Here is a 72,089-nt window from a genome sequence, read left to right on the forward strand (position 1 = left end):
TTTGAAAGAGTTCTGCCCCACATAAATTTATAAAATGATACCTATCATCTATTCCTACAATATCTTTAGGGTCTGGGTCCTAATACGATTCATTTTTGTTTTATCGAATTAATGATTTAAAAAACTTATCAAACGATAGCATATTGAAAGAGTTCTGCCCCACATAAATTTATAAAATGATACCTATCATCTATTCCTACAATATCTTTAGGGTCTGGGTCCTAATACGATTCATTTTTGTTTTATCGAATTAATGATTTAAAAAACTTATAAAAAGATAGCAAATGGGAAGAATTCTGCCCCACATAATTTTCTTAAATGATACCTATCATCTATTCCTGCAGAAGATATAGGGTTCTGGTTCCTAAAACGTTTCATTTTTGTTTTAATCGAATTAATGATTTCAAAATCTATCAAAAGTTAGCATATGGGAATAGTTCTGCCCTACATTATTTTCTTAAATGATACCTATCATATATTCCTGCAAAATCTACAGGGTTTTGGATCCTAAAACGTTTCATTTTTGTTTTAATCGAATTAATGATTTAAAAACTTATCAAAAGATAGCATATGGGAAGAGTTCTGCCCCACATAAATTTATGAAATGATACCTTATATATATTCCTGTAATATCGACAGGGTTCTGGTTCCTAAAACGTTTCATTTTTGTTTTAATCGAATTAATGATTGAAAAAACTTATAAAAATATAGCATATTGGAAGAGTTCTGCCCCACATAATTTTATTAAATGATACCTATCATCCATTCCTACAATATTTACAGGGTTTTGGTTCCTAAAACTTTTCATTTTTGTTTTAATCGAATTAATGATTACAAAAACTTATCAAAAGATAGCATATGGGATGAGTTCTGCCCCACATAATTTTCTTAAATTATACCTATCATCTATTCCTACAATATCTTTAGGGTCTGGGTCCTAATACAATTCATTTTTGTTTTATCGAATTAATGATTTAAAAAACTTATAAAAAGATAGCATATGGGAAGAGTTCTGCCCCACATAATTTTCTTAGATGATACCTATCATCTATTCCTGCAGAATATATAGGGTTCTGGATCCTAAAACGTTTCATTTTTGTTTTAATCGAATTAATGATTTAAAAAACTTATCAAAAGATAGCATTTTGGAAGAGATCTGCCCCACATAAATTTCTTATATGATACCTCATATATATTCCTACAATATCTACAGGGTCTGGGTCCTAATACGATTCATTTTTGTTTTATCGAATTAATTATTACAAAAACTTATCAAAAGATAGCATATGGGAAGAGTTCTGCCCCACATAATTTTCTCAAACTATACCTATCATCTATTCCTGCAGAATGTATAGGGTTCTGGATCCTAAAACGTTTCATTTTTGTTTTTATCGAATTTATGATTTAAAAAACTTATCAAAAGATAGCATATGGGAAGAGTTCTGCCCCACATAAATTTATTAAATGATACCTATCATCTATTCCTACAATATCTCTAGGGTCTGGGTCCTAATACGATTCATTTTTGTTTTATCAAATTATTGATTTAAAAAACTTATCAAAAGATAGCATTTTGTAAGAGTTCTGCCCCACATAAATTTATTAAATGATACCTTATATATATTCCTGCAATATCTACAGGGTTCTGGTTCCTCAAACGTTTCATTTTTGTTTTAATCGTATTAATGATTTAAAAACTTATCAAAAGATAGCATATGGGAAGAGTTCTGTCCCACATAAATTTATGAAATGATACCTTATATATATTCCTGTAATATCGACAGGGTTCTGGTTCCTAAAACGTTTCATTTTTGTTTTAATCGAATTAATGATTTCAAAAACTTATCAAAAGATAGCATTTTGAAAGAGTTCTGCCCCACATAAATTTATAAAATGATACCTATCATCTATTCCTACAATATCTTTAGGGTCTGGGTCCTAATACGATTCATTTTTGTTTTATCGAATTAATGATTTAAAAAACTTATAAAAAGATAGCAAATGGGAAGAGTTCTGCCCCACATAATTTTCTTAAATGATACCTATCATATATTCCTGCAAAATCTACAGGGTTTTGGATCCTAAAACGTTTCATTTTTGTTTTAATCGAATTAATGATTGGAAAAACTTATAAAAATATAGCATATTGGAAGAGTTCTGCCCCACATAATTTTATTAAATGATACCTATCATCCATTCCTACAATATTTACAGGGTTTTGGTTCCTAAAACTTTTCATTTTTGTTTTAATCGAATTAATGATTGGAAAAACTTATAAAAATATAGCATATTGGAAGAGTTCTGCCCCACATAATTTTATTAAATGATACCTATCATCCATTCCTACAATATTTACAGGGTTTTGGTTCCTAAAACTTTTCATTTTTGTTTTAATCGAATTAATGATTACAAAAACTTATCAAAAGATAGCATATGGGATGAGTTCTGCCCCACATAATTTTCTTAAATTATACCTATCATCTATTCCTACAATATCTTTAGGGTCTGGGTCCTAATACGATTCATTTTTGTTTTATCGAATTAATGATTTAAAAAACTTATAAAAAGATAGCATATGGGAAGAGTTCTGCCCCACATAATTTTCTTAAATGATACCTATCATCTATTCCTGCAGAATATATAGGGTTCTGGATCCTAAAACGTTTCATTTTTGTTTTAATCGAATTAATGATTACAAAAACTTATCAAAAGATAGCATATGGGAAGAGTTCTGCCCCACATAATTTTCTTAAATTATACCTATCATCTATTCCTACAATATCTTTAGGGTCTGGGTCCTAATACGATTCATTTTTGTTTTATCGAATTAATGATTTAAAAAACTTATCAAAAGATAGCATATGGGAAGAGTTCTGCCCCACATAATTTTCTTAAATGATACCTATCATCTATTCCTGCAGAATATATAGGGTTCTGGATCCTAAAACGTTTCATTTTTGTTTTAATCGAATTAATGATTTAAAAAACTTATCAAAAGATAGCATTTTGGAAGAGATCTGCCCCACATAAATTTCTTATATGATACCTTATATATATTCCTACAATATCTACAGGGTCTGGGTCCTAATACGATTCATTTTTGTTTTATCGAATTAATGATTTAAAAAACTTATCAAAAGATAGCATATTGGAGGAGTTCTGCCCCACATAATTTTCTTAAATGATACCTATCATATATTCCTGCAAAATCTACAGGGTTTTGGATCCTAAAACGTTTCATTTTTGTTTTAATCGAATTAATGATTTAAAAACTTATCAAAAGATAGCATATGGGAAGAGTTCTGCCCCACATAAATTTATGAAATGATACCTTATATATATTCCTGTAATATCGACAGGGTTCTGGTTCCTAAAACGTTTCATTTTTGTTTTAATCGAATTAATGATTGGAAAAACTTATAAAAATATAGTATATTGGAAGAGTTCTGCCCCACATAATTTTATTAAATGATACCTATCATCCATTCCTACAATATTTACAGGGTTTTGGTTCCTAAAACTTTTCATTTTTGTTTTAATCGAATTAATGATTACAAAAACTTATCAAAAGATAGCATATGGGATGAGTTCTGCCCCACATAATTTTCTTAAATTATACCTATCATCTATTCCTACAATATCTTTAGGGTCTGGGTCCTAATACGATTCATTTTTGTTTTATCGAATTAATGATTTAAAAAACTTATAAAAAGATAGCATATGGGAAGAGTTCTGCCCCACATAATTTTCTTAAATGATACCTATCATCTATTCCTGCAGAATATATAGGGTTCTGGATCCTAAAACGTTTCATTTTTGTTTTAATCGAATTAATGATTTAAAAAACTTATCAAAAGATAGCATTTTGGAAGAGATCTGCCCCACATAAATTTCTTATATGATACCTCATATATATTCCTACAATATCTACAGGGTCTGGGTCCTAATACGATTCAATTTTGTCTGATCGAATTAATGATTTAAAAAACTTATCAAAAGATAGCATTTTGAAAGAGTTCTGCCCCACATAAATTTATTAAATGATACCTTATATATATTGCTACAATATCTACAGGGTTCTGGTTCCACAAACGTTTCATTTTTGTTTTAATCGTATTAATGATTTAAAAACTTATCAAAAGATAGCATATGGGAAGAGTTCTGTCCCACATAAATTTATGAAATGATACCTTATATATATTCCTGTAATATCGACAGGGTTCTGGTTCCTAAAACTTTTCATTTATGTTTTAATCGAATTAATGATTTAAAATACTTATCAAAAGATGGCATATTGAAAGAGTTATGCCCCACATAAATTTATTAAATGATACCTTATATATATTCCTACAATATCTACAGGGTCTGGGTCCTAATACGATTCATTTTTGTTTCATCGAATTAATGATTTAAAAAACTTATCAAAATATAGCATATTGGAAGATTTCTGCCCCACAAAATTTATAAAATGATACCTTTCATTTATTCCTACAATATCTTTAGGGTCTGGGTCCTAATACAATTCATTTTTGTTTTATCGAATTAATGATTTTAAAAACTTATCAAAAGATAGCATATTGGAAGATTTCTGCCCCACATAAATTTATAAAATGATACCTATCATCGATTCCTACAATATCTTTAGGGTCTGGGTCCTAATACGATTCATTTTTGTTTTATCGAATTAATTATTACAAAAACTTATCAAAAGATAGCATATGGGAAGAGTTCTGCCCCACATAATTTTCTCAAACTATACCTATCATCTATTCCTGCAGAATGTATAGGGTTCTGGATCCTAAAACGTTTCATTTTTGTTTTTATCGAATTAATGATTTAAAAAACTTATCAAAAGATAGCATATGGGAAGAGTTCTGCCCCACATAAATTTATTAAATGATACCTATCATCTATTCCTACAATATCTCTAGGGTCTGGGTCCTAATACGATTCATTTTTGTTTTATCAAATTATTGATTTAAAAAACTTATCAAAAGATAGCATTTTGTAAGAGTTCTGCCCCACATAAATTTATTAAATGATACCTTATATATATTCCTGCAATATCTACAGGGTTCTGGTTCCTCAAACGTTTCATTTTTGTTTTAATCGTATTAATGATTTAAAAACTTATCAAAAGATAGCATATGGGAAGAGTTCTGTCCCACATAAATTTATGAAATGATACCTTATATATATTCCTGTAATATCGACAGGGTTCTGGTTCCTAAAACGTTTCATTTTTGTTTTAATCGAATTAATGATTTCAAAAACTTATCAAAAGATAGCATTTTGAAAGAGTTCTGCCCCACATAAATTTATAAAATGATACCTATCATCTATTCCTACAATATCTTTAGGGTCTGGGTCCTAATACGATTCATTTTTGTTTTATCGAATTAATGATTTAAAAAACTTATAAAAAGATAGCAAATGGGAAGAGTTCTGCCCCACATAATTTTCTTAAATGATACCTATCATATATTCCTGCAAAATCTACAGGGTTTTGGATCCTAAAACGTTTCATTTTTGTTTTAATCGAATTAATGATTGGAAAAACTTATAAAAATATAGCATATTGGAAGAGTTCTGCCCCACATAATTTTATTAAATGATACCTATCATCCATTCCTACAATATTTACAGGGTTTTGGTTCCTAAAACTTTTCATTTTTGTTTTAATCGAATTAATGATTACAAAAACTTATCAAAAGATAGCATATGGGATGAGTTCTGCCCCACATAATTTTCTTAAATGATACCTATCATCTATTCCTGCAATATCTTTAGGGTCTGGGTCCTAATACGATTCATTTTTGTTTTATCGAATTAATGATTTAAAAAACTTATAAAAAGATAGCATATGGGAAGAGTTCTGCCCCACATAATTTTCTTAAATGATACCTATCATCTATTCCTGCAGAATATATAGGGTTCTGGATCCTAAAACGTTTCATTTTTGTTTTAATCGAATTAATGATTTAAAAAACTTATCAAAAGATAGCATTTTGGAAGAGATCTGCCCCACATAAATTTCTTATATGATACCTTATATATATTCCTACAATATCTACAGGGTCTGGGTCCTAATACGATTCATTTTTGTTTTATCGAATTAATGATTTAAAAAACTTATAAAAAGATAGCATATGGGAAGAGTTCTGCCCCACATAATTTTCTTAAATGATACCTATCATATATTCCTGCAAAATCTACAGGGTTTTGGATCCTAAAACGTTTCATTTTTGTTTTAATCGAATTAATGATTTAAAAACTTATCAAAAGATAGCATATGGGAAGAGTTCTGCCCCACATAAATTTATGAAATGATACCTTATATATATTCCTGTAATATCGACAGGGTTCTGGTTCCTAAAACGTTTCATTTTTGTTTTAATCGAATTAATGATATGAAAAACTTATAAAAATATAGCATATTGGAAGAGTTCTGCCCCACATAATTTTATTAAATGATACCTATCATCCATTCCTACAATATTTACAGGGTTTTGGTTCCTAAAACTTTTCATTTTTGTTTTAATCGAATTAATGATTACAAAAACTTATCAAAAGATAGCATATGGGATGAGTTCTGCCCCACATAATTTTCTTAAATTATACCTATCATCTATTCCTACAATATCTTTAGGGTCTGGGTCCTAATACGATTCATTTTTGTTTTATCGAATTAATGATTTAAAAAACTTATAAAAAGATAGCATATGGGAAGAGTTCTGCCCCACATAATTTTCTTAAATGATACCTATCATCTATTCCTGCAGAATATATAGGGTTCTGGTTCCTAAAACGTTTCATTTTTGTTTTAATCGAATTAATGATTTAAAAAACTTATCAAAAGATAGCATTTTGGAAGAGATCTGCCCCACATAAATTTCTTATATGATACCTTATATATATTCCTACAATATCTACAGGGTCTGGGTCCTAATACGATTCAATTTTGTCTGATCGAATTAATGATTTAAAAAACTTATCAAAAGATAGCATTTTGAAAGAGTTCTGCCCCACATAATTTTTTTAAATGATATTTATCATCATTTCCTACAATATCTACAGGGTTCTGGTTCCTGAAACGTTTCATTTTTGTTTTAATCGAATTAATGATTTCAAAACCTTATCAAAATATAGCATATTGGAAGAGTTCTGCCCCACATACTTTTCTTAAATGATACCTATCATCTATTCCTGCAGAATATATAGGGTTCTGGTTCCAAAAACGTTTCATTTTTGTTTTAATCGAATTAATGATTTAAAAAACTTATCAAAAGATAGCATTTTGGAAGAGATCTGCCCCACATAAATTTCTTATATGATACCTATCATCTATTCCTACAATATCTTTAGGGTCTGGGTCCTAATACGATTCATTTTTGTTTTATCGAATTAATGATTTAAAAAACTTATAAAAAGATAGCAAATGGGAAGAGTTCTGCCCCACATAATTTTCTTAAATGATACCTATCATCTATTCCTGCAGAATATATAGGGTTCTGGTTCCTAAAACGTTTCATTTTTGTTTTAATCGAATTAATGATTTCAAAAACTTATCAAAAGTTAGCATATGGGAATAGTTCTGCCCTACATTATTTTCTTAAATGATACCTATCATATATTCCTGCAAAATCTACAGGGTTTTGGATCCTAAAACGTTTCATTTTTGTTTTAATCGAATTAATGATTTAAAAACTTATCAAAAGATAGCATATGGGAAGAGTTCTGCCCCACATAAATTTATTAAATGATACCTATCATCTATTCCTACAATATCTTTAGGGTCTGGGTCCTAATACGATTCATTTTTGTTTTATCGAATTAATGATTTAAAAAAATTATCAAAATATAGCATATTGGAAGATTTCTGCCCCACATAAATTTATAAAATGATACCTTTCATCTATTCCTACAATATCTTTAGGGTCTGGGTCCTAATACGATTCATTTTTGTTTTATCGAATTACTGATTTCAAAAACTTATCAAAAGATAGCATATGGGAAGAGTTCTGCCCCACATAATTTTCTTAAATGATACCTTTCATCTATTCCTGCAGAATATATAGGGTTCTGGATCCTAAAACGTTTCATTTTTGTTTTTATCGAATTAATGATTGAAAAAACTTATCAAAATATAGCATTTTGGAAAAGATCTGCCCCACATAAATTTCTTAAATGATACCTTATATATATTCCTACAATATCTACTGGGTCTGCGTCCTAATACGATTCAATTTTGTTTTATCGAATTAATGATTTAAAAAACTTATCAAAAGATAACATTTTGAAAGAGTTCTGCCCCACATAAATTTATAAAATGATACCTATCATCTATTCCTACAATATCTTTAGGGTCTGGGTCCTAATACGATTCATTTTTGTTTTATCGAATTAATGATTTAAAAAACTTATCAAAAGATAGCATATTGAAAGAGTTCTGCCCCACATAAATTTATAAAATGATACCTATCATCTATTCCTACAATATCTTTAGGGTCTGGGTCCTAATACGATTCATTTTTGTTTTATCGAATTAATGATTTAAAAAACTTATAAAAAGATAGCAAATGGGAAGAATTCTGCCCCACATAATTTTCTTAAATGATACCTATCATCTATTCCTGCAGAAGATATAGGGTTCTGGTTCCTAAAACGTTTCATTTTTGTTTTAATCGAATTAATGATTTCAAAATCTATCAAAAGTTAGCATATGGGAATAGTTCTGCCCTACATTATTTTCTTAAATGATACCTATCATATATTCCTGCAAAATCTACAGGGTTTTGGATCCTAAAACGTTTCATTTTTGTTTTAATCGAATTAATGATTTAAAAACTTATCAAAAGATAGCATATGGGAAGAGTTCTGCCCCACATAAATTTATGAAATGATACCTTATATATATTCCTGTAATATCGACAGGGTTCTGGTTCCTAAAACGTTTCATTTTTGTTTTAATCGAATTAATGATTGAAAAAACTTATAAAAATATAGCATATTGGAAGAGTTCTGCCCCACATAATTTTATTAAATGATACCTATCATCCATTCCTACAATATTTACAGGGTTTTGGTTCCTAAAACTTTTCATTTTTGTTTTAATCGAATTAATGATTACAAAAACTTATCAAAAGATAGCATATGGGATGAGTTCTGCCCCACATAATTTTCTTAAATTATACCTATCATCTATTCCTACAATATCTTTAGGGTCTGGGTCCTAATACAATTCATTTTTGTTTTATCGAATTAATGATTTAAAAAACTTATAAAAAGATAGCATATGGGAAGAGTTCTGCCCCACATAATTTTCTTAGATGATACCTATCATCTATTCCTGCAGAATATATAGGGTTCTGGATCCTAAAACGTTTCATTTTTGTTTTAATCGAATTAATGATTTAAAAAACTTATCAAAAGATAGCATTTTGGAAGAGATCTGCCCCACATAAATTTCTTATATGATACCTCATATATATTCCTACAATATCTACAGGGTCTGGGTCCTAATACGATTCAATTTTGTTTGATCGAATTAATGATTTAAAAAACTTATCAAAAGATAGCATTTTGAAAGAGTTCTGCCCCACATAAATTTATTAAATGATACCTTATATATATTGCTACAATATCTACAGGGTTCTGGTTCCACAAACGTTTCATTTTTGTTTTAATCGTATTAATGATTTAAAAACTTATCAAAAGATAGCATATGGGAAGAGTTCTGTCCCACATAAATTTATGAAATGATACCTTATATATATTCCTGTAATATCGACAGGGTTCTGGTTCCTAAAACTTTTCATTTATGTTTTAATCGAATTAATGATTTAAAATACTTATCAATAGATGGCATATTGAAAGAGTTATGCCCCACATAAATTTATTAAATGATACCTTATATATATTCCTACAATATCTACAGGGTCTGGGTCCTAATACGATTCATTTTTGTTTCATCGAATTAATGATTAAAAAAACTTATCAAAATATAGCATATTGGAAGATTTCTACCCCACATAAATTTATAAAATGATACCTTTCATTTATTCCTACAATATCTATAGGGTCTGGGTCCTAATACAATTCATTTTTGTTTTATCGAATTAATGATTTTAAAAACTTATCAAAAGATAGCATATTGGAAGATTTCTGCCCCACATAAATTTATAAAATTATACCTATCATCGATTCCTACAATATCTTTAGGGTCTGGGTCCTAATACGATTCATTTTTGTTTTATCGAATTAATTATTACAAAAACTTATCAAAAGATAGCATATGGGAAGAGTTCTGCCCCACATAATTTTATTAAATGATACCTATCATCTATTCCTGCAGAATGTATAGGGTTCTGGATCCTAAAACGTTTCATTTTTGTTTTTATCGAATTTATGATTTAAAAAACTTATCAAAAGATAGCATATGGGAAGAGTTCTGCCCCACATAAATTTATTAAATGATACCTATCATCTATTCCTACAATATCTCTAGGGTCTGGGTCCTAATACGATTCATTTTTGTTTTATCAAATTATTGATTTAAAAAACTTATCAAAAGATAGCATTTTGTAAGAGTTCTGCCCCACACAATTTTCTTAAATGATACCTATCATCCATTCCTGCAGAATATATAGGGTTCTGGTTCCTAAAACGTTTCATTTTTGTTTTAATCGAATTAATGATTTCAAAAACTTATCAAAAGTTAGCATATGGGAATAGTTCTGCCCTACATTATTTTCTTAAATGATACCTTTCATATATTCCTGCAAAATCTACAGGGTTTTGGATCCTAGAACGTTTCATTTTTGTTTTAATCGAATTAATGATTTAAAAACTTATCAAAAGATAGCATATGGGAAGAGTTCTGTCCCACATAAATTTATGAAATGATACCTTATATATATTCCTGTAATATCGACAGGGTTCTGGTTCCTAAAACTTTTCATTTATGTTTTAATCGAATTAATGATTTAAAATACTTATCAAAAGATGGCATATTGAAAGAGTTCTGCCCCACATAAATTTATTAAATGATACCTATCATCTATTCCTACAATATCTTTAGGGTCTGGGTCCTAATACGATTCATTTTTTTTTTATCGAATTAATGATTACAAAAACTTATCAAAAGATAGCATATGGGAAGAGTTCTGCCCCACATAATTTTCTTAAATGATACCTATCATCTATTCCTGCAAAATCTACAGGGTTCTGGTTCCTAAAACGTTTCATTTTTGTTTTAATTGAATTAATGATGTAAAAAACTTATCAAAAGATAGCATATTGGAGGAGTTCTGCCCCACATAAATTTATTAAATGATACCTTATATATATTCCTACAATATCTACAGGGTCTGGGTCCTAATACGATTCATTTTTGTTTTATCGAATTAATCAATTAAAAAACTTATCAAAATATAGCATATTGGAAGATTTCTGCCCCACATAAATTTATAAAATGATACCTTTCATCTATTCCTACAATATCTTTAGGGTCTGGGTCCTAATACGATTCATTTTTGTTTTATCGAATTAATGATTGAAAAAACTTATCAAAAGATAGCATATGGGAAGAGTTCTGCCCCACATAATTTTCTTAAATTATACCTATCATCTATTCCTGCAGAATATATAGGGTTCTGGATCCTAAAACGTTTCATTTTTGTTTTTATCGAATAAATGATTGAAAAAACTTATCAAAATATAGCATTTTGGAAAAGATCTGCCCCACATAAATTTCTTAAATGATACCTTATATATATTCCTACAATATCTACTGGGTCTGGGTCCTAATACGATTCAATTTTGTTTTATCGAATTAATGATTTAAAAAACTTATCAAAAGATAGCATTTTGAAAGAGTTCTGCCCCACATAAATTTCTTATATGATACCTTATATATATTCCTACAATATCTACAGGGTCTGGGTCCTAATACGATTCAATTTTGTTTGATCGAATTAATGATGTAAAAAACTTATCAAAAGATAGCATTTTGGAAGAGATCTGCCCCACATAAATTTCTTATATGATACCTTATATATATTCCTACAATATCTACAGGGTCTGGGTCCTAATACGATTCAATTTTGTTTGATCGAATTAATGATGTAAAAAACTTATCAAAAGATAGCATATTGGAGGAGTTCTGCCCCACATAAATTTATTAAATGATACCTTATATATATTCCTACAATATCTACAGGGTCTGGGTCCTAATACGATTCATTTTTGTTTTATCGAATTAATGATTTCAAAAACTTATCAAAAGATAGCATATGGGAAGAGTTCTGCCCCACATAATTTTCTTAAATGATATCTATCATATCTTCCTACAATATCTACAGGGTTCTGGTTCCTGAAACGTTTCATTTTTGTTTTAATCGAATTAATGATTTCAAAATATAGCATATTGGAAGACTTCTGCCCCACATACTTTTCTTTAATGATACCTATCATCTATTCCTGCAGAATATATAGGGTTCTGGTTCCAAAAACGTTTCATTTTTGTTTTAATCGAATTAATGATTTAAAAAACTTATCAAAAGATAGCATTTTGGAAGAGATCTGCCCCACATAAATTTCTTATATGATACCTTATATATATGTATTCCTACAATATCTACAGGGTCTGGGTTCTAATACGATTCAATTTTGTTTGATCGAATTAATGATGTTAAAAACTTATCAAAAGATAGCATTTTGGAAGAGATCTGCCCCACATAAATTTCTTATATGATACCTTATATATATTCCTACAATATCTACAGGGTTCTGGTTCCTCAAACGTTTCATTTATGTTTTAATCGAATTAATGATTTAAAATTCTTATCAAAAGATGGCATATTGAAAGAGTTCTGCCCCACATAATTTTCTTAAATGATACCTTTCATCTATTCCTGCAAAATCTACAGGGTTCTGGTTCCTAAAACGTTTCATTTTTGTTTTAATCGAATTAATGTTGTAAAAAACTTATCAAAAGATAGCATATTGGAGGAGTTCTGCCCCACATAAATTTATTAAATGATACCTTATATATATTCCTACAATATCTACAGGGTCTGGGTCCTAATACGATTCAATTTTGTTTGATCGAATTAATGATTTAAAAAACTTATCAAAAGATAGCATTTTGAAAGAATTCTGCCCCACATAAATTTATTAAATGATACCTTATATATATTCCTACAATATCTACAGGGTTCTGGTTCCTCAAACGTTTCATTTTTGTTTTAATCGTATTAATGATTTAAAAACTTATCAAAAGATAGCATATGGGAAGAGTTCTGTCCCACATAAATTTATGAAATGATACCTTATATATATTCCTGTAATATCGACAGGGTTCTGGTTCCTAAAACTTTTCATTTATGTTTTAATCGAATTAATGATTTAAAATACTTATCAAAAGATGGCATATTGAAAGAGTTCTGCCCCACATAAATTTATGAAATGATACCTTATATATATTCCTACAATATCTACAGGGTTCTGGTTCCTCAAACGTTTCATTTTTGTTTTAATCGTATTAATGATTTAAAAACTTATCAAAAGATAGCATATGGGAAGAGTTCTGTCCCACATAAATTTATGAAATGATACCTTATATATATTCCTGTAATATCGACAGGGTTCTGGTTCCTAAAACTTTTCATTTATGTTTTAATCGAATTAATGATTTAAAATACTTATCAAAAGATGGCATATTGAAAGAGTTCTGCCCCACATAAATTTATTAAATGATACCTATCATCTATTCCTACAATATCTTTAGGGTCTGAGTCCTAATACGATTCATTTTTGTTTTATCGAATTAATGATTTAAAAAAATTATCAAAATATAGCATATTGGAAGATTTCTGCCCCACATAAATTTATAAAATGATACCTTTCATCTATTCCTACAATATCTTTAGGGTCTGGGTCCTAATACGATTCATTTTTGTTTTATTGAATTAATGATTACAAAACTTATCAAAAGATAGCATATGGGAAGAGTTCTGCCCCACATAATTTTCTTAAATGATACCTATCATCAATTCCTGCAAAATCTACAGGGTTCTGGTTCCTAAAACGTTTCATTTTTGTTTTAATCGAATTAATGATGTAAAAAACTTATCAAAAGATAGCATATTGGAGGAGTTCTGCCCCACATAAATTTATTAAATGATACCTTATATATATTCCTACAATATCTACAGGGTCTGGGTCCTAATACGATTCATTTTTGTTTTATCGAATTAATCATTTAAAAAACTTATCAAAATATAGCATATTGGAAGATTTCTGCCCCACATAAATTTATAAAATGATACCTATCATCTATTCCTACAATATCTTTAGGGTCTGGGTCCTAATACGATTCATTTTTGTTTTATCTAATTAATGATTTAAAAAACTTATAAAAAGATAGCAAATGGGAAGAGTTCTGCCCCACATCATTTTCTTAAATGATACCTATCATATATTCCTGCAGAATGTATAGGGTTCTGGTTCCTAAAACGTTTCATTTTTGTTTTAATCGAATTAATGATTTAAAAGCTTATCAAAAGATAGCATATGGGAAGAGTTCTGTCCCACATAAATTTATGAAATGATACCTTATATATATTCCTGTAATATCGACAGGGTTCTGGTTCCTAAAACTTTTCATTTATGTTTTAATCGAATTAATGATTTAAAATACTTATCAAAAGATGGCATATTGAAAGAGTTCTGCCCCACATAAATTTATTAAATGATACCTATCATCTATTCCTACAATATCTTTAGGGTCTGGGTCCTAATACGATTCATTTTTGTTTCATCGAATTAATGATTTAAAAAACTTATAAAAAGATAGCAAATGGGAAGAGTTCTGCCCCACATAATTTTCTTAAATGATACCTATCATCTATTCCTGCAGAAGATATAGGGTTCTGGTTCCTAAAACGTTTCATTTTTGTTTTAATCGAATTAATGATTTCAAAAACTTATCAAAAGTTAGCATATGGGAATAGTTCTGCCCTACATTATTTTCTAAAATGATACCTATCATATATTCCTGCAAAATCTACAGGGTTTTGGATCCTAAAACGTTTCATTTTTGTTTTAATCGAATTAATGATTTAAAAACTTATCAAAAGATTGCATATGGGAAGAGTTCTGCCCCACATAAATTTATGAAATGATACCTTATATATATATTCCTGTAATATCGACAGGGTTCTGGTTCCTAAAACGTTTCATTTTTGTTTTAATCGAATTAATGATTGAAAAAACTTATAAAAATATAGCATATTGGAAGAGTTCTGCCCCACATAATTTTATTAAATGATACCTATCATCCATTCCTACAATATTTACAGGGTTTTGGTTCCTAAAACTTTTCATTTTTGTTTTAATCGAATTAATGATTACAAAAACTTATCAAAAGATAGCATATGGGATGAGTTCTGCCCCACATAATTTTCTTAAATTATACCTATCATCTATTCCTACAATATCTTTAGGGTCTGGGTCCTAATACGATTCATTTTTGTTTTATCGAATTAATGATTTAAAAAACTTATAAAAAGATAGCATATGGGAAGAGTTCTGCCCCACATAAATTTATGAAATGATACCTTATATATATTCCTGTAATATCGACAGGGTTCTGGTTCCTAAAACTTTTCATTTATGTTTTAATCGAATTAATGATTTAAAATACTTATCAAAAGATGGCATATTGAAAGAGTTCTGCCCCACATAAATTTATTAAATGATACCTATCATCTATTCCTACAATATCTTTAGGGTCTGGGTCCTAATACGATTCATTTTTGTTTCATCGAATTAATGATTTAAAAAACTTATAAAAATATAGCATATTGGAAGATTTCTGCCCCACATAAATTTATAAAATGATACCTTTCATCTATTCCTACAATATCTTTAGGGTCTGGGTCCTAATACGATTCATTTTTGTTTTATTGAATTAATGATTACAAAACTTATCAAAAGATAGCATATGGGAAGAGTTCTGCCCCACATAATTTTCTTAAATGATACCTATCATCAATTCCTGCAAAATCTACAGGGTTCTGGTTCCTAAAACGTTTCATTTTTGTTTTAATCGAATTAATGATTTAAAAAACTTATCAAAAGATAGCATATTGGAGGAGTTCTGCCCCACATAAATTTATTAAATGATACCTTATATATATTCCTACAATATCTACAGGGTCTGGGTCCTAATACGATTCATTTTTGTTTTATCGAATTAATCATTTAAAAAACTTATCAAAATATAGCATATTGGAAGATTTCTGCCCCACATAAATTTATAAAATGATACCTATCATCTATTCCTACAATATCTTTAGGGTCTGGGTCCTAATACGATTCATTTTTGTTTTATCTAATTAATGATTTAAAAAACTTATAAAAAGATAGCAAATGGGAAGAGTTCTGCCCCACATCATTTTCTTAAATGATACCTATCATATATTCCTGCAGAATATATAGGGTTCTGGTTCCTAAAACGTTTCATTTTTGTTTTAATCGAATTAATGATTTAAAAGCTTATCAAAAGATAGCATATGGGAAGAGTTCCGCCCCACATTATTTTCTTAAATGATACCTATCATATAATCCTGCAAAATCTACAGGGTTTTGGATCCTAAAACGTTTCATTTTTGTTTTAATCGAATTAATGATTTAAAAAACTTATCAAAATATAGCATTTTGGAAGAGATCTGCCGCACATAAATTTCTTATATGATACCTTATATATATTCCTACAATATCTACAGGGTCTGGGTCCTAATACGATTCAATTTTGTTTGATCGAATTAATGATTTAAAAAACTTATAAAAAGATAGCATATGGGAAGAGTTCTGCCCCACATATTTTTTTTAAATGATATCTATCATCTTTTCCTACAATATCTACAGGGTTCTGGTTCCTGAAACGTTTCATTTTTGTTTTAATCGTATTAATGATTTAAAATACTTATCAAAAGATGGCATATTGAAAGAGTTCTGCCCCACATAAATTTATGAAATGATACCTTATATATATTCCTACAATATCTACAGGGTTCTGGTTCCTCAAACGTTTCATTTTTGTTTTAATCGTATTAATGATTTAAAAACTTATCAAAAGATAGCATATGGGAAGAGTTCTGTCCCACATAAATTTATGAAATGATACCTTATATATATTCCTGTAATATCGACAGGGTTCTGGTTCCTAAAACTTTTCATTTATGTTTTAATCGAATTAATGATTTAAAATACTTATCAAAAGATGGCATATTGAAAGAGTTCTGCCCCACATAAATTTATTACATGATACCTATCATCTATTCCTACAATATCTTTAGGGTCTGGGTCCTAATACGATTCATTTTTGTTTTATCGAATTAATGATTTAAAAACTTATAAAAAGATAGCAAATGGGAAGAGTTCTGCCCCACATAATTTTCTTAAATGATACTTATCATCTATTCCTGCAGAATATATAGGGTTCTGGTTCCTAAAACGTTTCATTTTTGTTTTAATCGAATTAATGATTTCAAAAACTTATCAAAAGATAGCATTTTGAAAGAGTTCTGCCCCACATAAATTTATAAAATGACATCTATCATCTATTCCTACAATATCTTTAGGGTCTGGGTCCTAATACGATTCATTTTTGTTTTATTGAATTAATGATTACAAAAACTTATCAAAAGATAGCATATGGGAAGAGTTCTGCCCCACATAATTTTCTTAAATGATACCTATCATCAATTCCTGAAAAATCTACAGGGTTCTGGTTCCTAAAACGTTTCATTTTTGTTTTAATCGAATTAATGATGTAAAAAACTTATCAAAAGATAGCATATTGGAGGAGTTCTGCCCCACATAAATTTATTAAATGATACCTTATATATATTCCTACAATATCTACAGGGTCTGGGTCCTAATACGATTCATTTTTGTTTTATCGAATTAATCATTTAAAAAACTTATCAAAATATAGCATATTGGAAGATTTCTGCCCCACATAAATTTATAAAATGATACCTATCATCTATTCCTACAATATCTTTAGGGTCTGGGTCCTAATACGATTCATTTTTGTTTTATCTAATTAATGATTTAAAAAACTTATAAAAAGATAGCAAATGGGAAGAGTTCTGCCCCACATCATTTTCTTAAATGATACCTATCATATATTCCTGCAGAATGTATAGGGTTCTGGTTCCTAAAACGTTTCATTTTTGTTTTAATCGAATTAATGATTTAAAAGCTTATCAAAAGATAGCATATGGGAAGAGTTCTGTCCCACATAAATTTATGAAATGATACCTTATATATATTCCTGTAATATCGACAGGGTTCTGGTTCCTAAAACTTTTCATTTATGTTTTAATCGAATTAATGATTCAAAATACTTATCAAAAGATGGCATATTGAAAGAGTTCTGCCCCACATAAATTTATTAAATGATACCTATCATCTATTCCTACAATATCTTTAGGGTCTGGGTCCTAATACGATTCATTTTTGTTTCATCGAATTAATGATTTAAAAAACTTATAAAAAGATAGCAAATGGGAAGAGTTCTGCCCCACATAATTTTCTTAAATGATACCTATCATCTATTCCTGCAGAAGATATAGGGTTCTGGTTCCTAAAACGTTTCATTTTTGTTTTAATCGAATTAATGATTTCAAAAACTTATCAAAAGTTAGCATATGGGAATAGTTCTGCCCTACATTATTTTCTAAAATGATACCTATCATATATTCCTGCAAAATCTACAGGGTTTTGGATCCTAAAACGTTTCATTTTTGTTTTAATCGAATTAATGATTTAAAAACTTATCAAAAGATTGCATATGGGAAGAGTTCTGCCCCACATAAATTTATGAAATGATACCTTATATATATATTCCTGTAATATCGACAGGGTTCTGGTTCCTAAAACGTTTCATTTTTGTTTTAATCGAATTAATGATTGAAAAAACTTATAAAAATATAGCATATTGGAAGAGTTCTGCCCCACATAATTTTATTAAATGATACCTATCATCCATTCCTACAATATTTACAGGGTTTTGGTTCCTAAAACTTTTCATTTTTGTTTTAATCGAATTAATGATTACAAAAACTTATCAAAAGATAGCATATGGGATGAGTTCTGCCCCACATAATTTTCTTAAATTATACCTATCATCTATTCCTACAATATCTTTAGGGTCTGGGTCCTAATACGATTCATTTTTGTTTTATCGAATTAATGATTTAAAAAACTTATAAAAAGATAGCATATGGGAAGAGTTCTGCCCCACATAAATTTATGAAATGATACCTTATATATATTCCTGTAATATCGACAGGGTTCTGGTTCCTAAAACTTTTCATTTATGTTTTAATCGAATTAATGATTTAAAATACTTATCAAAAGATGGCATATTGAAAGAGTTCTGCCCCACATAAATTTATTAAATGATACCTATCATCTATTCCTACAATATCTTTAGGGTCTGGGTCCTAATACGATTCATTTTTGTTTTATCGAATTAATGATTTAAAAAACTTATAAAAATATAGCATATTGGAAGATTTCTGCCCCACATAAATTTATAAAATGATACCTTTCATCTATTCCTACAATATCTTTAGGGTCTGGGTCCTAATACGATTCATTTTTGTTTTATTGAATTAATGATTACAAAACTTATCAAAAGATAGCATATGGGAAGAGTTCTGCCCCACATAATTTTCTTAAATGATACCTATCATCAATTCCTGCAAAATCTTCAGGGTTCTGGTTCCTAAAACGTTTCATTTTTGTTTTAATCGAATTAATGATGTAAAAAACTTATCAAAAGATAGCATATTGGAGGAGTTCTGCCCCACATAAATTTATTAAATGATACCTTATATATATTCCTACAATATCTACAGGGTCTGGGTCCTAATACGATTCATTTTTGTTTTATCGAATTAATCATTTAAAAAACTTATCAAAATATAGCATATTGGAAGAGTTCTGCCCCACATAAATTTATTAAATGATACCTATCATCTATTCCTACAATATCTTTAGGGTCTGGGTCCTAATACGATTCATTTTTGTTTTATCTAATTAATGATTTAAAAAACTTATAAAAAGATAGCAAATGGGAAGAGTTCTGCCCCACATCATTTTCTTAAATGATACCTATCATATATTCCTGCAGAATATATAGGGTTCTGGTTCCTAAAACGTTTCATTTTTGTTTTAATCGAATTAATGATTTAAAAGCTTATCAAAAGATAGCATATGGGAAGAGTTCTGCCCCACATTATTTTCTTAAATGATACCTATCATATAATCCTGCAAAATCTACAGGGTTTTGGATCCTAAAACGTTTCATTTTTGTTTTAATCGAATTAATGATTTAAAAAACTTATCAAAATATAGCATTTTGGAAGAGATCTGCCGCACATAAATTTCTTATATGATACCTTATATATATTCCTACAATATCTACAGGGTCTGGGTCCTAATACGATTCAATTTTGTTTGATCGAATTAATGATTTAAAAAACTTATAAAAAGATAGCATATGGGAAGAGTTCTGCCCCACATATTTTTTTTAAATGATATCTATCATCTTTTCCTACAATATCTACAGGGTTCTGGTTCCTGAAACGTTTCATTTTTGTTTTAATCGTATTAATGATTTAAAATACTTATCAAAAGATGGCATATTGAAAGAGTTCTGCCCCACATAAATTTATTAAATGATACCTTATATATATTCCTACAATATCTACAGGGTTCTGGTTCCTCAAACGTTTCATTTTTGTTTTAATCGTATTAATGATTTAAAAACTTATCAAAAGATAGCATATGGGAAGAGTTCTGTCCCACATAAATTTATGAAATGATACCTTATATATATTCCTGTAATATCGACAGGGTTCTGGTTCCTAAAACTTTTCATTTATGTTTTAATCGAATTAATGATTTAAAATACTTATCAAAAGATGGCATATTGAAAGAGTTCTGCCCCACATAAATTTATTACATGATACCTATCATCTATTCCTACAATATCTTTAGGGTCTGGGTCCTAATACGATTCATTTTTGTTTTATCGAATTAATGATTTAAAAACTTATAAAAAGATAGCAAATGGGAAGAGTTCTGCCCCACATAATTTTCTTAAATGATACTTATCATCTATTCCTGCAGAATATATAGGGTTCTGGTTCCTAAAACGTTTCATTTTTGTTTTAATCGAATTAATGATTTCAAAAACTTATCAAAAGATAGCATTTTGAAAGAGTTCTGCCCCACATAAATTTATTAAATGATACCTTATATATATTCCTACAATATCTACAGGGTCTGGGTCCTAATACGATTCATTTTTGTTTTATTGAATTAATGATTACAAAAACTTATCAAAAGATAGCATATGGGAAGAGTTCTGCCCCACATAATTTTCTTAAATGATACCTATCATCAATTCCTGAAAAATCTACAGGGTTCTGGTTCCTAAAACGTTTCATTTTTGTTTTAATCGAATTAATGATGTAAAAAACTTATCAAAAGATAGCATATTGGAGGAGTTCTGCCCCACATAAATTTATTAAATGATACCTTATATATATTCCTACAATATCTACAGGGTCTGGGTCCTAATACGATTCATTTTTGTTTTATCGAATTAATCATTTAAAAAACTTATCAAAATATAGCATATTGGAAGATTTCTGCCCCACATAAATTTATAAAATGATACCTATCATCTATTCCTACAATATCTTTAGGGTCTGGGTCATAATACGATTCATTTTTGTTTTATCTAATTAATGATTTAAAAAACTTATAAAAAGATAGCAAATGGGAAGAGTTCTGCCCCACATAATTTTCTTAAATGATACCTATCATCTATTCCTGCAGAATATATAGGGTTCTGGTTCCTTAAACGTTTCATTTTTGTTTTAATCGAATTAATGATTTAAAAACTTATCAAAAGATAGCATATGGGAAGAGTTCTGTCCCACATAAATTTATGAAATGATACCTTATATATATTCCTGTAATATCGACAGGGTTCTGGTTCCTAAAACTTTTCATTTATGTTTTAATCGAATTAATGATTTAAAATACTTATCAATAGATGGCATATTGAAAGAGTTATGCCCCACATAAATTTATTAAATGATACCTTATATATATTCCTACAATATCTACAGGGTCTGGGTCCTAATACGATTCATTTTTGTTTCATCGAATTAATGATTTAAAAAACTTATCAAAATATAGCATATTGGAAGATTTCTGCCCCACATAAATTTATAAAATGATACCTTTCATTTATTCCTACAATATCTTTAGGGTCTGGGTCCTAATACAATTCATTTTTGTTTTATCGAATTAATGATTTTAAAAACTTATCAAAAGATAGCATATTGGAAGATTTCTGCCCCACATAAATTTATAAAATGATACCTATCATCGATTCCTACAATATCTTTAGGGTCTGGGTCCTAATACGATTCATTTTTGTTTTATCGAATTAATTATTACAAAAACTTATCAAAAGATAGCATATGGGAAGAGTTCTGCCCCACATAATTTTCTCAAACTATACCTATCATCTATTCCTGCAGAATGTATAGGGTTCTGGATCCTAAAACGTTTCATTTTTGTTTTTATCGAATTTATGATTTAAAAAACTTATCAAAAGATAGCATATGGGAAGAGTTCTGCCCCACATAAATTTATTAAATGATACCTATCATCTATTCCTACAATATCTCTAGGGTCTGGGTCCTAATACGATTCATTTTTGTTTTATCAAATTATTGATTTAAAAAACTTATCAAAAGATAGCATTTTGTAAGAGTTCTGCCCCACATAAATTTATTAAATGATACCTTATATATATTCCTGCAATATCTACAGGGTTCTGGTTCCTCAAACGTTTCATTTTTGTTTTAATCGTATTAATGATTTAAAAACTTATCAAAAGATAGCATATGGGAAGAGTTCTGTCCCACATAAATTTATGAAATGATACCATATATATATTCCTGTAATATCGACAGGGTTCTGGTTCCTAAAACTTTTCATTTATGTTTTAATCGAATTAATGATTTAAAATACTTATCAAAAGATGGCATATTGAAAGAGTTCTGCCCCACATAAATTTATTAAATGATACCTATCATCTATTCCTACAATATCTTTAGGGTCTGGGTCCTAATACGATTCATTTTTGTTTTATCGAATTAATGATTTAAAAAACTTATAAAAAGATAGCATATGGGAAGAGTTCTGCCCCACATAATTTTTTTAAATGATATTTATCATCATTTCCTACAATATCTACAGGGTTCTGGTTCCTGAAACGTTTCATTTTTGTTTTAATCGAATTAATGATTTCAAAACCTTATCAAAATATAGCATATTGGAAGAGTTCTGCCCCATATACTTTTCTTAAATGATACCTATCATCTATTCCTGCAGAATATATAGGGTTCTGGTTCCAAAAACGTTTCATTTTTGTTTTAATCGAATTAATGATTTAAAAAACTTATCAAAAGATAGCATTTTGGAAGAGATCTGCCCCACATAAATTTATAAAATGATACCTATCATCTATTCCTACAATATCTTTAGGGTCTGGGTCCTAATACGATTCATTTTTGTTTTATCGAATTAATGATTTAAAAAACTTATAAAAAGATAGCAAATGGGAAGAGTTCTGCCCCACATAATTTTCTTAAATGATACCTATCATCTATTCCTGCAGAATATATAGGGTTCTGGTTCCTAAAACGTTTCATTTTTGTTTTAATCGAATTAATGATTTCAAAAACTTATCAAAAGTTAGCATATGGGAATAGTTCTGCCCTACATTCTTTTCTTAAATGATACCTATCATATATTCCTGCAAAATCTACAGGGTTTTGGATCCTAAAACGTTTCATTTTTGTTTTAATCGAATTAATGATTTAAAAACTTATCAAAAGATAGCATTTGGGAAGAGTTCTGCCCCACATAAATTTATTAAATGATACCTATCATCTATTCCTACAATATCTTTAGGGTCTGGGTCCTAATACGATTCATTTTTGTTTTATCGAATTAATGATTTAAAAAAATTATCAAAATATAGCATATTGGAAGATTTCTGCCCCACATAAATTTATAAAATGATACCTTTCATCTATTCCTACAATATCTTTAGGGTCTGGGTCCTAATACGATTCATTTTTGTTTTATCGAATTACTGATTTCAAAAACTTATCAAAAGATAGCATATGGGAAGAGTTCTGCCCCACATAATTTTCTTAAATGATACCTTTCATCTATTCCTGCAGAATATTTAGGGTTCTGGATCCTAAAACGTTTCATTTTTGTTTTTATCGAATTAATGATTGAAAAAACTTATCAAAATATAGCATTTTGGAAAAGATCAGCCCCACATAAATTTCTTAAATGATACCTTATATATATTCCTACAATATCTACTGGGTCTGCGTCCTAATACGATTCAATTTTGTTTTATCGAATTAATGATTTAAAAAACTTATCAAAAGATAACATTTTGAAAGAGTTCTGCCCCACATAAATTTATAAAATGATACCTATCATCTATTCCTACAATATCTTTAGGGTCTGGGTCCTAATACGATTCATTTTTGTTTTATCGAATTAATGATGTAAAAAACTTATCAAAAGATAACATTTTGAAAGAGTTCTGCCCCACATAAATTTATAAAATGATACCTATCATCTATTCCTACAATATCTTTAGGGTCTGGGTCCTAATACGATTCATTTTTGTTTTATCGAATTAATGATTTAAAAAACTTATAAAAAGATAGCAAATGGGAAGAATTCTGCCCCACATAATTTTCTTAAATGATACCTATCATCTATTCCTGCAGAAGATATAGGGTTCTGGTTCCTAAAACGTTTCATTTTTGTTTTAATCGAATTAATGATTTCAAAATCTATCAAAAGTTAGCATATGGGAATAGTTCTGCCCTACATTATTTTCTTAAATGATACCTATCATATATTCCTGCAAAATCTACAGGGTTTTGGATCCTAAAACGTTTCATTTTTGTTTTAATCGAATTAATGATTTAAAAACTTATCAAAAGATAGCATATGGGAAGAGTTCTGCCCCACATAAATTTATGAAATGATACCTTATATATATTCCTGTAATATCGACAGGGTTCTGGTTCCTAAAACGTTTCATTTTTGTTTTAATCGAATTAATGATTGAAAAAACTTATAAAAATATAGCATATTGGAAGAGTTCTGCCCCACATAATTTTATTAAATGATACCTATCATCCATTCCTACAATATTTACAGGGTTTTGGTTCCTAAAACTTTTCATTTTTGTTTTAATCGAATTAATGATTACAAAAACTTATCAAAAGATAGCATATGGGATGAGTTCTGCCCCACATAATTTTCTTAAATTATACCTATCATCTATTCCTACAATATCTTTAGGGTCTGGGTCCTAATACGATTCATTTTTGTTTTATCGAATTAATGATTTAAAAAACTTATAAAAAGATAGCATATGGGAAGAGTTCTGCCCCACATAATTTTCTTAAATGATACCTATCATCTATTCCTGCAGAATATATAGGGTTCTGGATCCTAAAACGTTTCATTTTTGTTTTAATCGAATTAATGATTTAAAAAACTTATCAAAAGATAGCATTTTGGAAGAGATCTGCCCCACATAAATTTCTTATATGATACCTCATATATATTCCTACAATATCTACAGGGTCTGGGTCCTAATACGATTCAATTTTGTTTGATCGAATTAATGATTTAAAAAACTTATCAAAAGATAGCATTTTGAAAGAGTTCTGCCCCACATAAATTTATTAAATGATACCTTATATATATTGCTACAATATCTACAGGGTTCTGGTTCCACAAACGTTTCATTTTTGTTTTAATCGTATTAATGATTTAAAAACTTATCAAAAGATAGCATATGGGAAGAGTTCTGTCCCACATAAATTTATGAAATGATACCTTATATATATTCCTGTAATATCGACAGGGTTCTGGTTCCTAAAACTTTTCATTTATGTTTTAATCGAATTAATGATTTAAAATACTTATCAATAGATGGCATATTGAAAGAGTTATGCCCCACATAAATTTATTAAATGATACCTTATATATATTCCTACAATATCTACAGGGTCTGGGTCCTAATACGATTCATTTTTGTTTCATCGAATTAATGATTTAAAAAACTTATCAAAATATAGCATATTGGAAGATTTCTGCCCCACATAAATTTATAAAATGATACCTTTCATTTATTCCTACAATATCTTTAGGGTCTGGGTCCTAATACAATTCATTTTTGTTTTATCGAATTAATGATTTTAAAAACTTATCAAATGATAGCATATTGGAAGATTTCTGCCCCACATAAATTTATAAAATGATACCTATCATCGATTCCTACAATATCTTTAGGGTCTGGGTCCTAATACGATTCATTTTTGTTTTATCGAATTAATTATTACAAAAACTTATCAAAAGATAGCATATGGGAAGAGTTCTGCCCCACATAATTTTCTCAAACTATACCTATCATCTATTCCTGCAGAATGTATAGGGTTCTGGATCCTAAAACGTTTCATTTTTGTTTTTATCGAATTTATGATTTAAAAAACTTATCAAAAGATAGCATATGGGAAGAGTTCTGCCCCACATAAATTTATTAAATGATACCTATCATCTATTCCTACAATATCTCTAGGGTCTGGGTCCTAATACGATTTATTTTTGTTTTATCAAATTATTGATTTAAAAAACTTATCAAAAGATAGCATTTTGTAAGAGTTCTGCCCCACATAAATTTATTAAATGATACCTTATATATATTCCTGCAATATCTACAGGGTTCTGGTTCCTCAAACGTTTCATTTTTGTTTTAATCGTATTAATGATTTAAAAACTTATCAAAAGATAGCATATGGGAAGAGTTCTGTCCCACATAAATTTATGAAATGATACCTTATATATATTCCTGTAATATCGACAGGGTTCTGGTTCCTAAAACTTTTCATTTATGTTTTAATCGAATTAATGATTTAAAATACTTATCAAAAGATGGCATATTGAAAGAGTTCTGCCCCACATAAATTTATTAAATGATACCTATCATCTATTCCTACAATATCTTTAGGGTCTGGGTCCTAATACGATTCATTTTTGTTTTATCGAATTAATGATTTAAAAAACTTATAAAAAGATAGCATATGGGAAGAGTTCTGCCCCACATAATTTTTTTAAATGATATTTATCATCATTTCCTACAATATCTACAGGGTTCTGGTTCCTGAAACGTTTCATTTTTGTTTTAATCGAATTAATGATTTCAAAACCTTATCAAAATATAGCATATTGGAAGAGTTCTGCCCCATATACTTTTCTTAAATGATACCTATCATCTATTCCTGCAGAATATATAGGGTTCTGGTTCCAAAAACGTTTCATTTTTGTTTTAATCGAATTAATGATTTAAAAAACTTATCAAAAGATAGCATTTTGGAAGAGATCTGCCCCACATAAATTTCTTATATGATACCTATCATCTATTCCTACAATATCTTTAGGGTCTGGGTCCTAATACGATTCATTTTTGTTTTATCGAATTAATGATTTAAAAAACTTATAAAAAGATAGCAAATGGGAAGAGTTCTGCCCCACATAATTTTCTTAAATGATACCTATCATCTATTCCTGCAGAATATATAGGGTTCTGGTTCCTAAAACGTTTCATTTTTGTTTTAATCGAATTAATGATTTCAAAAACTTATCAAAAGTTAGCATATGGGAATAGTTCTGCCCTACATTATTTTCTTAAATGATACCTATAATATATTCCTGCAAAATCTACAGGGTTTTGGATCCTAAAACGTTTCATTTTTGTTTTAATCGAATTAATGATTTAAAAACTTATCAAAAGATAGCATATGGGAAGAGTTCTGCCCCACATAAATTTATTAAATGATACCTATCATCTATTCCTACAATATCTTTAGGGTCTGGGTCCTAATACGATTCATTTTTGTTTTATCGAATTAATGATTTAAAAAACTTATCAAAAGATAGCATATTGGAAGATTTCTGCCCCACATAAATTTATAAAATGATACCTTTCATCTATTCCTACAATATCTTTAGGGTCTGGGTCCTAATACGATTCATTTTTGTTTTATCGAATTACTGATTTCAAAAACTTATCAAAAGATAGCATATGGGAAGAGTTCTGCCCCACATAATTTTCTTAAATGATACCTTTCATCTATTCCTGCAGAATATATAGGGTTCTGGATCCTAAAACGTTTCATTTTTGTTTTTATCGAATTAATGATTGAAAAAACTTATCAAAATATAGCATTTTGGAAAAGATCTGCCCCACATAAATTTCTTAAATGATACCTTATATATATTCCTACAATATCTACTGGGTCTGCGTCCTAATACGATTCAATTTTGTTTTATCGAATTAATGATTTAAAAAACTTATCAAAAGATAACATTTTGAAAGAGTTCTGCCCCACATAAATTTATAAAATGATACCTATCATCTATTCCTACAATATCTTTAGGGTCTGGGTCCTAATACGATTCATTTTTGTTTTATCGAATTAATGATTTAAAAAACTTATCAAAAGATAGCATATTGAAAGAGTTCTGCCCCACATAAATTTATAAAATGATACCTTTCATCTATTCCTACAATACTTTAAGGTCTGGGTCCTAATACGATTCATTTTTGTTTTATCGAATTAATGATTTAAAAAACTTATAAAAAGATAGCAAATGGGAAGAATTCTGCCCCACATAATTTTCTTAAATGATACCTATCATCTATTCCTGCAGAAGATATAGGGTTCTGGTTCCTAAAACGTTTCATTTTTGTTTTAATCGAATTAATGATTTCAAAATCTATCAAAAGTTAGCATATGGGAATAGTTCTGCCCTACATTATTTTCTTAAATGATACCTATCATATATTCCTGCAAAATCTACAGGGTTTTGGATCCTAAAACGTTTCATTTTTGTTTTAATCGAATTAATGATTTAAAAACTTATCAAAAGATAGCATATGGGAAGAGTTCTGCCCCACATAAATTTATGAAATGATACCTTATATATATTCCTGTAATATCGACAGGGTTCTGGTTCCTAAAACGTTTCATTTTTGTTTTAATCGAATTAATGATTGAAAAAACTTATAAAAATATAGCATATTGGAAGAGTTCTGCCCCACATAAGTTTATTAAATGATACCTATCATCCATTCCTACAATATTTACAGGGTTTTGGTTCCTAAAACTTTTCATTTTTGTTTTAATCGAATTAATGATTACAAAAACTTATCAAAAGATAGCATATGGGATGAGTTCTGCCCCACATAATTTTCTTAAATTATACCTATCATCTATTCCTACAATATCTTTAGGGTCTGGGTCCTAATACAATTCATTTTTGTTTTATCGAATTAATTATTACAAAAACTTATCAAAAGATAGCATATGGGAAGAGTTCTGCCCCACATAATTTTCTTAGATGATACCTATCATCTATTCCTGCAGAATATATAGGGTTCTGGATCCTAAAACGTTTCATTTTTGTTTTAATCGAATTAATGATTTAAAAAACTTATCAAAAGATAGCATTTTGGAAGAGATCTGCCCCACATAAATTTCTTATATGATACCTCATATATATTCCTACAATATCTACAGGGTCTGGGTCCTAATACGATTCAATTTTGTTTGATCGAATTAATGATTTAAAAAACTTATCAAAAGATAGCATTTTGAAAGAGTTCTGCCCCACATAAATTTATTAAATGATACCTTATATATATTGCTACAATATCTACAGGGTTCTGGTTCCACAAACGTTTCATTTTTGTTTTAATCGTATTAATGATTTAAAAACTTATCAAAAGATAGCATATGGGAAGAGTTCTGTCCCACATAAATTTATGAAATGATACCTTATATATATTCCTGTAATATCGACAGGGTTCTGGTTCCTAAAACTTTTCATTTATGTTTTAATCGAATTAATGATTTAAAATACTTATCAAAAGATGGCATATTGAAAGAGTTATGCCCCACATAAATTTATTAAATGATACCTTATATATATTCCTACAATATCTACAGGGTCTGGGTCCTAATACGATTCATTTTTGTTTCATCGAATTAATGATTAAAAAAACTTATCAAAATATAGCATATTGGAAGATTTCTACCCCACATAAATTTATAAAATGATACCTTTCATTTATTCCTACAATATCTATAGGGTCTGGGTCCTAATACAATTCATTTTTGTTTTATCGAATTAATGATTTTAAAAACTTATCAAAAGATAGCATATTGGAAGATTTCTGCCCCACATAAATTTATAAAATTATACCTATCATCGATTCCTACAATATCTTTAGGGTCTGGGTCCTAATACGATTCATTTTTGTTTTATCGAATTAATTATTACAAAAACTTATCAAAAGATAGCATATGGGAAGAGTTCTGCCCCACATAATTTTATTAAATGATACCTATCATCTATTCCTGCAGAATGTATAGGGTTCTGGATCCTAAAACGTTTCATTTTTGTTTTTATCGAATTAATGATTTAAAAAACTTATCAAAAGATAGCATATGGGAAGAGTTCTGCCCCACATAAATTTATTAAATGATACCTATCATCTATTCCTACAATATCTCTAGGGTCTGGGTCCTAATACGATTCATTTTTGTTTTATCAAATTATTGATTTAAAAAACTTATCAAAAGATAGCATTTTGTAAGAGTTCTGCCCCACACAATTTTCTTAAATGATACCTATCATCCATTCCTGCAGAATATATAGGGTTCTGGTTCCTAAAACGTTTCATTTTTGTTTTAATCGAATTAATGATTTCAAAAACTTATCAAAAGTTAGCATATGGGAATAGTTCTGCCCTACATTATTTTCTTAAATGATACCTTTCATATATTCCTGCAAAATCTACAGGGTTTTGGATCCTAGAACGTTTCATTTTTGTTTTAATCGAATTAATGATTTAAAAACTTATCAAAAGATAGCATATGGGAAGAGTTCTGTCCCACATAAATTTATGAAATGATACCTTACATATATTCCTGTAATATCGACAGGGTTCTGGTTCCTAAAACTTTTCATTTATGTTTTAATCGAATTAATGATTTAAAATACTTATCAAAAGATGGCATATTGAAAGAGTTCTGCCCCACATAAATTTATTAAATGATACCTATCATCTATTCCTACAATATCTTTAGGGTCTGGGTCCTAATACGATTCATTTTTTTTTTATCGAATTAATGATTACAAAAACTTATCAAAAGATAGCATATGGGAAAAGTTCTGCCCCACATAATTTTCTTAAATGATACCTATCATCTATTCCTGCAAAATCTACAGGGTTCTGGTTCCTAAAACGTTTCATTTTTGTTTTAATTGAATTAATGATGTAAAAAACTTATCAAAAGATAGCATATTGGAGGAGTTCTGCCCCACATAAATTTATTAAATGATACCTTATATATATTCCTACAATATCTACAGGGTCTGGGTCCTAATACGATTCATTTTTGTTTTATCGAATTAATCAATTAAAAAACTTATCAAAATATAGCATATTGGAAGATTTCTGCCCCACATAAATTTATAAAATGATACCTTTCATCTATTCCTACAATATCTTTAGGGTCTGGGTCCTAATACGATTCATTTTTGTTTTATCGAATTAATGATTGAAAAAACTTATCAAAAGATAGCATATGGGAAGAGTTCTGCCCCACATAATTTTCTTAAATTATACCTATCATCTATTCCTGCAGAATATATAGGGTTCTGGATCCTAAAACGTTTCATTTTTGTTTTTATCGAATAAATGATTGAAAAAACTTATCAAAATATAGCATTTTGGAAAAGATCTGCCCCACATAAATTTCTTAAATGATACCTTATATATATTCCTACAATATCTACTGGGTCTGGGTCCTAATACGATTCAATTTTGTTTTATCGAATTAATGATTTAAAAAACTTATCAAAAGATAGCATTTTGAAAGAGTTCTGCCCCACATAAATTTCTTATATGATACCTTATATATATTCCTACAATATCTACAGGGTCTGGGTCCTAATACGATTCAATTTTGTTTGATCGAATTAATGATGTAAAAAACTTATCAAAAGATAGCATTTTGGAAGAGATCTGCCCCACATAAATTTCTTATATGATACCTTATATATATTCCTACAATATCTACAGGGTCTGGGTCCTAATACGATTCAATTTTGTTTGATCGAATTAATGATGTAAAAAACTTATCAAAAGATAGCATATTGGAGGAGTTCTGCCCCACATAAATTTATTAAATGATACCTTATATATATTCCTACAATATCTACAGGGTCTGGGTCCTAATACGATTCATTTTTGTTTTATCGAATTAATGATTTCAAAAACTTATCAAAAGATAGCATATGGGAAGAGTTCTGCCCCACATAATTTTCTTAAATGATATCTATCATATCTTCCTACAATATCTACAGGGTTCTGGTTCCTGAAACGTTTCATTTTTGTTTTAATCGAATTAATGATTTCAAAATATAGCATATTGGAAGACTTCTGCCCCGCATACTTTTCTTTAATGATACCTATCATCTATTCCTGCAGAATATATAGGGTTCTGGTTCCAAAAACGTTTCATTTTTGTTTTAATCGAATTAATGATTTAAAAAACTTATCAAAAGATAGCATTTTGGAAGAGATCTGCCCCACATAAATTTCTTATATGATACCTTATATATATGTATTCCTACAATATCTACAGGGTCTGGGTTCTAATACGATTCAATTTTGTTTGATCGAATTAATGATGTTAAAAACTTATCAAAAGATAGCATTTTGGAAGAGATCTGCCCCACATAAATTTCTTATATGATACCTTATATATATTCCTACAATATCTACAGGGTTCTGGTTCCTCAAACGTTTCATTTATGTTTTAATCGAATTAATGATTTAAAATTCTTATCAAAAGATGGCATATTGAAAGAGTTCTGCCCCACATAATTTTCTTAAATGATACCTTTCATCTATTCCTGCAAAATCTACAGGGTTCTGGTTCCTAAAAAGTTTCATTTTTGTTTTAATCGAATTAATGTTGTAAAAAACTTATCAAAAGATAGCATATGGGAAGAGTTCTGTCCCACATAAATTTATGAAATGATACCTTATATATATTCCTGTAATATCGACAGGGTTCTGGTTCCTAAAACTTTTCATTTATGTTTTAATCGAATTAATGATTTAAAATACTTATCAAAAGATGGCATATTGAAAGAGTTCTGCCCCACATAAATTTATGAAATGATACCTTATATATATTCCTACAATATCTACAGGGTTCTGGTTCCTCAAACGTTTCATTTTTGTTTTAATCGTATTAATGATTTAAAAACTTATCAAAAGATAGCATATGGGAAGAGTTCTGTCCCACATAAATTTATGAAATGATACCTTATATATATTCCTGTAATATCGACAGGGTTCTGGTTCCTAAAACTTTTCATTTATGTTTTAATCGAATTAATGATTTAAAATACTTATCAAAAGATGGCATATTGAAAGAGTTCTGCCCCACATAAATTTATTAAATGATACCTATCATCTATTCCTACAATATCTTTAGGGTCTGAGTCCTAATACGATTCATTTTTGTTTTATCGAATTAATGATTTAAAAAAATTATCAAAATATAGCATATTGGAAGATTTCTGCCCCACATAAATTTATAAAATGATACCTTTCATCTATTCCTACAATATCTTTAGGGTCTGGGTCCTAATACGATTCATTTTTGTTTTATTGAATTAATGATTACAAAACTTATCAAAAGATAGCATATGGGAAGAGTTCTGCCCCACATAATTTTCTTAAATGATACCTATCATCAATTCCTGCAAAATCTACAGGGTTCTGGTTCCTAAAACGTTTCATTTTTGTTTTAATCGAATTAATGATGTAAAAAACTTATCAAAAGATAGCATATTGGAAGAGTTCTGCCCCACATAAATTTATTAAATGATACCTTATATATATTCCTACAATATCTACAGGGTCTGGGTCCTAATACGATTCATTTTTGTTTTATCGAATTAATCATTTAAAAAACTTATCAAAATATAGCATATTGGAAGATTTCTGCCCCACATAAATTTATAAAATGATACCTATCATCTATTCCTACAATATCTTTAGGGTCTGGGTCCTAATACGATTCATTTTTGTTTTATCTAATTAATGATTTAAAAAACTTATAAAAAGATAGCAAATGGGAAGAGTTCTGCCCCACATCATTTTCTTAAATGATACCTATCATATATTCCTGCAGAATGTATAGGGTTCTGGTTCCTAAAACGTTTCATTTTTGTTTTAATCGAATTAATGATTTAAAAGCTTATCAAAAGATAGCATATGGGAAGAGTTCTGTCCCACATAAATTTATGAAATGATACCTTATATATATTCCTGTAATATCGACAGGGTTCTGGTTCCTAAAACTTTTCATTTATGTTTTAATCGAATTAATGATTTAAAATACTTATCAAAAGATGGCATATTGAAAGAGTTCTGCCCCACATAAATTTATTAAATGATACCTATCATCTATTCCTACAATATCTTTAGGGTCTGGGTCCTAATACGATTCATTTTTGTTTCATCGAATTAATGATTTAAAAAACTTATAAAAAGATAGCAAATGGGAAGAGTTCTGCCCCACATAATTTTCTTAAATGATACCTATCATCTATTCCTGCAGAAGATATAGGGTTCTGGTTCCTAAAACGTTTCATTTTTGTTTTAATCGAATTAATGATTTCAAAAACTTATCAAAAGTTAGCATATGGGAATAGTTCTGCCCTACATTATTTTCTAAAATGATACCTATCATATATTCCTGCAAAATCTACAGGGTTTTGGATCCTAAAACGTTTCATTTTTGTTTTAATCGAATTAATGATTTAAAAACTTATCAAAAGATTGCATATGGGAAGAGTTCTGCCCCACATAAATTTATGAAATGATACCTTATATATATATTCCTGTAATATCGACAGGGTTCTGGTTCCTAAAACGTTTCATTTTTGTTTTAATCGAATTAATGATTGAAAAAACTTATAAAAATATAGCATATTGGAAGAGTTCTGCCCCACATAATTTTATTAAATGATACCTATCATCCATTCCTACAATATTTACAGGGTTTTGGTTCCTAAAACTTTTCATTTTTGTTTTAATCGAATTAATGATTACAAAAACTTATCAAAAGATAGCATATGGGATGAGTTCTGCCCCACATAATTTTCTTAAATTATACCTATCATCTATTCCTACAATATCTTTAGGGTCTGGGTCCTAATACGATTCATTTTTGTTTTATCGAATTAATGATTTAAAAAACTTATCAAAAGATAGCATATGGGAAGAGTTCTGCCCCACATAAATTTATGAAATGATACCTTATATATATTCCTGTAATATCGACAGGGTTCTGGTTCCTAAAACTTTTCATTTATGTTTTAATCGAATTAATGATTTAAAAAACTTATCAAAAGATGGCATATTGAAAGAGTTCTGCCCCACATAAATTTATTAAATGATACCTATCATCTATTCCTACAATATCTTTAGGGTCTGGGTCCTAATACGATTCATTTTTGTTTCATCGAATTAATGATTTAAAAAACTTATCAAAATATAGCATATTGGAAGATTTCTGCCCCACATAAATTTATAAAATGATACCTTTCATCTATTCCTACAATATCTTTAGGGTCTGGGTCCTAATACGATTCATTTTTGTTTTATTGAATTAATGATTACAAAACTTATCAAAAGATAGCATATGGGAAGAGTTCTGCCCCACATAATTTTCTTAAATGATACCTATCATCAATTCCTGCAAAATCTACAGGGTTCTGGTTCCTAAAACTTTTCATTTTTGTTTTAATCGAATTAATGATTTAAAAAACTTATCAAAAGATAGCATATTGGAGGAGTTCTGCCCCACATAAATTTATTAAATGATACCTTATATATATTCCTACAATATCTACAGGGTCTGGGTCCTAATACGATTCATTTTTGTTTTATCGAATTAATCATTTAAAAAACTTATCAAAATATAGCATATTGGAAGATTTCTGCCCCACATAAATTTATAAAATGATACCTATCATCTATTCCTACAATATCTTTAGGGTCTGGGTCCTAATACGATTCATTTTTGTTTTATCTAATTAATGATTTAAAAAACTTATAAAAAGATAGCAAATGGGAAGAGTTCTGCCCCACATTATTTTCTTAAATGATACCTATCATATATTCCTGCAGAATATATAGGGTTCTGGTTCCTAAAACGTTTCATTTTTGTTTTAATCGAATTAATGATTTAAAAGCTTATCAAAAGATAGCATATGGGAAGAGTTCTGCCCCACATTATTTTCTTAAATGATACCTATCATATAATCCTGCAAAATCTACAGGGTTTTGGATCCTAAAACGTTTCATTTTTGTTTTAATCGAATTAATGATTTAAAAAACTTATCAAAATATAGCATTTTGGAAGAGATCTGCCGCACATAAATTTCTTATATGATACCTTATATATATTCCTACAATATCTACAGGGTCTGGGTCCTAATACGATTCAATTTTGTTTGATCGAATTAATGATTTAAAAAACTTATAAAAAGATAGCATATGGGAAGAGTTCTGCCCCACATATTTTTTTTAAATGATATCTATCATCTTTTCCTACAATATCTACAGGGTTCTGGTTCCTGAAACGTTTCATTTTTGTTTTAATCGTATTAATGATTTAAAATACTTATCAAAAGATGGCATATTGAAAGAGTTCTGCCCCACACAAATTTATTAAATGATACCTTATATATATTCCTACAATATCTACAGGGTTCTGGTTCCTCAAACGTTTCATTTTTGTTTTAATCGTATTAATGATTTAAAAACTTATCAAAAGATAGCATATGGGAAGAGTTCTGTCCCACATAAATTTATGAAATGATACCTTATATATATTCCTGTAATATCGACAGGGTTCTGGTTCCTAAAACTTTTCATTTATGTTTTAATCGAATTAATGATTTAAAATACTTATCAAAAGATGGCATATTGAAAGAGTTCTGCCCCACATAAATTTATTACATGATACCTATCATCTATTCCTACAATATCTTTAGGGTCTGGGTCCTAATACGATTCATTTTTGTTTTATCGAATTAATGATTTAAAAACTTATAAAAAGATAGCAAATGGGAAGAGTTCTGCCCCACATAATTTTCTTAAATGATACTTATCATCTATTCCTGCAGAATATATAGGGTTCTGGTTCCTAAAACGTTTCATTTTTGTTTTAATCGAATTAATGATTTCAAAAACTTATCAAAAGATAGCATTTTGAAAGAGTTCTGCCCCACATAAATTTATAAAATGACATCTATCATCTATTCCTACAATATCTTTAGGGTCTGGGTCCTAATACGATTCATTTTTGTTTTATTGAATTAATGATTACAAAAACTTATCAAAAGATAGCATATGGGAAGAGTTCTGCCCCACATAATTTTCTTAAATGATACCTATCATCAATTCCTGAAAAATCTACAGGGTTCTGGTTCCTAAAACGTTTCATTTTTGTTTTAATCGAATTAATGATGTAAAAAACTTATCAAAAGATAGCATATTGGAGGAGTTCTGCCCCACATAAATTTATTAAATGATACCTTATATATATTCCTACAATATCTACAGGGTCTGGGTCCTAATACGATTCATTTTTGTTTTATCGAATTAATGATTTCAAAAACTTATCAAAAGATAGCATATTGGAAGATTTCTGCCCCACATAAATTTATAAAATGATACCTATCATCTATTCCTACAATATCTTTAGGGTCTGGGTCCTAATACGATTCATTTTTGTTTTATCTAATTAATGATTTAAAAAACTTATAAAAAGATAGCAAATGGGAAGAGTTCTGCCCCACATCATTTTCTTAAATGATACCTATCATATATTCCTGCAGAATATATAGGGTTCTGGTTCCTAAAACGTTTCATTTTTGTTTTAATCGAATTAATGATTTAAAAGCTTATCAAAAGATAGCATATGGGAAGAGTTCTGCCCCACATTATTTTCTTAAATGATACCTATCATATAATCCTGCAAAATCTACAGGGTTTTGGATCCTAAAACGTTTCATTTTTGTTTTAATCGAATTAATGATTTAAAAAACTTATCAAAATATAGCATTTTGGAAGAGATCTGCCGCACATAAATTTCTTATATGATACCTTATATATATTCCTACAATATCTACAGGGTCTGGGTCCTAATACGATTCAATTTTGTTTGATCGAATTAATGATTTAAAAAACTTATAAAAAGATAGCATATGGGAAGAGTTCTGCCCCACATATTTTTTTTAAATGATATCTATCATCTTTTCCTACAATATCTACAGGGTTCTGGTTCCTGAAACGTTTCATTTTTGTTTTAATCGTATTAATGATTTAAAATACTTATCAAAAGATGGCATATTGAAAGAGTTCTGCCCCACATAAATTTATTAAATGATACCTTATATATATTCCTACAATATCTACAGGGTTCTGGTTCCTCAAACGTTTCATTTTTGTTTTAATCGTATTAATGATTTAAAAACTTATCAAAAGATAGCATATGGGAAGAGTTCTGCCCCACATAAATTTATGAAATGATACCTTATATATATTCCTGTAATATCGACAGGGTTCTGGTTCCTAAAACTTTTCATTTATGTTTTAATCGAATTAATGATTTAAAATACTTATCAAAAGATGGCATATTGAAAGAGTTCTGCCCCACATAAATTTATTACATGATACCTATCATCTATTCCTACAATATCTTTAGGGTCTGGGTCCTAATACGATTCATTTTTGTTTTATCGAATTAATGATTTAAAAACTTATAAAAAGATAGCAAATGGGAAGAGTTCTGCCCCACATAATTTTCTTAAATGATACTTATCATCTATTCCTGCAGAATATATAGGGTTCTGGTTCCTAAAACGTTTCATTTTTGTTTTAATCGAATTAATGATTTCAAAAACTTATCAAAAGATAGCATTTTGAAAGAGTTCTGCCCCACATAAATTTATAAAATGACATCTATCATCTATTCCTACAATATCTTTAGGGTCTGGGTCCTAATACGATTCATTTTTGTTTTATTGAATTAATGATTACAAAAACTTATCAAAAGATAGCATATGGGAAGAGTTCTGCCCCACATAATTTTCTTAAATGATACCTATCATCAATTCCTGAAAAATCTACAGGGTTCTGGTTCCTAAAACGTTTCATTTTTGTTTTAATCGAATTAATGATTTAAAAAACTTATCAAAAGATAGCATATTGGAGGAGTTCTGCCCCACATAAATTTATTAAATGATACCTTATATATATTCCTACAATATCTACAGGGTCTGGGTCCTAATACGATTCATTTTTGTTTTATCGAATTAATCATTTAAAAAACTTATCAAAATATAGCATATTGGAAGATTTCTGCCCCACATAAATTTATAAAATGATACCTATCATCTATTCCTACAATATCTTTAGGGTCTGGGTCCTAATACGATTCATTTTTGTTTTATCTAATTAATGATTTAAAAAACTTATAAAAAGATAGCAAATGGGAAGAGTTCTGCCCCACATCATTTTCTTAAATGATACCTATCATATATTCCTGCAGAATGTATAGGGTTCTGGTTCCTAAAACGTTTCATTTTTGTTTTAATCGAATTAATGATTTAAAAGCTTATCAAAAGATAGCATATGGGAAGAGTTCTGTCCCACATAAATTTATGAAATGATACCTTATATATATTCCTGTAATATCGACAGGGTTCTGGTTCCTAAAACTTTTCATTTATGTTTTAATCGAATTAATGATTTAAAATACTTATCAAAAGATGGCATATTGAAAGAGTTCTGCCCCACATAAATTTATTAAATGATACCTATCATCTATTCCTACAATATCTTTAGGGTCTGGGTCCTAATACGATTCATTTTTGTTTCATCGAATTAATGATTTAAAAAACTTATAAAAAGATAGCAAATGGGAAGAGTTCTGCCCCACATAATTTTCTTAAATGATACCTATCATCTATTCCTGCAGAAGATATAGGGTTCTGGTTCCTAAAACGTTTCATTTTTGTTTTAATCGAATTAATGATTTCAAAAACTTATCAAAAGTTAGCATATGGGAATAGTTCTGCCCTACATTATTTTCTTAAATGATACCTATCATATATTCCTGCAAAATCTACAGGGTTTTGGATCCTAAAACGTTTCATTTTTGTTTTAATCGAATTAATGATTTAAAAACTTATCAAAAGATTGCATATGGGAAGAGTTCTGCCCCACATAAATTTATGAAATGATACCTTATATATATATTCCTGTAATATCGACAGGGTTCTGGTTCCTAAAACGTTTCATTTTTGTTTTAATCGAATTAATGATTGAAAAAACTTATAAAAATATAGCATATTGGAAGAGTTCTGCCCCACATAATTTTATTAAATGATACCTATCATCCATTCCTACAATATTTACAGGGTTTTGGTTCCTAAAACTTTTCATTTTTGTTTTAATCGAATTAATGATTACAAAAACTTATCAAAAGATAGCATATGGGATGAGTTCTGCCCCACATAATTTTCTTAAATTATACCTATCATCTATTCCTACAATATCTTTAGGGTCTGGGTCCTAATACGATTCATTTTTGTTTTATCGAATTAATGATTTAAAAAACTTATAAAAAGATAGCATATGGGAAGAGTTCTGCCCCACATAAATTTATGAAATGATACCTTATATATATTCCTGTAATATCGACAGGGTTCTGGTTCCTAAAACTTTTCATTTATGTTTTAATCGAATTAATGATTTAAAATACTTATCAAAAGATGGCATATTGAAAGAGTTCTGCCCCACATAAATTTATTAAATGATACCTATCATCTATTCCTACAATATCTTTAGGGTCTGGGTCCTAATACGATTCATTTTTGTTTCATCGAATTAATGATTTAAAAAACTTATCAAAATATAGCATATTGGAAGATTTCTGCCCCACATAAATTTATAAAATGATACCTTTCATCTATTCCTACAATATCTTTAGGGTCTGGGTCCTAATACGATTCATTTTTGTTTTATTGAATTAATGATTACAAAACTTATCAAAAGATAGCATATGGGAAGAGTTCTGCCCCACATAATTTTCTTAAATGATACCTATCATCAATTCCTGCAAAATCTACAGGGTTCTGGTTCCTAAAACGTTTCCTTTTTGTTTTAATCGAATTAATGATGTAAAAAACTTATCAAAAGATAGCATATTGGAGGAGTTCTGCCCCACATAAATTTATTAAATGATACCTTATATATATTCCTACAATATCTACAGGGTCTGGGTCCTAATACGATTCATTTTTGTTTTATCGAATTAATGATTTAAAAAACTTATCAAAAGATAGCATATTGGAAGATTTCTGCCCCACATAAATTTATAAAATGATACCTATCATCTATTCCTACAATATCTTTAGGGTCTGGGTCCTAATACGATTCATTTTTGTTTTATCTAATTAATGATTTAAAAAACTTATAAAAAGATAGCAAATGGGAAGAGTTCTGCCCCACATCATTTTCTTAAATGATACCTATCATATATTCCTGCAGAATATATAGGGTTCTGGTTCCTAAAACGTTTCATTTTTGTTTTAATCGAATTAATGATTTAAAAGCTTATCAAAAGATAGCATATGGGAAGAGTTCTGCCCCACATTATTTTCTTAAATGATACCTATCATATATTCCTGCAAAATCTACAGGGTTTTGGATCCTAAAACGTTTCATTTTTGTTTTAATCGAATTAATGATTTAAAAAACTTATCAAAATATAGCATTTTGGAAGAGATCTGCCGCACATAAATTTCTTATATGATACCTTATATATATTCCTACAATATCTACAGGGTCTGGGTCCTAATACGATTCAATTTTGTTTGATCGAATTAATGATTTAAAAAACTTATAAAAAGATAGCATATGGGAAGAGTTCTGCCCCACATATTTTTTTTAAATGATATCTATCATCTTTTCCTACAATATCTACAGGGTTCTGGTTCCTGAAACGTTTCATTTTTGTTTTAATCGTATTAATGATTTAAAATACTTATCAAAAGATGGCATATTGAAAGAGTTCTGCCCCACATAAATTTATTAAATGATACCTTATATATATTCCTACAATATCTACAGGGTTCTGGTTCCTCAAACGTTTCATTTTTGTTTTAATCGTATTAATGATTTAAAAACTTATCAAAAGATAGCATATGGGAAGAGTTCTGTCCCACATAAATTTATGAAATGATACCTTATATATATTCCTGTAATATCGACAGGGTTCTGGTTCCTAAAACTTTTCATTTATGTTTTAATCGAATTAATGATTTAAAATACTTATCAAAAGATGGCATATTGAAAGAGTTCTGCCCCACATAAATTTATTACATGATACCTATCATCTATTCCTACAATATCTTTAGGGTCTGGGTCCTAATACGATTCATTTTTGTTTTATCGAATTAATGATTTAAAAACTTATAAAAAGATAGCAAATGGGAAGAGTTCTGCCCCACATAATTTTCTTAAATGATACTTATCATCTATTCCTGCAGAATATATAGGGTTCTGGTTCCTAAAACGTTTCATTTTTGTTTTAATCGAATTAATGATTTCAAAAACTTATCAAAAGATAGCATTTTGAAAGAGTTCTGCCCCACATAAATTTATAAAATGACATCTATCATCTATTCCTACAATATCTTTAGGGTCTGGGTCCTAATACGATTCATTTTTGTTTTATTGAATTAATGATTACAAAAACTTATCAAAAGATAGCATATGGGAAGAGTTCTGCCCCACATAATTTTCTTAAATGATACCTATCATCAATTCCTGAAAAATCTACAGGGTTCTGGTTCCTAAAACGTTTCATTTTTGTTTTAATCGAATTAATGATGTAAAAAACTTATCAAAAGATAGCATATTGGAGGAGTTCTGCCCCACATAAATTTATTAAATGATACCTTATATATATTCCTACAATATCTACAGGGTCTGGGTCCTAATACGATTCATTTTTGTTTTATCGAATTAATCATTTAAAAAACTTATCAAAATATAGCATATTGGAAGATTTCTGCCCCACATAAATTTATAAAATGATACCTATCATCTATTCCTACAATATCTTTAGGGTCTGGGTCATAATACGATTCATTTTTGTTTTATCTAATTAATGATTTAAAAAACTTATAAAAAGATAGCAAATGGGAAGAGTTCTGCCCCACATAATTTTCTTAAATGATACCTATCATCTATTCCTGCAGAATATATAGGGTTCTGGTTCCTTAAACGTTTCATTTTTGTTTTAATCGAATTAATGATTTAAAAACTTATCAAAAGATAGCATATGGGAAGAGTTCTGTCCCACATAAATTTATGAAATGATACCTTATATATATTCCTGTAATATCGACAGGGTTCTGGTTCCTAAAACTTTTCATTTATGTTTTAATCGAATTAATGATTTAAAATACTTATCAAAAGATGGCATATTGAAAGAGTTCTGCCCCACATAAATTTATTAAATGATACCTATCATCTATTCCTACAATATCTTTAGGGTCTGGGTCCTAATACGATTCATTTTTGTTTCATCGAATTAATGATTTAAAAAACTTATAAAAAGATAGCAAATGGGAAGAGTTCTGCCCCACATAATTTTCTTAAATGATACCTATCATCTATTCCTGCAGAAGATATAGGGTTCTGGTTCCTAAAACGTTTCATTTTTGTTTTAATCGAATTAATGATTTCAAAAACTTATCAAAAGTTAGCATATGGGAATAGTTCTGCCCTACATTATTTTCTAAAATGATACCTATCATATATTCCTGCAAAATCTACAGGGTTTTGGATCCTAAAACGTTTCATTTTTGTTTTAATCGAATTAATGATTTAAAAACTTATCAAAAGATTGCATATGGGAAGAGTTCTGCCCCACATAAATTTATGAAATGATACCTTATATATATATTCCTGTAATATCGACAGGGTTCTGGTTCCTAAAACGTTTCATTTTTGTTTTAATCGAATTAATGATTAAAAAAACTTATAAAAATATAGCATATTGGAAGAGTTCTGCCCCACATAATTTTATTAAATGATACCTATCATCCATTCCTACAATATTTACAGGGTTTTGGTTCCTAAAACTTTTCATTTTTGTTTTAATCGAATTAATGATTACAAAAACTTATCAAAAGATAGCATATGGGATGAGTTCTGCCCCACATAATTTTCTTAAATTATACCTAACATCTATTCCTACAATATCTTTAGGGTCTGGGTCCTAATACGATTCATTTTTGTTTTATCGAATTAATGATTTAAAAAACTTATAAAAAGATAGCATATGGGAAGAGTTCTGCCCCACATAAATTTATGAAATGATACCTTATATATATTCCTGTAATATCGACAGGGTTCTGGTTCCTAAAACTTTTCATTTATGTTTTAATCGAATTAATGATTTAAAATACTTATCAAAAGATGGCATATTGAAAGAGTTCTGCCCCACATAAATTTATTAAATGATACCTATCATCTATTCCTACAATATCTTTAGGGTCTGGGTCCTAATACGATTCATTTTTGTTTCATCGAATTAATGATTTAAAAAACTTATAAAAATATAGCATATTGGAAGATTTCTGCCCCACATAATTTTCTTAAATGATACCTATCATCTATTCCTGCAGAAGATATAGGGTTCTGGTTCCTAAAACGTTTCATTTTTGTTTTAATCGAATTAATGATTTCAAAAACTTATCAAAAGTTAGCATATGGGAATAGTTCTGCCCTACATTATTTTCTAAAATGATACCTATCATATATTCCTGCAAAATCTACAGGGTTTTGGATCCTAAAACGTTTCATTTTTGTTTTAATCGAATTAATGATTTAAAAACTTATCAAAAGATTGCATATGGGAAGAGTTCTGCCCCACATAAATTTATGAAATGATACCTTATATATATATTCCTGTAATATCGACAGGGTTCTGGTTCCTAAAACGTTTCATTTTTGTTTTAATCGAATTAATGATTAAAAAAACTTATAAAAATATAGCATATTGGAAGAGTTCTGCCCCACATAATTTTATTAAATGATACCTATCATCCATTCCTACAATATTTACAGGGTTTTGGTTCCTAAAACTTTTCATTTTTGTTTTAATCGAATTAATGATTACAAAAACTTATCAAAAGATAGCATATGGGATGAGTTCTGCCCCACATAATTTTCTTAAATTATACCTATCATCTATTCCTACAATATCTTTAGGGTCTGGGTCCTAATACGATTCATTTTTGTTTTATCGAATTAATGATTTAAAAAACTTATAAAAAGATAGCATATGGGAAGAGTTCTGCCCCACATAAATTTATGAAATGATACCTTATATATATTCCTGTAATATCGACAGGGTTCTGGTTCCTAAAACTTTTCATTTATGTTTTAATCGAATTAATGATTTAAAATACTTATCAAAAGATGGCATATTGAAAGAGTTCTGCCCCACATAAATTTATTAAGTGATACCTATCATCTATTCCTACAATATCTTTAGGGTCTGGGTCCTAATACGATTCATTTTTGTTTCATCGAATTAATGATTTAAAAAACTTATAAAAATATAGCATATTGGAAGATTTCTGCCCCACATAAATTTATAAAATGATACCTTTCATCTATTCCTACAATATCTTTAGGGTCTGGGTCCTAATACGATTCATTTTTGTTTTATTGAATTAATGATTACAAAACTTATCAAAAGATAGCATATGGGAAGCGTTCTGCCCCACATAATTTTCTTAAATGATACCTATCATCAATTCCTGCAAAATCTACAGGGTTCTGGTTCCTAAAACGTTTCATTTTTGTTTTAATCGAATTAATGATGTAAAAAACTTATCAAAAGATAGCATATTGGAGGAGTTCTGCCCCACATAAATTTATTAAATGATACCTTATATATATTCCTACAATATCTACAGGGTCTGGGTCCTAATACGATTCATTTTTGTTTTATCGAATTAATCATTTAAAAAACTTATCAAAATATAGCATATTGGAAGATTTCTGCCCCACATAAATTTATAAAATGATACCTATCATCTATTCCTACAATATCTTTAGGGTCTGGGTCCTAATACGATTCATTTTTGTTTTATCTAATTAATGATTTAAAAAACTTATAAAAAGATAGCAAATGGGAAGAGTTCTGCCCCACATCATTTTCTTAAATGATACCTATCATATATTCCTGCAGAATATATAGGGTTCTGGTTCCTAAAACGTTTCATTTTTGTTTTAATCGAATTAATGATTTAAAAGCTTATCAAAAGATAGCATATGGGAAGAGTTCTGCCCCACATAATTTTTTTAAATGATATTTATCATCATTTCCTACAATATCTACAGGGTTCTGGTTCCTGAAACGTTTCATTTTTGTTTTAATCGAATTAATGATTTCAAAACCTTATCAAAATATAGCATATTGGAAGAGTTCTGCCCCATATACTTTTCTTAAATGATACCTATCATCTATTCCTGCAGAATATATAGGGTTCTGGTTCCAAAAACGTTTCATTTTTGTTTTAATCGAATTAATGATTTAAAAAACTTATCAAAAGATAGCATTTTGGAAGAGATCTGCCCCACATAAATTTATAAAATGATACCTATCATCTATTCCTACAATATCTTTAGGGTCTGGGTCCTAATACGATTCATTTTTGTTTTATCGAATTAATGATTTAAAAAACTTATAAAAAGATAGCAAATGGGAAGAGTTCTGCCCCACATAATTTTCTTAAATGATACCTATCATCTATTCCTGCAGAATATATAGGGTTCTGGTTCCTAAAACGTTTCATTTTTGTTTTAATCGAATTAATGATTTAAAAACTTATCAAAAGATAGCATATGGGAAGAGTTCTGCCCCACATAAATTTATGAAATGATACCTTATATATATTCCTACAATATCTACAGGGTTCTGGTTCCTTAAACGTTTCGTTTTTGTTTTAATCGTATTAATGATTTAAAAACTTATCAAAAGATAGCATATGTGAAGAGTTCTGTCCCACATAAATTTATGAAATGATACCTTATATATATTCCTGTAATATCGACAGGGTTCTGGTTCCTAAAACTTTTCATTTATGTTTTAATCGAATTAATGATTTAAAATACTTATCAAAAGATGGCATATTGAAAGAGTTCTGCCCCACATAAATTTATGAAATGATACCTTATATATATTCCTACAATATCTACAGGGTTCTGGTTCCTGAAACGTTTCATTTTTGTTTTAATCGAATTAATGATTTCAAAACCTTATCAAAATATAGCATATTGGAAGAGTTCTGCCCCATATACTTTTCTTAAATGATACCTATCATCTATTCCTGCAGAATATATAGGGTTCTGGTTCCAAAAACGTTTCATTTTTGTTTTAATCGAATTAATGATTTAAAAAACTTATCAAAAGATAGCATTTTGGAAGAGATCTGCCCCACATAAATTTATAAAATGATACCTATCATCTATTCCTACAATATCTTTAGGGTCTGGGTCCTAATACGATTCATTTTTGTTTTATCGAATTAATGATTTAAAAAACTTATAAAAAGATAGCAAATGGGAAGAGTTCTGCCCCACATAATTTTCTTAAATGATACCTATCATCTATTCCTGCAGAATATATAGGGTTCTGGTTCCTAAAACGTTTCATTTTTGTTTTAATCGAATTAATGATTTAAAAACTTATCAAAAGATAGCATATGGGAAGAGTTCTGCCCCACATAAATTTATGAAATGATACCTTATATATATTCCTACAATATCTACAGGGTTCTGGTTCCTCAAACGTTTCGTTTTTGTTTTAATCGTATTAATGATTTAAAAACTTATCAAAAGATAGCATATGTGAAGAGTTCTGTCCCACATAAATTTATGAAATGATACCTTATATATATTCCTGTAATATCGACAGGGTTCTGGTTCCTAAAACTTTTCATTTTTGTTTTAATCGAATTAATGATTTAAAATACTTATCAAAAGATGGCATATTGAAAGAGTTCTGCCCCACATAAATTTATGAAATGATACCTTATATATATTCCTACAATATCTACAGGGTTCTGGTTCCTCAAACGTTTCATTTTTGTTTTAATCGTATTAATGATTTAAAAACTTATCAAAAGATAGCATATGGGAAGAGTTCTGTCCCACATAAATTTATGAAATGATACCTTATATATATTCCTGTAATATCGACAGGGTTCTGGTTCCTAAAACTTTTCATTTATGTTTTAATCGAATTAATGATTTAAAATACTTATCAAAAGATGGCATATTGAAAGAGTTCTGCCCCACATAAATTTATTAAATGATACCTATCATCTATTCCTACAATATCTTTAGGGTCTGGGTCCTAATACGATTCATTTTTGTTTTATCGAATTAATGATTTAAAAACTTATAAAAAGATAGCAAATGGGAAGAGTTCTGCCCCACATAATTTTCTTAAATGATACTTATCATCTATTCCTGCAGAATATATAGGGTTCTGGTTCCTAAAACGTTTCATTTTTGTTTTAATCGAATTAATGATTTCAAAAACTTATCAAAAGATAGCATTTTGAAAGAGTTCTGCCCCACATAAATTTATAAAATGACATCTATCATCTATTCCTACAATATCTTTAGGGTCTGGGTCCTAATACGATTCATTTTTGTTTTATTGAATTAATGATTACAAAAACTTATCAAAAGATAGCATATGGGAAGAGTTCTGCCCCACATAATTTTCTTAAATGATACCTATCATCAATTCCTGAAAAATCTACAGGGTTCTGGTTCCTAAAACGTTTCATTTTTGTTTTAATCGAATTAATGATGTAAAAAACTTATCAAAAGATAGCATATTGGAGGAGTTCTGCCCCACATAAATTTATTAAATGATACCTTATATATATTCCTACAATATCTACAGGGTCTGGGTCCTAATACGATTCATTTTTGTTTTATCGAATTAATCATTTAAAACACTTATCAAAATATAGCATATTGGAAGATTTCTGCCCCACATAAATTTATAAAATGATACCTATCATCTATTCCTACAATATCTTTAGGGTCTGGGTCCTAATACGATTCATTTTTGTTTCATCGAATTAATGATTTAAAAAACTTATAAAAAGATAGCAAATGGGAAGAGTTCTGCCCCACATAATTTTCTTAAATGATACCTATCATCTATTCCTGCAGAAGATATAGGGTTCTGGTTCCTAAAACGTTTCATTTTTGTTTTAATCGAATTAATGATTTCAAAAACTTATCAAAAGTTAGCATATGGGAATAGTTCTGCCCTACATTATTTTCTAAAATGATACCTATCATATATTCCTGCAAAATCTACAGGGTTTTGGATCCTAAAACGTTTCATTTTTGTTTTAATCGAATTAATGATTTAAAAACTTATCAAAAGATTGCATATGGGAAGAGTTCTGCCCCACATAAATTTATGAAATGATACCTTATATATATATTCCTGTAATATCGACAGGGTTCTGGTTCCTAAAACGTTTCATTTTTGTTTTAATCGAATTAATGATTGAAAAAACTTATAAAAATATAGCATATTGGAAGAGTTCTGCCCCACATAATTTTATTAAATGATACCTATCATCCATTCCTACAATATTTACAGGGTTTTGGTTCCTAAAACTTTTCATTTTTGTTTTAATCGAATTAATGATTACAAAAACTTATCAAAAGATAGCATATGGGATGAGTTCTGCCCCACATAATTTTCTTAAATTATACCTATCATCTATTCCTACAATATCTTTAGGGTCTGGGTCCTAATACGATTCATTTTTGTTTTATCGAATTAATGATTTAAAAAACTTATAAAAAGATAGCATATGGGAAGAGTTCTGCCCCACATAAATTTATGAAATGATACCTTATATATATTCCTGTAATATCGACAGGGTTCTGGTTCCTAAAACTTTTCATTTATGTTTTAATCGAATTAATGATTTAAAATACTTATCAAAAGATGGCATATTGAAAGAGTTCTGCCCCACATAAATTTATTAAATGATACCTATCATCTATTCCTACAATATCTTTAGGGTCTGGGTCCTAATACGATTCATTTTTGTTTCATCGAATTAATGATTTAAAAAACTTATAAAAATATAGCATATTGGAAGATTTCTGCCCCACATAAATTTATAAAATGATACCTTTCATCTATTCCTACAATATCTTTAGGGTCTGGGTCCTAATACGATTCATTTTTGTTTTATTGAATTAATGATTACAAAACTTATCAAAAGATAGCATATGGGAAGAGTTCTGCCCCACATAATTTTCTTAAATGATACCTATCATCAATTCCTGCAAAATCTACAGGGTTCTGGTTCCTAAAACGTTTCCTTTTTGTTTTAATCGAAGTAATGATGTAAAAAACTTATCAAAAGATAGCATATTGGAGGAGTTCTGCCCCACATAAATTTATTAAATGATACCTTATATATATTCCTACAATATCTACAGGGTCTGGGTCCTAATACGATTCATTTTTGTTTTATCGAATTAATCATTTAAAAAACTTATCAAAATATAGCATATTGGAAGATTTCTGCCCCACATAAATTTATAAAATGATACCTATCATCTATTCCTACAATATCTTTAGGGTCTGGGTCCTAATACGATTCATTTTTGTTTTATCTAATTAATGATTTAAAAAACTTATAAAAAGATAGCAAATGGGAAGAGTTCTGCCCCACATCATTTTCTTAAATGATACCTATCATATATTCCTGCAGAATATATAGGGTTCTGGTTCCTAAAACGTTTCATTTTTGTTTTAATCGAATTAATGATTTAAAAGCTTATCAAAAGATAGCATATGGGAAGAGTTCTGCCCCACATAATTTTTTTAAATGATATTTATCATCATTTCCTACAATATCTACAGGGTTCTGGTTCCTGAAACGTTTCATTTTTGTTTTAATCGAATTAATGATTTCAAAACCTTATCAAAATATAGCATATTGGAAGAGTTCTGCCCCATATACTTTTCTTAAATGATACCTATCATCTATTCCTGCAGAATATATAGGGTTCTGGTTCCAAAAACGTTTCATTTTTGTTTTAATCGAATTAATGATTTAAAAAACTTATCAAAAGATAGCATTTTGGAAGAGATCTGCCCCACATAAATTTATAAAATGATACCTATCATCTATTCCTACAATATCTTTAGGGTCTGGGTCCTAATACGATTCATTTTTGTTTTATCGAATTAATGATTTAAAAAACTTATAAAAAGATAGCAAATGGGAAGAGTTCTGCCCCACATAATTTTCTTAAATGATACCTATCATCTATTCCTGCAGAATATATAGGGTTCTGGATCCTAAAACGTTTCATTTTTGTTTTAATCGAATTAATGATTTAAAAAACTTATCAAAAGATAGCATTTTGGAAGAGATCTGCCCCACATAAATTTCTTATATGATACCTCATATATATTCCTACAATATCTTTAGGGTCTGGGTCCTAATACGATTCAATTTTGTTTGATCGAATTAATGATTTAAAAAACTTATCAAAAGATAGCATTTTGAAAGAGTTCTGCCCCACATAAATTTATTAAATGATACCTTATATATATTGCTACAATATCTACAGGGTTCTGGTTCCTCAAACGTTTCATTTTTGTTTTAATCGTATTAATGATTTAAAAACTTATCAAAAGATAGCATATGGGAAGAGTTCTGTCCCACATAAATTTATGAAATGATACCTTATATATATTCCTGTAATATCGACAGGGTTCTGGTTCCTAAAACTTTTCATTTATGTTTTAATCGAATTAATGATTTAAAAAACTTATCAAAAGATAGCATTTTGAAAGAGTTCTGCCCCACATAAATTTATAAAATGACATCTATCATCTATTCCTACAATATCTTTAGGGTCTGGGTCCTAATACGATTCTTTATTGTTTTATCGAATTAATGATTTAAAAAACTTATAAAAAGATAGCAAATGGGAAGAGTTCTGCCCAACATAATTTTCTTAAATGATACCTATCATCAATTCCTGCAGAATATATAGGGTTCTGGTTCCTAAAATGTTTCATTTTTGTTTTAATCGAATTAATGATTTCAAAAACTTATCACAAGTTAGCATATGGGAATAGTTCTGCCCCACATTATTTTCTTAAATGATACCTATCATATAATCCTGCAAAATCTACAGGGTTTTGGATCCTAAAACGTTTCATTTTTGTTTTAATCGAATTAATGATTTAAAAAACTTATCAAAATATAGCATTTTGGAAGAGATCTGCCGCACATAAATTTCTTATATGATACCTTATATATATTCCTACAATATCTACAGGGTCTGGGTCCTAATACGATTCAATTTTGTTTGATCGAATTAATGATTTAAAAAACTTATAAAAAGATAGCATATGGGAAGAGTTCTGCCCCACATATTTTTTTTTAATGATATCTATCATCTTTTCCTACAATATCTACAGGGTTCTGGTTCCTGAAACGTTTCATTTTTGTTTTAATCGAATTAATGATTTAAAATACTTATCAAAAGATGGCATATTGAAAGAGTTCTGCCCCACATAAATTTATGAAATGATACCTTATATATATTCCTACAATATCTACAGGGTTCTGGTTCCTCAAACGTTTCATTTTTGTTTTAATCGTATTAATGATTTAAAAACTTATCAAAAGATAGCATATGGGAAGAGTTCTGTCCCACATAAATTTATGAAATGATACCTTATATATATTCCTGTAATATCGACAGGGTTCTGGTTCCTAAAACTTTTCATTTATGTTTTAATCGAATTAATGATTTAAAATACTTATCAAAAGATGGCATATTGAAAGAGTTCTGCCCCACATAAATTTATTAAATGATACCTATCATCTATTCCTACAATATCTTTAGGGTCTGGGTCCTAATACGATTCATTTTTGTTTTATCGAATTAATGATTTAAAAACTTATAAAAAGATAGCAAATGGGAAGAGTTCTGCCCCACATAATTTTCTTAAATGATACTTATCATCTATTCCTGCAGAATATATAGGGTTCTGGTTCCTAAAACGTTTCATTTTTGTTTTAATCGAATTAATGATTTAAAAAACTTATCAAAAGATAGCATTTTGAAAGAGTTCTGCCCCACATAAATTTATAAAATGATATCTATCATCTATTCCTACAATATCTTTAGGGTCTGGGTCCTAATACGATTCTTTTTTGTTTTATCGAATTAATGATTTAAAAAACTTATAAAAAGATAGCAAATGGGAAGAGTTCTGCCCAACATAATTTTCTTAAATGATACCTATCATAAATTCTTGCAGAATATATAGGGTTCTGGTTCCTAAAATGTTTCATTTTTGTTTTAATCGAATTAATGATTTCAAAAACTTATCACAAGTTAGCATATGGGAATAGTTCTGCCCCACATTATTTTCTTAAATGATACCTATCATATAATCCTGCAAAATCTACAGGGTTTTGGATCCTAAAACGTTTCATTTTTGTTTTAATCGAATTAATGATTTAAAAAACTTATCAAAATATAGCATTTTGGAAGAGATCTGCCGCACATAAATTTCTTATATGATACCTTATATATATTCCTACAATATCTACAGGGTCTGGGTCCTAATACGATTCAATTTTGTTTGATCGAATTAATGATTTAAAAAACTTATAAAAAGATAGCATATGGGAAGAGTTCTGCCCCACATAATTTTTTTAAATGATATCTATCATCTTTTCCTACAATATCTACAGGGTTCTGGTTCCTGAAACGTTTCATTTTTGTTTTAATCGAATTAATGATTTCAAAACCTTATCAAAATATAGCATATTGGAAGAGTTCTGCCTCACATACTTTTCTTAAATGATACCTATCATCTATACCTGCAGAATATATAGGGTTCTGGTTCCAAAAATGTTTCATTTTTGTTTTAATCGAATTAATGATTTAAAAAACTAATCAAAAGATAGCAGTTTGGAAGAGATCTGCCCCACATAAATTTCTTAAATGATACCTTATATATATTCCTACAATATCTACAGGGTCTGGGTCCTAATACGATTCAATTTTGTTTTTATCGAATTAATGGTTACAAAAACTTATCAAAAGATAGCATATGGGAAGAGTTCTGCCCCACATAATTTTCTTAAATTATACCTATCATCTATTCCTGCAGAATATATAGGGTTCTGGATCCTAAAACGTTTCATTTTTGTTTTTATCGAATTAATGATTGAAAAAACTTATCAAAAGATGGCATATTGAAAGAGTTCTGCCCCACATAAATTTATTAAATGATACCTTATATATATTCCTACAAAATCTACATGGTCTGGGTCCTTATACTATTCATTTTTGTTTTATCGAATAAATGATTTAAAAAAATTATCAAAATATATATCATATTGGAAGATTTCTGCCCCACATAAATTTATAAAATGATACCTTTCATCTATTCCTACAATATCTTTAGGGTCTGGGTCCTAATACGATTCATTTTTGTTTTATCGAATTATTGATTGAAAAAACTTATCAAAAGATAGCATATGGGAAGTGTTCTGCCCCACATAATTTTCTTAAATGATACCTTTCATCTATTCCTACAATATCTTTAGGGTCTGGGTCCTAATACGATTCATTTTTGTTTTATCGAATTAATGATTACAAAAACTTATCAAAAGATAGCATATGGGAATAGTTCTGCCCTACATTATTTTCTTAAATGATACCTTTAATATATTCCTGCAAAATCTACAGGGTTTTGGATCCTAAAACGATTCATTTTTGTTTTAATCGAATTAATGATTTAAAAAACTTATCAAAAGATAGCATTTTGGAAGAGATCTGCCCACATAAATTTCTTATATGATACCTTATATATATATTCCTACAATATCTACAGGGTCTGGGTCCTAATACGATTCAATTTTGTTTGATCGAATTAATGATTTAAAAAACTTATCAAAAGATAGCATTTTGAAAGAGTTCTGCCCCACATAAATTTATTAAATGATACCTCATATATATTCCTGCAATATCTACAGGGTTCTGGTTCCTCAAACGTTTCATTTTTGTTTTAATCGTATTAATGATTTAAAAACTTATCAAAATATAGCATATGGGAAGAGTTCTGTCCCACATAAATTTATGAAATGATACCTTATATATATTCCTGTAATATCGACAGGGTTCTGGTTCCTAAAACTTTTCATTTATGTTTTAATCGAATTAATGATTTAAAATACTTATCAAAAGATGGCATATTGAAAGAGTTCTGCCCCACATAAATTTATTAAATGATACCTATCATCTATTCCTACAATATCTTTAGGGTCTGGGTCCTAATACGATTCATTTTTGTTTTATCGAATTAATGATTTAAAAAAATTATCAAAATATAGCATATTGGAAGATTTCTGCCCCACATAAATTTATAAAATGATACCTTTCATCTATTCCTACAATATCTTTAGGGTCTGGGTCCTAATACGATTCATGTTTGTTTTATCGAATTAATGATTTAAAAAACTTATAAAAAGATGGCATATGGGAAGAGTTCTGCCCCACAAAATTTTTTTAAATGATATCTATCATCTTTTCCTACAATATCTACAGGGTTCTGGTTCCTGAAACGTTTCATTTTTGTTTTAATCGAATTAATGATTTCAAAATATTGCATATTTGAAGAGTTCTGCCCCACATACTTTTCTAAAATGATACCTATCATCTATTCCTGCAGAATATATAGGGTTCTGGTCCCAAAAAAGTTTCATTTTTGTTTAAATCGAATAATTGATTTAAAAAACTTATCAAAAGATAGCATTTTGGAAGAGATCTGCCCCACATAAATTTCTTATATGATACCTTGTATATATTCCTACAATATCTACAGGGTCTGGGTCCTAAAACGATTCAATTTTGTTTGATCGAATTAATGATTTAAAAAACTTATCAAAAGATAGCATTTTGGAAGAGATCTGCCCCACATAAATTTCTTATATGATACCTTATATATATTCCTACAATATCTACAGGGTCTGGGTCCTAATACGATTCAATTTTGTTTTTATCGAATTCATCATCATCATCATCAACAGCCTATTTTTGTCCACTGTTGAACATAGGCCTCTCCCAGTGCACGCCACTGTGGTCTTTCTCCGGCTACTCGCATCCAGCTCCTGCCTGCCGCCTTGCGTATATCGTCACTCCACCGTGCCTGAGGACGTCCTACACTACGTTTGCCGAGACGCGGTCTCCACTCTAGAACACGTTTTCCCCAACGGTTGTCGGTTCTACGTCAAATATGACCAGCCCACTGCCACTTCAGCTTACTAATCCGGTGGGCTATGTCGATGACTTTGGTTCTTTGACGGATAACCTCATTTCTGATGCGATCCCTCAAAGAAACGCCGAGCATAGCCCTTTCCATAGCACGCTGAGCGACTTTAAGTTGGTGGACCAGCCTTGTCGTGAGTGTCCACGTTTCGGCTCCGTATGTCATGACGGGTAGGACGCACTGATTGAAGACTTTCGTCTTAAGGCACTGTGGGATCGACGATGTTAGGATTCGACGTAACTTCCCAAACGCTGCCCAACCCAGCTGAATTCTTCTATTCACCTCGTCCTCAAGGTTGTTTCTACCTAATCGCAGAGTCTGCCCGAGGTAGACATATTTTTGAACAACTTCGAGAACGGTACCGTGTATCGTAGTCGGTTCCGGTAGAACATGTTCATTGAACATGACCTTGGTTTTATCCAAGTTCATCCGTAGGCCGATACGCATAGAAGAATCAGCCAGCTCGTTCAGCATTTGTTGTAGGTCCTGCAGCGTTTCTGCCACGATGACGATGTCGTCTGCGAATCTCAAGTGAGAGATGTATTCGCCATTGATGTTAATGCCACGTCCTTTCCAGTTCAGCGTCTTGAACATATCCTCCATTGCATTAGTGAACAATTTGGGGGAAATAACGTCCCCTTGTCTCACTCCTCGATGCAATGGTATGGGATTTGTTTGCTGATTTTGTACTCGGACGGACATGGTGGCAGCTTCGTAGAGACATCTCATCACTTGGATGTATCGCCAATCAACTTGGCAACGCTGCAGGGACTCCAGAACAGCCCAGATTTCAACCGAGTCAAAGGCCTTCTCATAGTCCACGAATGCAAGACACAGGGGCCGATTATACTCATGGGACTTCTGTATAATCTGCCGCACTGTATGGATGTGGTCTATGGTGCCGTATCCGGTCCGAAACCCGGCCTGCTCCGGGGGTTGGAATTCGTCGAATCTTCGCGCAAGACGGTTCGTGATCACTCTTGAAAACAGCTTATAGACATGGCTCAGTAGGGATATGGGACGATAGTTCTTCAGCAGGGTTTTGTCTCCCTTTTTGAAGAACAGGACGACCACACTCCTACTCCACGCCTCCGGAGTTCTCCCTTCGAAGAGGACAGAGTTAAAAAGCGTCTGAAGTTCCCTAAGTACCGGTTTACCTCCCGCTTTTAATAGCTCTGTGGTAACGCCGTCCTCTCCAGGGGCTTTTCCATTTTTAAGCTGTCCAAGAGCAGTCTCGATTTCGCCAATACTGACTTCAGGCAGGTCTTCGGAGAAATGGCGTGTTAATGTAGCTCTAGGATCCTCATTTTCGGGATCAGGTCGAGATGCATGCGATGCGTATAACCGGCCGTAGAAGTCCTCTACTTCCGAAAGTACTGCCGGCTTAGAAGAAACGACTTCTCCACTTGCTGTGGTCAACTTCGTCAGGTGGCTCCTTCCAAGAGATTGTACGAACACTTTAGACCCCCGATTCTGCTCAATAGCTCTTTTTATTGCAAGAGTATTGGAGCACCGGAGGTCGTGTCGTACGCGCCTGCTGATCTCTTGGTTTAATTGCCGTTTCTCTGACGAAGTGACAGGTGGGTTTTCACGTCGTTTCTTCATGAGCCCCAAAGTCTCTTCCGAAAGGTTCGACTTCCTGCCCTTACGCTGCATGCCACAATATCTCGTGCCTTCTTCCCTGAGAATTCGAACTACATTTTCGAGGTTCTGGTTTACGTCCGTTGTGGTTTCCACGGCAGCGAATCGGTTCTCCAGGATTGACTGGAATGTTTCAGATCCCGCAATGGTTTGGAGCAGCTTTGGTCGGAGCGTGGACTTCATCAGACGGGCGCGCTCGGCCTTAAAATTGATATTCAGAGAGCCTCGGAGGAGTCGGTGATCACTACCGGTATTAAACCTGTTAATCACTGAGACGTCTCTGAATATATGCCTCTTGTCCGTCATTATGAAGTCGATCTCGTTTTTCGTCATAGTGTCGGGGCTTTGCCACGTCCACTTCCTTTGCGGCTGCTTCTTGAAGAAGGAGTTCATCAAGAAGAGCCCCTCCCGTTCGAGGAAGTTGACAAGCATTTGCCCCCTATGATTCCTGCTTCCAAGTCCATGGGGTCCTACTACCGATTCGCTGCAGTTCTGTACTCCCACTTTAGCGTTGAAGTCCCCCATGACAACGTTGTAGTGGGTTTTCGTGGTGAAGTGGAGGGCCCTCGATATGTCATCGAATAATTCTTCCACTTCATCGTCCGAGTGTGTCGAGGTCGGTGCGTACGCTTGCACCACCTTGAGGCTGTACCTCTCGGTGAGCTTTATAATGAGGTACGCTACCCTGTTCGACACACTGGAGATTTCCACCACGTTGTCAACTAGGGACTTATTTACCAGAAACCCAACGCCACCTTGGGATTGTTGGTCACCCTCTCGGAAGTACATTAGGTGGCCTGATTCGAGGGTTACGGTGTCCTCTCCCTCTCTACGGACTTCACATAGCCCTAATATGTGCCACCTAATTTTCCCAAGTTCTACCTCAAGTTGCGCTAGATGCGAGTCAAGCCGTAGCGTGCGTCCGTTGTACGTCGCAAGGGTCAGTCGGTTGTGGTGGCCTCCCGTAGCCCGGTGATTCTTAGCACCCCCCGTCCCGCCGTTACCATCGTCGCCACCATGACGAGGAATAGCGGGGCTGCCGGGAACTGGGGGCCGTGGCTTGCGTGTGTGCTGCATGTGGAGGTTGTGCCCATAATCGCCACGCTGGGCAGGCGGGTTGGCGATCGCAGGGCGTAGCTTCTCGCACCGGTGACGCTGCTGCCCGTCACCGGCCTGTGGTATTTAGCTACGCCTATTATATTGATGGTTATACCGCCATCAGTCGGTCGCCAGAGCCTCATTTGCTGGTCGGCAGGATGCACCACGGGCAGGTGAGGTTGGCTTGAGGCACTAAGGTGTAGTTTGCGCCCCCTTACATCCCTGCGCCCCCTTACATCCCTTTACACTTTATTTATGGTGCGCTGAAACACAGATGGCGCATTAACTAGTCCAAACGGCATTCGTAAATACTCGAATTGTTCATCGGGTGTTACAAAAGATGTTTTCGGTCAAGATTCCTCAGATATTGCTATTTGGTAGTATCCAGATGCGAGATCCAATGATGTAAAAACATATGACCGGCAAGGAGATCCAGTTGATCTTCGACACGCTGCATTGGATAATGATCTTTCACTGTTTTCCGGTTCAAGGCTCTGTAATCAACACATAGTCTTTTTTTTCCACTCCTCTTTTCCACCAAAACAATTGGGCTAGCATATAGTGATGACGATTCCTGACAATATTTGAATCTAGCATTTCTTGTATCATGCCCTGAATTTGGGTTCGCTCTGTATGTGGCAGCCGATAAGGACGATATACGACTGGATCACAGTCTTTCAATTTAATTTGCATTTCAGTTACTGTGGTAAGTACTAAGTCTTTGAGTCCTGTCGAAAAACGTTTACTAAATTCTTCTAATAAAGTTTTCAATTGTGCTGCTCGGCTTGTAGTTATCATTGCATTGCCATAGTCGTTCATAACCATTGATAAGTTACATAATAGGTTGGGGAAAAAGTTTCTTCGTATTTTATATGAAAATTCAAAAAGTTTTTTTTTATAGTTTATTTACATTTGACTAAAGTATGTAGGTGCCATTTTGTTCCATAACTTTTTGCCATCTTGTTGGTAGTGACATGATCCCATTGCTGTAAAAATTTTGGGGCTTCTGATCGAAAAACTGCGGCAAGTGGTTTTGGCAGTCCTCTCGTGATGTTAACCTGACACTGCCTAAGGAATTCTGCAGAGACCGAAACAGTTGAAAATCTGAAGGTGCAAGGTCAGGACTATACGGCGGATGCATTAATACCTCCCAGCCAAACTCTCGTAATTTTTGTTGAGTGGCTAAAGATGTGTGAGGTCTAGCGTTGTCATGGTGAAAAACCACAACCCTTCTGTTGATCGATTCTGGCCGCTTTCTCTCAATTTCTTGCTTCAATCTCATCAATTGTTCGCAATACAGTTCTGAATCAATGTTCTTGCCGGGCGGTAACAGCTCATAATGAATGATGCCCTTCCAATCCCACCATACACACAGCATTACCTTGTTGCGAGTTAATCCGGGTTTTGCCACAGTCTGTGAAGCTTGACCGGCCTTTGACCACGATCTTTTTCGCACGTTCTTGTCGTATGTGATCCACTTTTCATCACCAGTTATCAGCTTCTTCAAAAATGGTTCGGTTTCATTACGTCGTAATAAAGAATCACAAATGAGTACACGGTTCATTAGGTTTCTTTCAGTGAGTTCATGAGGCACCCATATATCGAGCTTTTTTGTGTACCCAGCTTTATTCAAATGAATCAAAACCGTTTTGTGGTCAATTGCCAGTTCTTCAGCTACATCGTAACTACTAATATGCCGATCTTGCTCCACTTTTTCAAAAATGGCATCAATTTTGTTCGTAACAGGGCGACCAGAGCGAGATGCATCTTTAATATCAAAATTTCCGGCTTGAAAACGCTTAAACCAAACTTGCGCTACTCTCACAGATACTGCATTAGGTCCATAAACATCACAATTTTTTTTCGCGGCTTCAGTTGCATTTTTACCTTTTTTATAGTAAAATTTTAAAATGTATCGAATTTCTTCTTTAGATTCACTCATTTTAACAACTCTTTCTTCCTAGCTATATATCCCACATGGTGGTGGGGTCAGCTTTCCTCGTTTAGCTCTCTACTTCGCTCTATCCTTAACATCGTCGTCGGACAGCTGGCACATCTTCATGTCCTTCAACACCACATCTTTCCACCTTGTTTTGGGTCTGCCTCTGGATCTACGACCAGGGATGGAAAGTTGTAATGCTAAATTACCTGCGTAGTCGGGGGGCTTCCTTTTCACGTGCCCATACCATCGCAGCCTACTCTCCTGCATCTTGTCGGCAATGTCGCGTACGCCCATGCTTCCTCGCACGTACTCGTTGCGGATCTTGTTAAGCCTAGTAACGCCGCACATCCACCTCAACATTTTCATTTCAGCAACTTGAATGGTATTGACGTTTTTTTGAGTTATGGCCCATGTTTCACTGCCATACATAAGGGCTGGTCTGATCATGGTCTTATATACCAAACCCTTGAGTTTGACAGGCATTCTTTTGTCACATGTGACACCAGTCACTTTTCGCCATTTGAGCCACGCTGCGGCTACCCGGTACTGAATGTTGCATTCCAAGTTCCCAGTATTTTGCACCATACTCCCCAGATACTTATATTCATTGCACATGGTGACTGGTTGTCCATCGATGTAAATCGGACTGTTGTCAGTAATGTCTGTTTGATTGAAAGACATGAACTGGGTTTTTGCAACACTCAGCGTTAGGCCACCGGTCTGTAACTGGTGTTTCCAGAGTTTGAGTGCCTTTTGTAACTCTTCTCGGCTCTCCGTGCATATGGCTACATCGTCTGCGTAAATAAAGGTCCATGCCGTTGAATTCTGCGCTATCTCGGTAAGCGAGTCCAAAACCAAGCAAAACAAAAAGGGGCTGAGCACAGAGCCTTGGTGTACACCTTCTGTGACCGCTATCGGTTTCGTGGCACCCGCTGGCGTCCGTACCATTGATTTTGCACCCTTATACATGTCGGCAATGATGTTAACATACTGTTCGGGGACGTTCTTCTTACGAAGGCTCCACCAAATCGTATCTCTTGGGACGCGATCAAATGCCTTCTCTAGGTCCAGGAATGCAACATACAATGGCCGGTTTTTTGCACGATATTCTTCAGCAATTGTGTTCAGAGCGAACATCGGATCAGTTGTTGATAAGCCAGGAATGAAGCCGTAGTGATTTCTTGATAAGACGCACTCAGATCTTAGGCGACTATCTATCACTCTCTCGTAAAGCTTCATCGTATGACATAAAAGCTTGATTCCGCGGTAGTTGTTACATTCATACTTGCTACCTTTTCCTTTATAAAGTGGAACTATGGTGCTCAATCTCCATGCGTCTGGCATTTTAGAAGAGAACATCACACAGTTGAAGTAATTGGTGAGCAAGTTGACTCCTTTTTCTCGCAAGCATTTCCAAGCTTCTACTGGGATACCATCCGGTCCTATGGCTTTTTTGTTGGACATTTTTTGCAAGGCCATCTTCACCTCGTTTGGGTGTATAGGAGCTATAAGTCCCAAGTTCTTATTCATATCTGGAAGTTTTGTGGCAGTTGGATTCGGATTCAGTAGCTGTTTGTAATATTGAAACCAAGCCGTTATAATGTCTCTGTCTTTGTACAACAAATCACCATTCGAACTTTTGATGGATTTACACGTAGCTGGATCCTTTGTGCTCCGACACCTCTGCCTTGCGAGCTTGTGTATATGTTTTTGACCTTCTTTACTGCACAATGTTTTGTAAAGGTTCTTTTGGGAGTTTGCCTGTTCTACTGCAATTACTTTTTTGGTGTTTTTCTTTTCTGTTTTATAAGTCTCTCTGTCTTCAGGTGTTTGCGTGGTCTGCCAGTTTTTAAATGCGGTTTTCTTTAACTGTATTGCGGTTTGTACCATCTCAGTCCACCACCACGTTTCTCTATCTATTTTCTTCGTTCCTTTAGTACGACCCAAAGTTTTGTTAGCAGCAGTTATGACAGACTTCTGCAAGTCTTCCCACATTTTGTCAACGTCCGAGTCCATATCAAGTTTCAGATTTTCCAGATGTGCACAAAACTCTGGAACCTTGTCACCTTTTAACTTCCACCATTTCGTGAGTTCTGGAGTTTGTGTTGGTTTCTTCTTGCCAATCTTCTGAAACTTCATATCCATCACAACCAGACGGTGTTGGGTACAAATACATTCTCCCGGAATAACTTTACAATTTGTAATACGGCTGATATGTTTTCGGTTTGTTAAAATGTAGTCAATTTGCGACGATGTTTGGCCGCTTTTGTACGTTATTTTATGTTCTGGCTTCTTCGCAAAAAAGGAATTGACAATAGCGAGATCGAATGCTGCTGCCGTTGAAAGTATAATTTTGCCAGCATCGTTTAGGGTGCCGTATGCGTGACCTCCGTGCACTCTATTAAAAGACTTATTGACTTCGCCGATGTGGCCATTTAGATCACCTCCCAGCACAATAGTATCCTCGGTTGGTATTTGCTGGAGTGTACTTTCCAGAGTGGTCCAGAAATATTCCTTCTCTTCCTGGCTACAACCAACCTGGGGAGCGTATGCAGAAATAACTTGTATAAATTCTCCTTCTACTAGGACTTTTAGAGATACTAATCTGTCAGATACACGATTTATTTCTAGGATGTTGTTGAGGTGCTCTTCTTTTATAGCAATTGCTACGCCATTTCTTCCGTGCTTTGCGCCCACGTACATGAGTTTATAGCCCTCTCCGATGTTACGAGCTTTTGATCCAGTCCATCGAGTTTCTTTTAGACAGATAAAATCGACCCTTCGGCGTTTTAAGAGTGCAGCAAGTTCCTTTGTTTTTCCTGTTAGAGTGCCTACGTTTAAAGAAGCGAAGCGGATCTTTTGGCTACAAGTTGGGACTAACGTCTTTAGCCGAGCCCGTCCATGACCCGGTAGCCCTTGCATACTATTCGCAGAGGTAGGGCGATGTGTCTGCGCGTCGTTTCGCGGCGACCCCTATTTGTGATCCTCAATGCTTTATGTAACCTTTCCATAATTCTAGCCCAATAATTTGGCGTTTTGGGTTTATTATTTCAGTACCGATTGCCATCTGACGTACAAAAACCTGCTCTCTATGAAGACAGGAAAACCCCGGATTTGATGATAAGTCCGTTAACACCTCTGTGTTTAGTAATGTCTGTATTATTGGCATAGCAAGTTAGGTAAATTATCAGTGTGCCAATCTTTTAAATACCTTAGTCGCCTTGTACGACACCTCGGTAAGAAAGAGGTAGGTGCTATTCTACTCTGCCGGTCACCTCACGGCACCATTCACTCATTTTAACAACAACAAAAACAAATGAAAATCACACAAATTCCTAAAATTCTTTAAAATTAAAACTTTTTAATGATACCAAAACCAGCCAGATACAAATGGTATAGCCAAAGAGATTTTATTACAAGTTCATACATACTATATGCGAAAAGACTTTTTCCCCAACCTAATACATTGTTGAGGCCTTTCAAATCAAATCAAATCAAATCAATTTTATTCAAGTAAACTTCACAATGAAGCGTTTTTGAATCGTCAATAATCAAATACTACCACCGTTTCGGAAAGCAGCTTCTAGCGAGAAGAAACGGCAAGAAACTCGCATAGTTGCTCTTTTCAAATAAACACATTTACAATGCTGTTATTGACAGTAATTAGCGTCCTATGATGGAACCCGAGCCTAACTCCAGGCGTTTCTTTCTAAAAAGTACTCTTTTAATGAATAGTATGATTTATTTATTAATTTAGTCTTAATAATATTTTTAAATTTTGAAAATGGTAAATTGATTATATTTTCCGGTATCTTATTATATATGCGTATACCATTGCCCAAAAACGTTCTATTTACCGTATGCAAACGGAAACTGGGGGTTACAAGTTTATTCTTATTTCTTGTATTAATAGTAGGGGTGTTAGGGAGCTCCGTAACCGTAACCGAAACTATCGGATATCCGATATAAAAAATCATCCGTAACCGTAACCGAATCCGAAATGAAAGTTTCGGATAGTATCGGATAGGGGCGGAGCCTAATTGAGACACGTTATGACATGTTGTTTTGATCGGCCGGCCGCTGCCAGTGCCGACACACAAGCTACGCGCATTGTTTGTTTTTTTTCTTCTATGACAAATGTGTTGTGTTACGGAATTGATTGAATTTGTACAAAATGCGTCCTAAGTCGAGTACAGTTTGGTCGTTTTTTGATGAAATGACCGATTCCGCGAAATGTAAACAGTGTGGTAAAAGCTTTTCAAGGAAAGGAGGTGGGACTACATCGCTAAAACTTCACCTTAAATCACAACATAGTGATAAGTACGAAGAACTTTTGCTACTGGAAAAAGGTAACCAACAAAATAACCTAAAAACAGCCAAGCAGCTGACACCTTTACAAGAGTGTAAAAAACAGTTGACACTCAAAGATTCGTTAAAAAATAAAGGTGCCTGGGATGAAACTAATACCAAACAAAAAGAAATTGATAAATTAGTGGCTGAAATGATAGCGTTACAAAACTTGCCATTTAATTTTGTAGAAGGTGTGGGATTTCAAAGATTAGTGCAGGCAGCCCTACCACGTTATAATCTTAGAGGTCGGCAGTACTTTACTAATTTACTGTGCAATGATATCTACAACAAAATGAAGTTAAAGATTCTGGACTTATTGAAACAATTTGAGAAGTTATCATTTACTACAGATGTGTGGTCCGAGCCCAGCGCAAATGTCTCGTTACTTAGTCTTACTGCTCATGGCATCACGAATAATTATGAAAGAGTTTCTATAATACTCAAGTGTGAACAATTAGAGGGTCGGCACACAGGTGAAATTATAGCGAATAATTTAAAAAATATTTTGCAAGATTGGGGCTTAAGCAATGAATCAGTTCATTGTATTTTACGCGACAAAGGATGTAATATGATAAAAGCTATGAGAACGGCCAATTTCCCTGATGCAAACTGTACTATTCATCAACTTCAATTATGTGTTAGGTCAGCAATGGAAACCGAAGATTTTATCTCGCCAGTGATTACAAAGTGCAAAAAAATTGCTACTCACTTCCATCACTCACTAATTGCTCAAAATGAATTAAAGCAAATTCAAACAGAAAGACTGAACCAAACAGAATTATGTATCGTTCAGGATTGTTCTACAAGGTAAGATATTTCTATTTTAAACTAAAATAATTTTATATAAATGTTTGTTTTTTCTTCTGTACGTTGTTTAATTTCATATATGTTTTATTTATTCACAGATGGAATTCGACTTATTATATGATGGAAAGAATATTGAAATTAAAAGACTCCTTGATACTGTATTCGGGCGCGCATACTATACCGATTCTTACTGCTGATGAATGGCTCGACTTGGAAAAGTGTATTGCAATATTAAAACCATTCGAATAAATTACACAGGAGTTAAGTAGTGCAACTGCGACAATAGCTTCAGTGATTCCTTTAGTCTATACTCTTAAAAACACATTAGAAACAGAAAAGATTAAACAAGACACATCAGAAAACTTTAAATTAATGATTACAAAAATGGTCCATGATATCAGCGTCAGATTTCAGGACATTGAGAATAATAAAATATATACAATAGCTACTTATCTAGATCCACGCTACAAGCTCAAGTTTTTCACTGAAATTATTAAGGAACAAGTACAGACAGAGATTCTAGGAATCCTTGGGTGTTCAAGAACTTCTCATGATGAAGGTCCTTCTTCACCAAAGAGATCACGGACTCAGCTGCCATCAACAAGTTCATACATTCAATCTTGTCTAGCTGAAATATTATGCGCAAGTGACGAAGAAGAGCACGTAGGTGGTGATGAGGATGATACAGTACCCAATCAATTAATTGTCAAAAAAGCATTGCTAAATGAATACAATAGAGAGAAAAGGTTGACACTCAATGAAAATCCACTTTTATGGTGGAAAATGCATACCAAGTACAACAGTTTAAGTGCTTTAGTCAGACAGTACCTCTCTCCGCCACCTGGCAGTGTACCGAGTGAGCAGCTTTTCAGTGCTGCTGGGTTAATTTATGATCCTTTAAGAAATAGACTTTCTGGTGATAAGGCTGCGAAATTACTTTTTGTCAAGTATAATTTACCTTTGATAAAATTTGATTATTGAAAATGTTCAATGTTATTATAAATTAATGTAAGACAAAGTATGATTAAGTTCAGAATAAAAAAGGAAGATATGATTGTTATGTTTGCACAGCACAGATTATAAAAAAGGAAGCTATGATTGTTATGTTCGACTTAAATTATAGTTATAGTAAACTTAATTTAATTCTGATTTCAATATTTTCTTTTAATACAATATTACTGATTCAGTATAAGTAATAATTTTGTTATTACATTTTCATTTTAGGTGTTTTAGAATCTAAAACATCTAAAATTTAGATAATACTCAATATAATTATTTATATTTATTTTTATTTTAAATAGCTGTAATAATTACTCACAGACTGATTGTAATTCCTGCCAAAAACGAAATAAAACTACTTTATTACCTATTTGTATTTTACTTTTAAAATTCCTTAAAAATATAATATCCGTAACCGAAACTAACGGATAATCCGAAATAATTTATTATCCGTATCCGTAACCGTATCCGGTATAATAATCATACCTATATCCGTATCCAATCCGTAACCGAAATTTCATATCCATAACATCCCTGATTAATAGTATGTACATCAGCATTGATAGAATAATTTTTATTCTTTTGTATAAAGATTATATTATCATAAATATATTGTGAAACAGCCGTTAATATACCTATTACTTTAAATTTTTCACGTAATGATGTCCTGGAGCTAATATTGTAAATAGATCGGATAGCTCTTTTCTGTAGAATAAAAACAACTTCAATCTCTGCTGCATTACCCCATAACAACATTCCATATGACATAATACTGTGAAAATTACTAAAATAAACTTGTCTAGCAGTACTTATGTCCGTAAGTTTTCTAATTATTTTTATTGCATAAATGGCACTACTTAGTTTTCTTGCCAGGGCATACAAATGGGTGCCCCACTGCAGTTTAGAGTCAAGGGTTATCCCTAAAAAGACCGTCGACTCAACAAACTCAAGCCTTTCATTTTTCAAAGTTATTGCAGAAGGATTTGATTTGACATTTGGCAAGGAAAACAAAACACATTTAGTCTTTTTAGCATTTAGTACTAAATTATTTATGTCAAACCAACCAAGAACCCGCGACAGAGCACTGCTTACAACGTCATAGTTGTTTATTTTTTCTATCAAGTTTAAAAATGAGGGATGTATCATCTGCAAACAGTACAATATCGCAAGTATTTTTTACGAAATAAGGTAAATCATTTATATATATTAAGAACCCAATATTGGTCCCAAATAAGGTCCCAAAATTGAACCCTGTGGTACACCCATTTGCGCCAAAGCGCCATTTGATTTTGCACCATTAACCACAACCTTCAAAACTCTTTCACTAAGGTAGGAGGAAATTAATTTCAATACAGGGCCCCTGATACCATAATATTTAAGCTTTTCTAGGAGAATATCATGCCTAACGCAATCGAAAGCTTTTGATAAATCACAAAAAACTCCAATAGCGTTTTGTGACTTTTCCCATGCATCATAAATGTGTTTAACAAATGCTACACCCGCATCAGCAGTCGAGCGACCCTTAGTAAAACCAAACTGTTGAGAATGCAATAGCTTATTCGAGTTAAAGTATAATAGCAATTGATTAAGCATGACTTTCTCAAAAATTTTATTTAATACTGGCAAAATAGAGATCGGTCTGTAATTGTTTGGATCATTTTTATCACCGGACTTAAATAATGGGATTACTTTACTTAATTTCAACATATCAGGAAAAATACCAGATTGTACACATTTATTAAAGATGATAGCTAAATAAGGAGCCAAGTCAACAATTACATTGTTAATAATTGTGACTGATAAATCCCATAGATCACTGGTTTTTTTCAGATTTAATGTTTTAAATATTTTTAATATTTCGTACGGAGTTATATTCTCAAAAGAAAATTCTAACTCATTCTGGGGAACATAACATTTAAGTAGGTCTAAAGCGTCATTAGGAGACGCATTAAGTCCTTTAGTAATATTCAGAGGAATATTAGAGAAATATTCTTCGAATTCATTGGCCACATCTAGATCTTTGCCTACAATTTTGCCTTTTATACTAAGAGATAACTGCCCTGCATCAAACTTCAACCTACCTGTTTCCGAACTTATAATATCCCAAGTAGTTTTCATTTTATTATTAGATTTTAAGATTTTATTTTTAATATGCAACGAACGAGCTGTTTGACAAACTTGTTTAAATAAATAGGAATATTTTTTAACAAAATTGATAAATTTACAATCACGATTATATTTCTTAAGTTCTTATAGCTCATACAATTTATTTCGACTTATATAGATACCGGTAGTGGCCCAGTGTGAGAACTGCATTTCATTGTTTTGATAAAAGGTTTTTAACTGAAATATTTTATTGAATTCGTTATTAATTACTTGTAAAAGAGAATTATATAAAGAGTTGGGATCATTTGAGCTAAGATTCAATTTTGGAAGGCTACAGTGTAAAGCATTATTGAAGTTGAACTTTCACGGGTAATGCGCGAGTCATTAGTGTATTCTTCTAGAATTCTATTTTATTCTTTTTTTGGAAGATAAGTTGGAAGAGATGGATCAATCAACTTCCGTTGCCTTTATGAACCTCATACTCATACTCTTTCAGAGCTTCAATAAATTGTTCCAAAATACGTGAGGCAGAACTGCTATTATCTTCAATACATTTAGATTGCCTTCGATTGTTTTTATTTCTGCCTTGTTTGGTCGAATGTTTGTAAGAATGATTGTCACTATCAGAATTCTCCCAGTTCCGATGCAAGCGACGCGAATTATGTCGTGATCTAGATCGTTATTTTTTTTTTAATCTTATATTTTTCGCAAGACTCGTGTCATCGGTATCATCAAGCCTAGAAAACAAAACGATGTTGTTCATAGTTCATCTTCTCGCTCCCTCGTCATAAATCTCTCAGATTAGATGCGAGAACTATGCCCGCGTCCAATACCACGTCTGGGAGATTGTCTATATTGGCGATCTCTCAGACGTTGCTCATGCTCTACGTCTGATGGACCACGTTCAACCAAGTACCTCAGGCGTTGCTCATGCTCACCGCCCGAGGGACTATGTCCGACAAAGTCGTTCGGGCGTCGCTCATGCTCACCACCCGAAGGACTACGTCTAACTAAATAGCTTGGGCGTTGCTCATGCTCACCGCTCAAGCCACGAGACCTGTGGTATCGATATTTTGGTAACGTCTAGTACCCTTCGCAGTTTTGTCGACTTTTCTTTCTTGGACGTGAACTTTTGTTATTCTTTTGGTTTGCTCCGTGAACATCTCCTTTCACATATGCTCATCGAACGTCTTGGTATGTCAAAATCATTCTCTTGCAATAGTTTGGTCTCCATCTGAGGCTTAAAATACTTATATTTTAGTTTCGATGAAAAGAAATAAGTAATTAAATTTTAAAGTTATTAAATTAAAAGAATGAAGTATATTGAGCCTTTAAAGGTGCATCAATGTTGAACAAAATACAATTTTACACATTACGTTAGCTTATAAATAACATATGTATTTATAATATTTTATAGATATTCGTAAAGAAAATTTTACCTGATTTAAATATATTGATATATTACAACTATATTTTAAATTATTTTAAACTTCAAACACAAAAAAATAACTAACAAAAATGCAAAAAAAAAACAAAATCATAAATTTAAATATATGGAAAAAGAAACCCAATTACGCATAAAATAAAATAAAAATAAACACTTATTAAGCGATACTTACGTAAGCAGGCTTTACGGCCGAATTCGAAATAAAGTAATCTTGTTCAATCCCCACTTCTGAAATGTTGGAATAATACAAAAACTCTCCCCACAATCAATACTTTATCTCTCCTGAAGTGGTTTTCGATCCTTCCAATTCGACGATTAAAGTAAGAATGACCATTTCTAGGCTTACTCCTAGTATTTAATGTTTACACGCCCCTCCTTCGACTGTAGCAACATCCGGCTTCGATCCATTTTAAAAAACAATTTAGTCAAAACCGGATGTTGACAATCAACGCAAATTGTAATAACTATTTAAATCGAATTATTTATGCTGATAATACTTTAATACATTAAAACAATAAAATATGATCATATTAAAATAAATATGTTAACAATCGGACAAGTCGGTGATCACTACCGGTATTGAACCTGTTGATCACTGAGACGTCTCTGAATATATGCCTCTTGTTTGTCATGATGAAGTCTATCTCATTTTTGGTCATAGTGTCGGGGCTTTGCCACGTCCACTTCCTTTGGGGCTGCTTCTTGAAGAACGAGTTCATCAAGAAGAGTCCCTCCCGTTCGAGGAAGTTGACAAGCATTTACCCCCTATGATTCCTGCTTCCAAATCCATGGGGTCCTACTACCAATTCGCTGCAATTCTGTACTCCCACTTTAGCGTTAAAGTCCCCGATGACAACGTTTATTTTTATTT

This window comes from Vanessa cardui, chromosome W, assembly GCF_905220365.1.
Source record: "Vanessa cardui chromosome W, ilVanCard2.1, whole genome shotgun sequence".
NCBI lineage: Eukaryota > Metazoa > Arthropoda > Insecta > Lepidoptera > Nymphalidae > Vanessa > Vanessa cardui.